Raw genomic sequence first — 72,089 nt, 5'->3', positions numbered from 1 at the left:
ATCTATTTATATATATATATATATACATACATACATACATATATATGTGTGTGTGTGTGTGTGTATGTATATATATATATATGTGTGTGTGTGTGTGTATATGCACATATATATGTATGTATATATGTGTGTGTGTGTGTGTGTGTATATGTATATATATATATATATATATATGTATGTATAGATACACACACACACACACACACATACATGCATTCTTGTTTATATTTATCTTATTGTTTAGCTTCTTGCTTTTACTTGAATGATTATATTTATAGGTTGAATTCATATATATAGACTTAGTTGGCCACATTACTTTTAATGCTCATATTTTGATGATTTAGCTAACCATTGTCTCTTGAGCTTAAGTATTTAATGCTCACATTTCTAAACCTTTTTGATATAATAGAAAAAAGGGAGGAAATTTATGAGCATATTGAAATGCTTTTGTACTTGATATCAAAGTTGAATTTTTTTTTTAAATCTCATGTATATGTTAAGGGGGAGAATTTAAACTTTAATATTCCTTTTTAAATCCTTCTCACTTGAGCATAAATATTTTCAAACAAGGGTTTAGAGACCACTAGAGTTGGGGAAAGCTTTCAAAAAAGATTTCAAATGCTCATGATTTTGTCATATTAAAAAGGGCGAGATTGTTAGCTTTGAAGTATTTTATATGTTTTGATTTGAAATAATTGCATGATGATTTAAAGATTGATGGCAAGCATTTGAAATTGTTAAAGAAAATGTTTGAGAAGTCATGCATACTTAGAAAAATATCAAGAGTAAACATGTCTCAACTCAATATTTAATCACAAGGAAGATATAACTGAAGTTACATACTTAAATGTCAAGAAATCTTGAAGAATCAAAGTTCTAATCAATCCTAGAGCAAGGTCAATCAATCCAAGGATATAATGAATGGAAATCTTGAAGAAATCAAAAGTCCTAATCGATCCTAGAGTAGCCCCAACTGACCCTATGGTAGAAAAAATGGAAAAATTGTGAAGAAACATAGCCCTAGTCGACCCCATAACCTTGCCAATCAACCTTTAAGCATAACACATGAAAAAATTGATGTTTTGGGAAGCTTCAGTTGACCCTTTAAGGCCAGAACTCAAAATAACGAGCATTCAAGAAATGGATCAACTAGAGAATACTTGTATTTGTTAATGGAAGCCATAATTCAAGATTTTAAAGAACCATTGTCAATTCTAGAAGCTTTATAGTCGACCTTAAAAGCTTAGCAATAACTATATTTGTTTCAAATTTGTGTTTAACGGCTCTAAATCTTCTTGTGAGTATAAAAGGACACCTTAGACTCATTTTGAAGAGAGAAAAGACAAAGAAAAGGACTAAAACCCTAAAGAAAAGCTTCAAGTTCATTATTCTTTTCTTACACTTAAATTTTAGCCTTCTCTAAAGCATTCAAAGCCATTTATTGCTATTATTTGAGCTGATATTCTTGCATTTATTGCAATTAAGCTTAAACACTTAGCCTACTAGCCTTTGAGAGGCATTTTTTGCTGTTACTCCTTTGTACACACTCGTGTAAAGGTTCTAACTCATCTTTGAAAAGTTAGTGAGGATTTGTGGTTGAGCTTGTTAAAAACCATTGTGAGGGTTTGAGGTTGAGCCCCTTAAAAACCATTGTGAGGGTTTGTGATTGATCCTGTTAAAAACCATTGTGAGGGTTATTGCATGATCTCATAAAAAAGCATTTGTAAGGGTTTATGTTTGATCCCGTTTAAAAAGCACATTTCCTTTAATGGATTCGAAACTCCTTGAGCATTAAGGGAGAGGACGTAGGTATTTGAGAAAGCCGAACCTCTATAAAAATACTTGTGTCATGATTTCTCTTTTAACTTTATGGTTTATTGTTGAAAAATCTTTTAAGAAATTCATTGTTGAAAAAGGCTTGATTTTTCACTAAGTTTTAAAAGAAATTTTAAAAAGCCCAATTAACCCTTTTTGGTCTTTAGAGCTTGTTTGGCTGGCTTTTTCTTTTTTTTAATTCAAAAGCTAATATGAAGCTTTTATGAAAAATAATAGCTTTTAAAATTAAGCTACATCTATTTAGTAAATTTACTTTTATAAGCTCTCTTTTACATATAAGCTGTTTGGTAAAACAATTTATATAAGTTCTAATTTTGTTTAAAATTACCATAAAGAGTATTTAATAAATAACTTTCTATTAATCACAAATTCCTTTGTTCATAATGAAAAAAAGTTAACTTTATTTTTTTATTTACCTAAAATAAATTTTTAGAAATATAAAAAGTATTTTATATAACATAAAATTTATAATTAATAATAAATCATATAAAAATGGAAACGAATAATGTTGAAATTATTTTTAATAGATAAGGACATTTTTGAAAAAAAGAGAAATATTTTCCTAAAAAGAAGGCGTGTTTTAAAAAAAAAGAGAAAAGAAAGCTCCTCTTCAGAACTGTTCTTGAAGCTCTTTTTTAATTAAATTTTGTTCTTTTTAAAAAAACTTTTTTCTAAAGAGCTTTTCAAAATTCCTATTTGGCCTGATTCTGCTTTTAAGAAATAAATAAGCTGAAAAAAAAAGCCAAACAGGCACTTATTATATTAAGCTACTACACTAACAAACCTATTTAGAATTGTTGTTTGTTTGTGGAATGATTCATGAAATTACTCATATATACTATTTTTAAATAATTTCATTTAAGACTTAGAATTGTTGTTTGTTAATCGAGTACTACAAAACTTGTCAATTGGATATTCCGTGGACTTGATTGACAAACCTCAAATTGAATTTAATTTGAGTAAATTGGTCAGGTCCATAAAATATGAGTTGTCAGCATTGAAATATTTCTTGCAATATACGAGTTGTTGGCTCTTGGTACATCGGTTAGGTCCATGAAATATTCAAGTTCCCGTTTAGAGAGGACAGGACAATCTATCACTCATAGATTCAATGGACTTGATCGACTTACTCGAAATTATTTAGCAAGTAGTGATTGAGCATATTGTTGTGAATTCCCTATTTGTTAAATAATCTTGAGTAGGTAGGTAAGTCCATATAGAATATATGAGCCGTGGTTATTGAAATCTTTGAGTGGGAAAAAGACAAAGACGACAAAATGAGTTTTTTTGTAGAACATGTGTTATGTTGTCTTTGTCTTTTTTCCATTCAAAATGTGTACTTTTGCCAAAGGTTAGTTTCCACATAAGGAAGGTTCAGCTGATGTTCCCCTTGTCAGTCAGTTGATGATTTGCCTTATTGGCTGATGGGTATTCTATCTCTGAACCTCCTTTATCAAATATGATTAAATTGAAAGGAATGGTCTTTTCAATGTAATTATATTTGATAAAGGAGTTTAAAGGTAAAATATCCAATCGGTAGAAGATTCTCAATAGACTATGAAGATGTCTTACATAGTAATACTATAAACATAGAGACATTGGACTACTTTAGCATTTAATGAAGTTTGAGTTTAGTGTCCAATAGATCCTCAATTGCGTGACGTGGTTACTATTCATGTCAAATCTTTAATAGAATGGTCGGCAAGCTTTCACAACGAAAAGATGATGATAGTAAATAGATTTATATTTATTTTTCATTTTTATTCTTTATATACTTGTACGTTTTTGACTTTTTATTTTTAATTGATTATAATAAAAAGAATACAATTATATTCATGTTTTTATTAATTAAAAAATATTTTGTTACATATTTGTAATATTTAAAATTATTTTTTTACATATTTGTATTCATGTAGTTTTTAATTTTTTATCATTATGTTCTAAAAATTCTAAAAAATATTTTTTAACTACCAATGGAATAGTTTTATCACCAACCACTCCTCCTGGTGACAAATTGGCTAATTTATCAACAAATTTCTGACAGAATATTCTGTCGAAGAATATTATGATGGATTATTCCATCATCGACGAAATGAACATTATCAATGAGGGTATTTTCGATAACGCATTGATGGATTTTTCTGTCGACTTTTTCTTTGGTAAATTAGAATGCTAAAGGATTTTAATGCTTCACCTATCGAATATACCTTTGGTAAAGCCCATATTTTTTGTAGTGTTATTTTGGGAGTTACATCCTAAACCTTAAAGAACAACAGATGTTTTGTGCACTTTAAATAAAGTAAATGTCCCTAGCCTATTCTTGTTTTGTCAGAACTATTTGACATTCGACATTGTTTTGCTAGCAAAATATGTTCTCTTTAAAAAAATAGATTTTTTTAAAAAATTTTCTTCTTCTATTTTTTTTTTTGCCTTTGGCATTGTACATGTGCATGTCTCCTATGTGTGTGGGCTTCCCTATGCATAAACTTCTTCATGCTTTTTTTTATGATTATTTTTGCACGTTGATGTACTTTTTTTCTTTTTTAAAATAATTTTACAAAATAATAAGATACATTTGTTGTGCATATTGCCTATACTTGTTTTGTCAGTATTATTTGAGATATGACATTGTTTGATTAGCGATATATATATTTAAAATAACAGTTAAGAACAATGCATTATATTGTGCGCAATACAATATTTAATTTGTTTTTGTTTCTCAATTTTTTGCCTTCTGCATAAGAATTCTTACTTGAGAAATTCTTATGCATTAATTTACGAAAAAATATTTTTAAATGCATAATTTCAGAAAAAGTTATATTTTGTATTATAATGCCTTGTGTTGTAACTCCTTGTGTGTGATAGTATACCGGCTTGGTATGAATGTCTTAAGTAGTAACATGCTAATATCTTGTATAATACATCATGCCATACTTTGCATAATAATTGATTTATTGCATAATAATATATTTTCCATGAACAAAATAAAATGAGATTTTCAAGATAAAAGTTAATTAATAATAAAAGGAAAGTGAATCTTTTTCATAAAAACATTGATTCTTTGTGTCCTATAAATACATAATTGTTATAATTTTTTTTTTCAATCAGACTAAAATAGAATTCACAGTAAAATGGTGATTTTCTTTTTGGGATTTAGAGTAAAACAAAATTCATAGTAAACAGTAATTTTTTTTGAATCTTTTGAACAAGTAAGTTTTCCTTTTCATTCTTCTACTTCTCTTTTCTTTTTGTTTTCTAATTCAATAAGAAGATCATAAGAAAAATTTTTAATTATTTTTTTTTTGATCCAAATCATTAGCATCTAAACCTTTTTTCTTTTTTTTTTGTTTTTAAATTTCTTGTTTGTTGCCCCTTACATGAAAATTTTTATATTGACTGATGAAAAGTTTTCATGTATAAGATGAAAATTTCTTATTGAAAGTAATTTTTTTTCATGCTCAAATATATATTTTTTTGTTTGGTTGTAGCCTTTTTTTTAAATTTTTACAAATTTGTTGTGTGTGACACAAGGCTTATGCATGCAGGGATCGCCTATGTGCGACACAAGTCTTATGTGCATAAGGATCAACTGAACGCAAGACTTGCCACTCATAAGTTATCTTATGCGTAGGGATCTTTTATGCACGAGACTTACTAGATGCGGTGCAAGTCCTTTTACATGTAGGGATCTCTTGCGTGTAGATTTGCCACACGCATGCTTTTTTTATATAAATTTTTTTGAATCAATATTTATAATAAAAAATATTGTTGCATATGTATACTTATCTATTTTTTTTTTATGTTTGTCCATAAGCTTTTTTTTCTTTCTTTTTGGCTAAAATGCATTCCACTCTGAAGAGTTATTATCGTGAAATTGCTAAGGTTCCTCTTGTTGCAACAAGGAAGCAAAACACTACACGTAAAGGAAGAACAATGCTTTCGATGTTCTTCCTCTTAAAAAGGTTCAAGAAAGATTGGTGAAGTTCCTCTTGTTCCTAAAAATTGAGAATGTGAAGTACTATAGAAAAAAGAGAAGATCGCTTTTGAGAAGAAGTCCATGCCAAGCATGTAAAGCCTAACCTTATAAAATACTTGTAATGACATACATGTGATGATAGCATGATTGTATGCTAGGAGAGTCCCGAAAAATTTACAAAAGTAGGTATTGTACCTAGAGGTACAACAAAGTTGATTTAAGCCTCGAACTAGATCAAATAGGAATTTTAAGGTGGAATTAAGAGCTTCACAGTCTAGGGATGACTCAAAATGATAATTCGGAGTTTGAGGATCAATTTGGATTCAAACCAAAATTTTCACTATCTAAGGGCAAAATGGTCATTTGCCACCTGAGGACAAAATGAGAATTTTTAGAAAAGATTTTTTGGCCCCATTTGACTTATTGGAGTATGATTTGAGGTTGAGAAGTGAAAAAAATTGTAATCCTAGTATTTTTCGGAGCATAGGGGTAAAATGGTAATTTTGTCACCTCAAGGATAAAATTGTAATTTTACACACCCAACACTTGTCCAGCACATGGATTTTATCCAATATTATCATGGATAATTGAAGGAATTTATATGGTGGAGAGAGAAAACTTAATAGTTAAGAAATGACACATGGACAATTAATATAGTGACATGTGTTAAGTTTATATCCATTTATTCTTTTAGCTTTAAAATCAGCAAAAATCAGCCTATTTTCTTCATTATGGCCGGCCAAAGCATGAAGTGAAGAAGAACAAAGAAAGAACAAAACCTAGGTGGGAAAATTAAAGAAAAAGTGTGGGATTTCAAGGGATTAAGCTAATAAAGGTAAAATTTTGTGATTTTATCTTGTGATTTACACTACCCATGCTTTCTTTTTCATTTTCCATGCTTAGAACTCAAGTTTTCATGATGAACCCATGCTGGCCGAATATGAGAGGAGAGGCTTTGAGCATTGATTTTGCTAGATTTCAAGTTAATTAAGTGGTTTTGGTTGCTTAGTAATGGAAAGTATGAAAATCTAGCAAGAAATCACTTCGTTCTTCATAAACCCACAAGAGGCTGAATTTTCTAGGGAGGATATTGAGGCTGAAATTGATGATATTTCATGATATTTTGGTTGTATTTAATGATTGGTGAGGCTAAAAATTTAATGGAAAATTTTGGCATGAAAATCTGAATTTTTACCTAATATATAGACATGTGCGATTTATGATTCGGACTGATAAATTGAATTATATTCACAGTCATTGAGGTATTTTAAGTATAATTGGAGTGTAGAAAGTGAAAGAAATCGATTTGGAGTTAAATTGGAGGTTTTAGCGAATTACACAGAGAATAGTGCGAATTAGGTCGAATATCGTATCTAAACGGCTATTCGGACATTTTTACATTCCATATCATGCATTAGTAGTCTAAATTAGTTTAATTTCGATTTAGTACCAATGTAGTAAGTTTCTTGATTTTGTACTATGTCTAGGTGGTTAATCCTCCGATAAAGGCAAGGAAATTGTACTCGAGGATTGGTAGTTAAAGTACTCTAAAAATTCAACTCCCGAAATAGTGAGTAATTGTCATGACCCGGAACTCCCATCGGGCTCGTGACAACCGCCACGACGTCCCGATAAGCACTCATTACCCCGAATACCGATCGAAACCCCGCAAGGCTTAGCATCAACTTCCGCATCTCCCCGGTGAACGACAGTTATTAAATCTCGCATTTCAAGAAATCATAAGTTGTTTCCAACTCAAAATAATAAAATATTATTTTCTAGCTCACATGGGCATTTTCGACATTATTCATTTTTTTTATTTCGAAATCCGTAAAAATGTAATATGTAAGTGGAAACACATATTTCATGATTTAAATTAAATTTTGAAGTCTAAAACATTCGTTTAAAGTAAAATTATAGCTATTTGAATATAATAAAAACATTAAATAAAATATTCTATTTTCTTAAAACACAATATTTTCAAAGTCTTCCTAAAATAACTTATGTAGTGTAAGAGTAAAATAAATTTATTCATATAGTAATAAAGATAATTAAAGTATGAAATTTCGTTTACAGTGACACGTGGGCCCCCAACTAACTAAGAAGGTGTAGAGCTACGAACCCTTACTTCCTATGATGCAACTCCGAGATTAATTCTCGTCTTAATCAACTATCAAAAAACTGTCCTGAGCCTGAAAAATGGATAGGAAGAGGGGTGAGATTAAATAATCCCAGTGAGTAAACAATTACCATCAAAAACATCTAAAGCCGAGTAGATGGAGACAATATAAAAACATTATATATCAATAATGTTCATAACGTAAAATGCGTTTCAATCTATACCAAACAATTTCTTCTTCTCAAAATTTTTCGGCTTATGAATTTCTTAAACTTGGCCCCTACCAGAATCATTCTCGCGGGTACCTTCGTCAAGGTATCCCACTGAGACCGCCAAGGCTGTTTAATGACCCATACCCATAAATATGTTTTCACATCTAACACACAACCGTTCCTTGGCGTTGGCTGAGTCTCACACTCACGTGGTGGCCCAAACGTGAGGTGCACTCAAATCATACCTCAGGAGATACTTCACCTAACATCTCCCCCCGGAGGTAAATATATAATTGAGTTACCGTGCCCCTCTCATAGGCAGTCCACGAAAACCCCCACCACTGTAGTGACCGTTTAATATACCACCAGACCCATAAAATTTCCAGTAGCATAATATGGCGAATAAAATTTAATCCAGTCTACCAAGACCAATCCAAAACTGTTCATATATTTCATGCCAACCTCAAAAATTTAGCCATCATGCTACCATAGTGTCATAAGCCACAATTTCAATAACATATAAAATCATAAATTTCAACACAATCTCCATATACTCAATTTTTTCAAAACAATATTAGTTTTCAAAATTAGTATAAATCTCATTTTTATTAAAAAAAAAACATTTGAATTGGAAAACATAATATTTTATAATTTAAGCTTACCATTCAATAAAAGCATCAAACAAGTATAATAACTCTAGATATTTAAGATGATAAGTTGTCCACTCACAGTTTTAGGAGTCGATGTGTCACGACCCGGAACTCCCATCGAGCCCGTGACAACCGCCGCGACGTCTCAATTTACATTCATTACCCAGAATGTCAACCGAGACCCCGCAAGGCTTTAATATCAGCTTCTCATTTCCCCTGTGGGTAGCTGTTTCCAAATACCACATTTTAAAAGATTTTAAACTGTTTCCAACTTAAACAAATGAAATAATAATTTTCGTCTCACAGGGGTATTTTTGTCATTTATCCCAAAAATCTCAAAAATCATCTAAAAATATAGTATGTAAGTGGAAAACACATATTTCTTAATCAAAAATAATTTTGGATGTCTAAAACATTCGTTTAAAATGGAATTATGACTGTTATAATAAAATAAAAATATTCAATAAAATATTCAATTTTCACATAAAACGATATTTTAAGAACACTGCATAAATAATTTTTATAGCGTAAAAGCAAAATAAATTCTTACATACCGTAATACAGATAACCAAAGTATAGAATTTAATTTACAGTGACACGTGGGCCCACGAATGACCAAAAGTATCAAAAGAAATGAACCTACAGTCTTTGGATGTGGCAAGTTCAACTGTAATCCTTGCCGATATCAGTTATCTACAATCTATTCTGAACCTGAAATGGGTGGAAATGAGAGTGGTGAGATTATAAAATCCCAGTGAGTAAACAAACATCACTCAAAATATCTAAAGTCGAGTAAAAGGAGACTATTAAAACATTTCATCAAACTGTAATTTATCATCTTTCAACTTATTTCAACCAAATGAAATCAATTTATTTAAAGCAAGTAATCAGTATGGCTTATGAATTTCTTAAAAAACTTGGCTCATGCCAAAAATTATTATCATACTCAGTTATTTGGGATACCTTGGCCGAGGGCTATCCCAACTGAGTCCGCCAAGGCTATTAGAAAGTCATGTTTTTATTTTGAAAACATAGCCATTCCTTGACGTTGGCTGAGTTCCCCTTCACGTGGTGGTTTGGCGTGAAGTGAACTCTAAAAGTTATACCTCAGGAGTTACCCTACTCGCCTCTCCAACCGAGGTAAAAATATAACAGGATTTCGTGCCCCTCTAATAGGCTAGTCCACAGAATCCAGCCCACTGCAGCAGGTCAAACCCACCATACAATAAAATTTTGACAGCATGACAGGGCTAATATATTACTACCCAGCCTGCAAGGGTAAAATAAAGCAATTCATATAATTCATAAAAACATAGCCCAGCCAGTCATGCCAATACAATAACATAAGCCATTAATTCAATTTTAAATTTACAACATATCAGTGGTCTCCAATTACTCTATTTTCAAAATCGTTATTTCGTTTCAAGACAATTTATAAAATATTTTCATTTAAACTCATTTTGTTTACAAAACATAAAAATTTACCATTTGAACTCATTTTCATAAAATTCACCAAAACCGAATAAAAACATACTTTAGATAATTAAAATGATGGTAAGGTTACTCACCGTGTCTAGAGTGAGGATTTTCGAAATACTCAGACTATTGGTCCTCGGGTGCAATTCCCTTGCCTTTATCAGAGGACTCACCACCTTGACATAGTACAAAATCGAGAAATTCACCACATTGGTACTAAATTGAAATTAAACTAATTTAGACTACTAATGCTTGATATGGAATGCAAAAATGTCTAAATTTTTGCCTAAATGCGGTGTTAGCCTATTTCGATCTTTTACCCGATAAATTGATATACGCGTCCGTTTAAACTCCAAATTAATTTTTTTCAGTTTCTACACCTCAATTGCACCCAAATTGACTTAATGTCCCTCAGTGTGGTGCAAATTATCAGTCTCGATAACAAATTACGAAAATACCCCTAGTGGGTAAAAATTTGTATTTTTGCTCCGAAAATTTCCATTATTTTTCTAGGCTCATAATTCATCATTATTCATCATAATTCCTCAAATAACCATCAAGATCAGCAGCCAATATTCCCCTAGAAAATTCAGCATAATGGGTTTCAATGGGAGAAAATTATATTTCTAGCTTATTTTTGCTATATTTCAATATAACTTAACTAAAATCACTTAATTCAATTAAAATCAACCAAAAATCAAGCTCAAAACTCATCCATGGAGGTTTGGCCAGCATGGGTGTCCATACCCACTTTCTAATTTTGCATGGAAATGAGAAAAAAATGCATGGGTAGTGAAAATCACAAGGAAAATCAATGAAATTTACCTTTTTAATGCTTGATTTCTTGATTTCTCTCGATTTTCTCCAAATTTTTCAGGTAGGATTCTTGTTTTTTTTTTCCCTTTTCTCCCCTGGTTTGGACAGCTGAAGAAGATGAGAATTCCGGAATTTTTACCTTTTTAAAGGCTAAAATAATATAATATTATTTTATTCATTTTTTTTAATGTTTTATTAATTCCTTAAATTCTAGCCATCCATTTATTTCCAAATTTTCACCATACACTTGTCCCACATATCCATAGCTTAGGTAAAATTCTCAGACTTATCCAAAGTCTTGGTGGAGTAATTTTTGAAATTTACACTTTTACCCCCGTAAAAGTCAAAAATTACATTTTTGCCCCAAAAATTGAAAAATTACCCATAGACATATTTTTCATCCCTTATACTCATACCATTCTCCAATTTGTCAAATTTGATCTAAATTCTCTCAAAATCTCAAATTTTGTCCGCGGGTGGTAAAATTACAATTTTGCCCCTACACTCTAGAAATCACTGGAATTAAACTTTTTCACTGCCAAACCCTCAAATTATACTCCAATACTCAAATGGGGCTAAAAAAATTCTTTTCTAAAAATTCCCATTGTGTCCTTGGGTGGCAAATGACCATTTTGCCCCTGGACAGTAAAAATTCTAGTTTGACTTCAAATTGATCCTCGAACTCCAAATCACCATATTAAACTATTTTGGGACTTTAATATTCTTAATTTCATTTTAAATTCTCTATTTGATCTAGTTCGAGACTTAAATTAACTTAATTGTACCATTTGGTACATTGTCGTCTTTTAACGATTTTTCTTTCAGGGCTTTCCAAGTATGCAAGCATATTGTCAATCATATGAATGACATGGAAAGTATTTTATAAGATCGGGTTTGACACGATGTACTCCTAATCCCAATCTTCAAGCACAATCTCTGTACTTTTACCAGTGTAATTTGCTCACCACCTATCCACAATGTACAATACATAATTCACCACATCAATTCTTAACCATTATAAAATCAATTCAGGCTCGGTATATATGCATGATATGACATGCAACTTATCCGACTACCGCTTAAATGCAGTGCTGACCTAATTCGGCCTATTACCCGATTAAATTACTAACGCGTCCAATTTAATCTCAAATTAATTTTTTTCAGTTTCTATACCTCAATTGCACCCAAATTGACTTAATGTTCCTCAGTGTGGTGCAAATTATCAGTCCCGGTAGCAAATTACGAAAATACCCCTAATGGGTAAAAATTCTTATTTTTGCTCCGAAAATTCCCATTATTTTTCTAGACTCATAATTAATCATTATTCATCATAATTCCTCACATAAACATCAAGATCATCAGCCAATATTCCCCTAAAAAATCCGGCCAATAATGGTAATGGAGGAAAATAAATTATTTTCTTGTTGTTTTGTTTCTAAATATGTTAAACTAACTTAAAACACTAACATAACTTAGAATCAAATTAATCTAACAAGTTTCTCTCTCCTAACCCATTTTTGTCAGAATTGAATTCATCCTCAAATCACATGATTCAACCATGGAAAATGATGGGAAATGCATGGAAATGATAAATCTTAAGCTAAGCTTGAAAAATCATACCTTTTTCACTTAATTTCCTTGAAAATTCACACTTTTTCTTTGATTTTCTCTCTCTAGGGTTTTGTTTTTATTTTCTCTCTCTTCTTGCTGGTTTGGCCGGCCATGGGGTGGAAGATGAGCTGATTTTTGTACCTTTTAAAAAGAAAAATAATAAATTAATAAAGGCATGACACGTGGCATCATGTCATTGGCCTGTTTTTAAAACTTTAAAATTTTAATCCTTTTTATCTCCACCACACAATTAGTCAATGGTCAAAATGAGGATAAGAGATGACCATGTGCTGAAAAAATGTCCTGGTGGTGGAAAATTACTGTTTTGCCCCTGGGATGGTAAAATTACCATTTTACCCTTATACTCTAAATTATACCGAAATTAAAATTTTTCACTTCTAAACCTCAAATCTTACTCCAATAAGTCAAATTATACTCCAATAAGTCAAATGGGGCCAAAGGAATCTTTTCTAAAATTCCCATTTTGTCCCAAGTGGCAAATGACCATTTTACCCCTAGATAGCGAAAATTTCGGTTTGGCTCCAAATTGATCTTCGAACTCTGAATTACCATATTAAACCATTCTGGGACTTTAAAATTCTTAATTTCATCGTAAATTCTCTATTTGATCTAGTTCGAGGCTTAAATCAACTTTGTTGTACCTCTAGGTACAATACTGACTTTTGTAAATTCTTCGAGACTCTCCTAGCATGCAAACATGCTATCCATCACATGTATGTCATGACAAATATTTTTATAGAGTCGGGTTTGTCATCTTCTCCCCCACTTGGATCAACCATATGATCCTTCTTGATGACTGATTTCGACATCCGACTAAATATTAATATTTTAATACTATTTTATTAATAAAATATTATTTTATTCTAAAAATTTTATCTTGTCTTCTTGATACCCAAAATACCTTATTATGCCTCACTTGACTTCCGAATCGCCTTTTATCTAGCAAATTCTCCTCCGATAAAATTATTATTATTTTATTATTATTTTTTCACTTTCGGAATATTTTATCTTAAACTACTCCTTTCGTCTTTTATCACTTTTAAACATTTTAATTGACCTCAATTTGCATTCGATCAACTTTATTTATCACTATATCAAAGTATGGGGTATTTCAGTAACCTTATCATCATTTTAATTATCTAAAGTATGTTTTAACTCGGTTTTGGTGAAATTTTATGAAAATGAGTTAAATGGAAAATTTTAGGTTTTATAAACAAAAATGTGTTTAAATGAAAAGATTTTATAAATTGTCTTGAAACGAAATAATGATTGTAAAAATAGAGTAATTGGAGACCACCGGTATGTTGTAAATTTATGATTGGAAATTGATGGCTTATGTTATATTGTTATTGTGTTGGCATGACTGGCTGGGCTATGTTTTATGAATTGTATAAATTGTTTTATTTTACCCTTGCAGGTTGGGTAGTAAAATATTAGCCCTATCATACTGTCAAAAATTTTATTATATGGTGGGTTTAGCTTGCTGCAGTAGGCGGATTCTGTGGACCAACCTATTAGAGGGGCACGAAATCCAAATATATATATATATGTATCTCGGTCGAAGAGGCGCGTAGGGTATCTCCTGAGGTATAGACAAAGTTCACGTCACGCCGAACCAGCTCGTGATGATGAACTCCGCTAACGCTAAAGAATGGCTGTGTTTTTCAAACTAAAAATATGTTTACGTGTATACAAACTTTTTAACAACCTTGGTGGACTCGGTTAGATGCCTCGACCAAGGTATCCCCGAGAATGATTTTGGCAAGAGCTAAGTTTTTAAGATACTCATAAGCCATGTTTGAATATTTAAATGAAATGAATATTTATGTTATGAAATAAATATTGAGATGAAATATTTTAATTGTCTCCTTTTACTCGACTTTAGATATTTCGGATGATGTTTGTTTACTCACTAGGATTATAAAAATCTCACCACTCTCCTTTCCACCCATTTCAGGTTCAGATTAGGCTGTAGATAGCTGAGTTCATCGAGGACTACCCTTGGATTTGCATTCCTTCAAACTGTAGGTTCACAGTCCTCTTTACTTTTGGTTATTCGGGGCCCCACTTATTATTGTAAATTAAATTAAATACGCTGACTTACTGTATTACAGTATGTATGAATTTATTTAGCTTTTACGCTACAAAAGTTATTTACGTATAACTCTATAAATATTGTTTTATAAGAAAATAAAATATTTTACTTAATATTTCTTTTATTTTCTTATTATATCCAAATAATCGTAATTTTATTTTAAATGAAGATTTTAGACTTTAAAACTCATTTTTGATTATGAATTATGTGTTTTGTACTCGCTTACTACATTTTTAGCGGATTTCGAGATTTTTGAGGAAAAATGACCAAAATGCCCCTGTGAGGAAAATTTTATTTTTTTCTATTATTTTGAATTGAAAATAGTTTATAATCTCTCGAAACATGATTTTAGCAACTAATGCTCACGGGGGAAGCGAGAAAAATTGATGTTAAGCCTTGCGAGATTTCGATAAACATTTCGGGTAATGAATGTCTATCGGGACGTCGCGGCGGTTGTCACGGGCTCGATGGGAGTTTCGGGTCGTGACAAAGTAGGTTGATGAACATCTTTCTAAACCCATTGGGTATGATTGGAATCACCTCTACTTTGAAGCACTTCCTCATAAAACACTTTGTATTCTAAAACGATCAATTTTGAAGTTCAGGTTTGAGCTTAGTGAGTTTCCTCTTTCCATTACTAAATTTGACTTTAATTCTCAATTTTTTCATGATTAGGATGAGTGGGTAAACAAAGTGTTCAAGAATCCTACTTCTGTTAGAATTCTCTCAACTAAAGGAGTGCTCGATGCTATATGGATCACCCTCAAGTTCAACATCCGTAAAGAGAAAAAGATGAATGTATGGTGTGCTATTCTTGCAAGGTGAAACACTTTTTCTCGTACTGTGATTATAGTTTAGGGGAGTGTACCTTCACTTTAAAGGACATTCATATTCTCTTAAAAATTCCTTATATGGAAAAGAATGATTTTCACTCTACTAAGCTTTTTGAGGAAAAGAAGTATGTTTGAGGTTTTTTTCTTGATCTACTCAAAAGTTTAAGTGAATTTTCAAAAGTTGCACGATTTTCCAATTGGAGAACATTTGCAAACTTATAAAATAGCCCTAATTAATTGGAGAATAGTGTAACCTTTGAAATTTTACTTAGACTATTATGTAGATAAAGAAAAATAATTCTCGAACACATTCTTCTTTTTCAAAAACCTTGATAGAGTGAAAATCATTTTTCCCTATATCAAAAATTTCTAGAAGAATACTCACCCTCCAAAGTGAAGCTAAATTGCCATATGTTGTACTCATAGTATGAGAAAAAGTGCTTCACCATGCAAGAATAATATTTCATATATCCATTTATTTCTTTTTACAGATGTTGAACTTAGAGGTGGCCCATACAACATCGAGCACTCTCGTAGTTGACAGCATTTTAACATAAATAAGATTCCTTAATACTTTATTTACCCACTCATCCAAGCCATTAATAAATTGAGAATTAGAGTCAAATTTAGTAATGGAAAGTGGCTCACCATGCTTAAACTTGAACTTCAAAATTGATCGTTCTAAAATACAAAGTCTTTATAAGACTTGTGCTACACGCAACAAACTTGTAAAAATAAAAAAAAAATGGAGCTACGATCAAACATAAAAAAACTATTTAAGCATGAAAAAACAATTCTCTTTCAATAAGAAAATTTCATATTATACATGAAAATTTTTTCATCTTTCAATATAAAAATTTTCATGCAAAGGCCAACAAACAAGAAATTTTTTAAAAAAAAGGAAAGAGAAAAAGAGTTTAGGTCATAACGATTTTGGATCAAAAGAAAATAATTAAAAAATTTTCTTATAATCTTGTTATCACTTAAAAAAAAAAGAGAGAGAATAAGAAGAAAAACTTACATACTTAGAAGATTCACAAAAGAAAACCAATTATTTGCTTTAAATTTTTCTTTGTTTTTAATTCCAGAAAAAAATCTACTGCTTTACTTTGAATTTTGCTTTGCTTAGAATACTACTTTAATGTGAATGAAAAAGAATTTCCATAACAAGTTTGTATTTATATGGCATAGAGATTCAAGGCTTTTATGAATAAGATTTAACTTTCCTTTTACAATTAATTAACTTTTATCTTGAAAATCTTATTCTATCTTATGCATGAAAAATATATTATTACTTAATCAATTAATTATTACACTAGATATTAACATTACACATTACACAAGACATTCAAATGTTATTGCCTAAGGTCTGATACCACACTAGTATGCTATCACACACAAGGTGCTAAAGTACAAAATATAAATTTTTCCTAAATTAATACATAAGAACTTCTTAAGAAAGAATTATTATTCAGGAGGGAAAATATAGATACTTGATTTTAGTTACTAACTTATTATTTTGATAAATCTATTATATAGAGTTATTGAGTCACTTTTTAGGGTGAAAATGCAGCTAAGTCCTTGTGTTTTAAATGGTTTTTAGACAATTTTTATGTTTTTAGTTGATTAGTTTAAAGTGTGTTAACTTAGTTTAATTCAGGTAATTCTAGTTTATTTTCATGTTGAAAGTCTTATTTTTAGCCAATACTGATTTAGTTGTTTGTTTGTAGGTTTTCAAATGCATAAAGTTCAATGGTGATGAAATATGCAACTGAGACTAAGTGTAGATTTTCATTGAACATGTTACGGTAATTCAAACATAACTCAAGCTACAGAGATTCAATTAGTGTGATTCTTGAACCATTGAAAAGTTGAGAGGTAGTCCTACAACATTCATGTTTACTATTTCTCCTAGATCAGCCTTGAGGTAGGAGAATATCATATTGCAAAATGAGATACTATAGAAGTTTATACCAAGGCAGCATAAGGAATAGAGCCGCAGCCTTGCAAGACTCAAGGCCACAACACCTAAGGGAGCATCACTACTCCCATACAAAATCTCAAGAGCTCAGCGCCACGACACCCATGGGGGAAGGCTATGGCACTGGTTGGAAAACATTGAAAAAAAATATGCAAATGTGGAATGCCGTGAGTCCCAAGAAGTAAGGCTGTGGCACTCTTACGTGTTTTACTAGGACTCAACTATTTGGGATTTCATTTCTTAGGGCTTTTTGGTGGCTATAAATATGTGATTTTCAACAGATGAAAAGGGGAGTCTAAGAGAGGGAAGAAACAAAAGTTAGAGAAAAAAAGAAAAAGGTGTTAAATATATTCACATGCACATGTATGTACACATACATGAATAATGAATAATAGCGGAAACAGAAATAAATAAATATAAGCAAATATCAACTATTATTTGATAATAATAGTGCACCTTTCTTAATTACCCTAACAAATAAATAATTTCAATAGGAATGACAATACTAACCTCTAGCCATAGCAAATGTTAAGCTTCTTTCTTCACAAGCTCACCTTTAGAGATTTTCAACCTTTTCCTGATGAGTTCTTCCAACCCAAATGGCAATTTTACAATGATGGTAATATGGTATTTGTTTTCCTAATATTGCCTTGGGTTGGGGACCCATACGTTTATTTTATAAGCAGAATCACTCCCACCAAGAAGATACTACTATATCAAAATTAGGGAATTTCAAAGAAAATGGGTAATTATCATAATCCCATTAAGATAATGGGTAGTTATCACAATCCCATTAAAACCATATCACTTATCATGGAAACTAAAATTTAGGACCATTTAAGATAATGTAATTTTTTTTTGAATTTCAAAATTAAAAATTTCAACACTCTTTCACTTAGTCCAAATGTTTATTACACAATTATTTTCGCAACATAAAAGGCTTATTCCCTTTATGCATGAACAAAAAAATGGAATTACATAAATCATGGCAGTAAGTCCTTTTATAAATAAGTATTACCTTCCATGTATTACAATGCAATTTTTCCTTTTTTGAATAAACTTCATAATATCACTTTATGAATAAACCTCAAATGTTTATTCTGGATCCTTAAATATTTGTTGTTCACAAACATAAATGTATACAATGTTGGTCCTAATAATATGTGTTAGAGGGGGGGAAAATAGCACAATTTGGCTCTTTAAAAAATTGTCTCTAAGTCTAAACAAATGCAAGATAAATGAAAGAAAGAAAATAAAACAAAAATAGAGTAAACAAGACAACAGAATTTAGAGTGGTTCGATCCAAGACCTATATCCACTACCTTGATTATCCAACCAAGGATGTTTCAAACAATCCACTAAGAACTGGTGAAATTCACAAGCTTTCACCAAGCTTTACAATGGCTTTTACTAGGCTCAACCAAAACCTTTTTCACTAGTTTTTCACGGGTTAAACTAAAACCTAACACCTAACTTTTAAAGGCTAAGTTAGAACCTTAACACTTTCAAGCAAACCTAGCTTGAAACAACCACTTAGAGTGACTCCCTCACTCTAAGAATACAAGATGAGAAGTAAAAGAAAGCACCTATGATCACAAGTTGATCTAAATGGTACAAGGTCGAGTGCAGAGTACAAATACAAAGGATGAGTGTTTAAGTGCAGTGATGTGAAGAGACAATTTTTTGATTTTTCAGCTCTTAATGACTCAAATCTCTTCAAAAACTTCCAAGAACTTGTTTCTAATTGTTGGAAGACCCTTTTATACTTGGAGAAACATCTATGATGGGAGTTTGACAGTTTTCTAGCCGTTGGAGACAGTTGGGAGTCGGCTCTAGCAGTTACTCTGTCTTTTAGTGCATATTTCAAAGTTGCAGGCAGAATGCTCTTAGTCGACTAACAGATATCTTAATCGACTAATTTGTCTCTGTTTTTCTGCTCCTTGTATTTGGCAGTTCTGGCAGTGTGTACTTAGTCGACTAACCCATTTCTTGGTCGACTAAGTTAGTTCTGTCTTGAAGTCTAAATTTTTGCAGTAGCTTCTTAGTCGACTAACTCTCATCTTGGTCGACTAAGTTGGTTCTGTTTCTCAATATTCTTCAGCTTGCCATTTTTCCAATTTAAATTTTAGTCAACCAACATTCTTCATTATCTAACCAAAGACTTTCTTCTTAGTTAACCAATCATTTTTCTTCATTTTCATGATTCTTGATATATACATTTGAAAGGTTGATTTATTATTTCCATGTGACTTTTTGTCCTGCACACTTAGATAGAAATGTTAGACACAAATGAAATGGGAAACTTTTATTATCATTAAAAACTAATGGAGCCAACAATCTCTCCATTTTTTATGATGACAAAACATTCCTTGATTAACAACACAATGTCCTTTAATTTCTTTTTAATTTTTGCAAAAGATGAGGATTGCTCCCCCTAAGAGAGTGCTCCCTCTTGGTGTGTGCATATTTTGCTTATTTATTCCAGCAAAGTTTATTTACATTGTGTATATACATCCAGGGTATATATGTGCAAAAATATAAGGTGATTTACAGCAAATGGATGTTGACAGATTTTCATCAAAAATTTGCAGTGTCTATCAACAGCTATCAGATTTTGTCTATGTCATTCATCATTAAATTGATATATTATTCATAGCATCCATATCCATTCATAATCATAATTTATAATCAAGATCAGTACACAAATCCTATTATCAGTGCAGTAGCAGACTTTTATCAACAGCAGTTAAAATATCAGAAATAGCAGGATATCAGCAAGTATTCAATTATCAGTAGCAAAATACCATGAATCATATCAACAAAGTACCATAAATATATCAGCATCCATTTTTCCCATAAAAATATAAACAACAAGATCAAAGTTAAGTGTTCAATTGCCATCATGGCACAAATAGCAAGAAAACAAAAAACAGCAACTGATATTTCCTAAATTGCCCCTAGTTCATTTCTACTTCCTTTCTTTCCTAAATTCTTGGTACCTCCACTCTAACATTTTTTTTAATTAGTTTCTTGGTTCCTTCTCCCCCTAAGGTTCTGCCATACTTCTCTTCTTTTTTGTCATCATCAAATCTTAAGCATCTTTTGAGGAAGATCAGGAAGATGACTCATCAGTGCCATATTGGACATCTAAGGGTTGAGGAGAGGATAGTAGAGGTAATTCCTAGGAAAGGGGATCAGGTAAGGGTGTGTTAGACACTTCAAGTGGTTTTTGTGGAGAAGAAGTTGTTATTGGCTTGGACTTGTCTCCCAATCTAGAGGACTTTCTTCTTTTGAGAAATGTTGTTTTTGTTGCCATTGCTTTCTTCCCGGTTGGTAGGTGGTTTTGTCTTTTGTTGTGGTGCTGCAGGGACTTTTTGTTTCCCTTTTCCAGATTTTGCTTTCATTCTAGGGACTGGTGCAGATGCTGTTTGCTGAGCTTTTCCCTTAACTGCTTCTTTCTCAACTTGTTCCTCCTGAACCATTTGATGGAACAATCCCATGATCGAAACCTCTTCAGAATGTGGAGGAGATGGTTAAAGTTCTGGTTGAGGCTAGGGTTTAGTGGGGGTGTTTTCTTAATCAAATTCAAGTACCTCGGTACCTTGATCAAATCCATCATTATCTTGTAGCTCAAGAGAGAGTGATTTTCTTGGCTGTTCCTTTTCTGGCTCATGACCTTCAGTTTGAACACCATAATTTGTACCATGAGAATCAGACCCTTCTGCTTGCAAAGCTGAATCTTCAACACCTTGCTGTGTTGGTGAAACACTTAGTGTTTCAGAGGAATCTACAATAGCAGGTTCTGATGGCTTTTCTTTCCCCTTCAGTTCATTTTCCAGTGCAGTAACTTTCTCTTCAATCTTTTGCAATCTAGCTCCTTGATCAGTGAGCTTTCCATCTATCTTCATCAATAGATTAGGGATCATTTCACTGAAAAATTATGAGGATGCTGCCTCTGATTGAGCTGGGAGTGAAGGTTCTCCTCTAGGAGTTACTTTAGGAGTTTTAACATATTTTTCTCCTTCAAGTTTGTATCCCATCTTAGATAAACTCCCGAGGTAGATAAATTGATCTCTACTCTTTACCTGATCCATTGCATATCTTGAACTCTAAATCCCATTTTTTTGGACCAGTGTAGTAATGATATTCCCCTATGAAAGATTAATCTTTTCCAATCTACAGGCTCATTTCATTCTCTCAATCATAAATCTTCCTAGATTCAGTGGACTCCCATTGAAGGCATGTTCCATTAGCCAAAGGTCCTGTAAACTAATATAACTAAAGCTTTCACCTCTTCCATGAACATTAGTAGCGATGAAATAATGCAATATTCGAATTTGTGGACTAGTGATCAAACCAACATTACTTTTAGAGGAATATTTCTCTTTTTTTCCACTAATCACTTCCCACAAGGATGAGGAATCATAGTTTTCTGGAAATTCAAACTCACCCTTTTCACACTCGATTTTAAGTAAACTGCTCAAATCAGTAGCAGTCACAGTAAATTCTTTCCCATTTAAAAATACATTCAGGCCATCCTCAAGATAATCATCCGGCTTCTCTAATTCATCCTTCTTAACTGCTATACTAGAATAAAATTCTTTAACCAAACTTGTGTTATAAGCTCGATTCTTAAAAGTACTGAAATATTTCAGTTTCATATTCTCAAAATAGTCTGATAAAATGCTTTAAATCTAGGCACTTCATTAAAATTGTTACAGTCGATAAATTTCCTGCAAGTGATTGGTGCATTTTCAATTTTTTGGAAGCTATCCTCATGAATTCTGTTTCTAAATTTGGAGGACAGAGATTTACCTTTCTTTAATGTTTTTTCCTTTTCTTTCTTCTCTGTTTTTTGTTCTTTTTCATTTTGCAACTTTCCAGATTTTTCACTCTTTGATGCAAACTCGATTTTCTACTTTTTCTTCAGCATTTCTGCTTCTGACCCTTCTACCAGTGGCCTTTTTCCTTTCTTCTTTTCAATGATTTCCCTACTCTGAGAGGTCTTTGCCATTTCGATTTTGAAGATTTCTGACTGAGGCTCGAGGGTTTTGGTTTTGTGTGAGTTGATTTTAAAGGCAAGAATGTAGAGAGAATGGGTTTCAGTTTTAGATGACCGAGTTTCAGGGGAGAAAAAATGTAGAAAAAGAAGTTGTCAACAGTATTAATTTCCCTTAGAAAATCATCCGCCTCCACCTTAAAAATTGCCTCACTTTATTTGCTTAAAAAATTTTAAAATTCCCTCTAAATTTTGGTTATTCTCTTAGGCGATTTTTCTTATTTTCTTTATTGCTTGGTACACATTATTTTATTCTTTCTTCATTTACTTGATTGAGTCTTATTATTTAAGACTAACAGAGTATTTTTAGTTGACTAAGATTCACCTTAGTCTACTAAATACATTCTGTTTTATGTGCATAAACTAAGATTTTTCTCACAATTCTTGCAGACTAATCATACCTAAATTCCTTCTAATTTCACAAAATCTATCTTCATTTAGGGGTTTTGTAAAAATATCTACTAATTGATGCAAAGTATTCACAAATTCAATCTTGATATCACTTTTCACTACATGATCTCTAACAAAATGGTGCCTAATCTCAATGTGCTTTGTCCTAGGATGCTGCACAGGATTTTTAGATATATTGATTGGACTTGTGTTATCACAGAAGATTGGTACATTATGAACTTTAATTCCAAAATCTCTTAGTTGTTGTTTGATCCACAAAATCTGAGCACAACAACTACCTAGGGAAATATATTCTGCTTCAGTTGTAGAAAGTGCTATTGAGTTTTGTTTCTTACTTAACTAGGATATTAGCATACTTCCTAGAAATTGGCATGTTCCATTAGTACTTTTTCTATCAGTTTTGCTTCCTTCAAAGTCTGCATCCGAATAACCTACAAGATCAAATGATGATTCTCTAGAATACCATAATCCTAAGGTTTGTGTTTCTAAGAGGTATCTAAAAATTCTCTTAACAGTAGTTAGGTGTGATTCTTTAGGCTGTAATTGAAATCTAGCACACAAACACACACTAAACTGGATATCTGGTCTGCTTGTTGTTAAGTAGAGAAGTGATTCAATCATACCTCTATAGAGCTTTTGATCAATACTTTTTCCTTTCTCATCAGCATTAAGTTTAGTGGATGGACTCATTGGTGTGAAAATTGGTTTCAGCTTCAGCATATCAAACTTTTTGAGCATATCTTGAGTGTATCTTTCTTGGTTGATGAAGATTCCTTCCTCACCTTGCTTAATTTGAAGACCAAGAAAGTATTTCAACTCTCCCATCATGCTCATCTCAAATTCACCCTGCATTTCTTTAGCAAAGTTCTTGCATAAAGCCTCATTAGTTGCACCAAATACAATGTCATCCACATATATTTGAACAATAATTAAATCATTTAATTATCTTTTAATGAACAATGTCTTTTTCAACTAGAAATTTTGAAAGCCTCTCATACCAAGCTCTAGGAGCTTGTTTCAATCCATACAAGGCCTTATGAAGTTTGAAAACATGATCAGGTTTTTCAAAATCTTCAAAACCTGGTGGTTGTTCAACATATACTTCCTCTTGAATGAATCCATTTAAAAATGCATTTTTTACATCCATTTGGTACAATTTAAAATTCATGAAACATGCAAAAGCTAGCAACAACCTTATGGCTTCAATCCTAGCAACGGGTACAAAGGTTTCATCATAGTCTATTCCTTCTTCTTGGTTGTATCCTTGGGCTACTAAACTAGCTTTATTTCTAACTACATTTCCTTGCTCATCTACCTTATTTCTAAATACCAATTTTGTGCCAACACTAGGGTGATTTGAAAGTCTAGGTACTAGTGACCATACATGATTTCTTTTGAATTGGTCAAGTTCCTCTTGCATGGCCATTATCCAACTTTCCTCATTTTCAGCGTCTTAAAAGTTTTTAGGTTCAATTTGTGATATAAAGGTTGAAAACTCACAAGTTTCTCTTGTTGTTTTCCTAGTTCTAACTCTTTGAGAAATGTCACTTATGATTTGAACTTGTGGATGGTCTCTTACAAATCTCCTACTCTTTGGAAGGTCAATATGCTCATTTTCTGATCTTTGCAAGTTTCCTAGAGATGGAGTTTCATTTTCTCTTCTAGGTGAGCTTTCTTCATTATTTTTATTGTTCTCTATGCTCATTTCTTCCATTTGTTTTTCTAGGATTTCTACATCATCATCATCAACATGAATTTCATTTTGTAAAGCATTTGACTCATCAAAAACTACATGGATTGATTCTTCAACGGTTAAAGTCCTTTTGTTAAAAATCCTATAAACCTTTGAGTTTAATGCATATCCTAAAAATATTGCTTCATCACTTTTTGCATCAAACTTTCCTAAGGGCTGTTTTCCATTATTCAATACAAAACATTTACAGCCAAAACTCCTAAGATGAGAAATATTTGGTTTCCTACCCTTGTAAATGTGAGACCTTGACCCTTATAGACTCGTAGATAGAAGTACAAGCGATATCCATAATCAGGGGTAATTTCCTCATTTCCTCAGTGAGCCCATAAAAGTAAGATTTTAAACAATATTATGGCCTAAGTAGGCCTAAGGCATAAATGAATGATGAAAATATGAGTAAAATGACAAAGAAAAATTTTTTTTGATGATTTTCACTATAGGGGCAAAATGGTCATTTTTCACCTTGGGTTAAAATTTTAAGTTTTCATGAACCCAAACATTTCTAGACCATTATGGACCTTGTCCTAGTGTTAAAAGAGTAAAAAGATTGCATAAAAGATTAGAGAAGAATAAGCTAATTTGTGGAGGGGCATTTTGGTAATTTAAGTGGAGTGGATAAGTTTGGACTATAAATATATCTTTCTTCTAGCAGCTTTTACATTCTCCAGCAACTTTTCTTCTTTTTCTTCTTCTCTTTCACGTTGCTTCCCAACCTCCATGAAAGCTTGATAAGAAAGCTCCACAACCTTCCTCAATTAGCTCTAAATTTCATGTTTTTGGTGCACCCTTTCCATAAACCCTTGTGGTCTTCAATTCTCTCACTTTAAAACCCTTGAAAAATCTTGTTTCCATACTCTCTCTCACTAGTTAGGTGTTTTAGAGAGAGAAAGAAGAAGCTTTACAATAGTTTGGAGAATTGTTGGAAAGAATTTCAAAGTTTTAAAGCTATTAAGGTGAGTAGTAAATTTGAGTTGAAATTTTAGTGTTGAGAATGACTAGAGATTTGATTTGTGAATATTTTGTAGTTGAGATTGTTAATTCACATTGGAATGATAGGATAGTGAAAATGGATAGCCATTTAATGGCCATTTGAAGTAAGCTAAGAGAAAGCTTTTGGACTCTATAAGTATGTGAATTAACATAATTGTGATATTAATGTGATGATAAGTTCCAACGAAGCCACACCGTCCCAATTGGACCATTAGGAAAGTTAGAGTCGGTTAAAGGCTCAATAAACACTGGTGAGTGGACTTGCATTTCAAACTTGTTTTGGGGAATGTGAATGATTTTATCCAACTTGTCTTGAAAATGTACCTTGGGAACAAGCCTTTGGTGAAGTGATTTTATATTGTGAAAATGTGCTATACAATGGATTATGTGTTATCACAATATGATAATATGCATGATATGCATTGGGTGCTTCTTTGTATGTTGATGTGGACCCGGCTATATGCGAGTAGGAGTGCACATAAGCCATTGCTGACTCGACTATGTGCGAGTGGGAGTGCACATAAGCCGTTGCTGACCCGGCTATGTGCGAGTGGGAATGCGCATAAGCTGTTGCATATGAGATGATGATGATGGAAGGGTGTACATGATGATTGATATATATATATACATATATGGTATATGGTTGTAATGCAAAAAATGTGAGCATTTGATTTGTTGAAATTTGGGAGTTTGTATGTGTTACATGTTGCTTTTGTTATTTTAGCAAGATGGCTTTGTTTTAAGAGAAAAGGAAACTTTTTTCTTGATGTTCTGATTCTCGCTACAGCGAGATTCATTCTCGCTGTAGCTAGAAATCTCGAGTTTGGAGAGGTGGTGCTGGCCGAGAATCTTGCTGCAGCGAGAATGAATCTTGCTGTAGCGAAAAACTTTCTGTTTTGAAACCTAAAATTTTGCTGAATCTCGCTGCAGCGAAAAACTTTCTGTTTTTCTCATTTGGTTCGGTTGCTACCCTATTTTCCATTTCTTTGGTACCATGGTTGAGTATGAACTTCCAACATTAAGGAATAAATGAATTAAGTTTAAAATAAGGAGGTTTGGTGAGAAACCCTCAGCCAGTTAAGAAACCCTCGATTAGTTGATAATTTAAATCAAGTGTCGTTGTAGCAAGAATGCATTTCCACCACAGCGAGGACCCGTCATTTATTTGACTTGATTTGCATGAATGCTATTAAATTTTTCACTCTCCAAATCCTTTGTTGAGCATGGACTCTTTTCATAAAGTGATTTACTCATGTGGGGTTTACATGAGGGGTTTAATAAGAACTAAAACAAATTGCATTGTTTGAAAAATGGATGCATTATGATTTCGTTAAACATTCCTTATGGTATGCTTGTTCCCTTCTTGTTCACCCACTGGGTTTATACTCACCGTTTTTCAACTTCATATTTTCAGATCAAGAGGCAGCTGATAACTAGGATGAGGTGTCCTCATAGACTTGTATCCATTTTTTGGCAGGTGTCTCGACATTCAGTAACTGTACATTCGTCCGAGTCTCTCTGCTGAAAGTCGAGTATTCTTTTGTTGTGTATAGACAAACCTAATGTAAATTATTAAGATACACGTTGTAAACAATGTATATACACTTGTTTGATATGCTAGTATGAGGTGGCAATGTTTAATATTATTTTGATTCAAAGTTATGAAATGAGACTTAGCAGCTTTTGATGGAATGATGAACATGTCATATTAATAAGCTTGCTTGGGCTTAGTGGACTACGTCCAGTGGGCCCATCTGTCGATCATGGCCCGAAATTTGGATCGTGACAGTAAAGTTCATATGGTGTTTTAGATATCATGGGTCTTATTGAGACTCTATTAAGTATATAAGCTACTGTGTTCATTGCCCCAGCCCAACAATATTTTGGTAGGTTATTCTCACATAGCATAGTCCTATCCATTTCCTTTAAGGTTCGGTTTTTCCTCTTTACAACTCCATTTTACTAGGGAGTTCTAGGTGTAGAGAAATTGTGATCTAACCCCTTTTCATTGCTAAATTTATCAAATTCATCACTTTCAAATTCTCCTCCATGATCACTCTTTATACTAACTATGGCTAGTCCTTTTTCATTCTCTACTTTGCTACAATGACTTATAAATGTTGATAAAGCATGATTCTTATGAGCAAGAAAATAAACCCAAGTATACCTAGAATAGTCATCAACTATTACAAAGCCATAAGATTTTACTCTTAAATTAGTTATGCTTATTGGACCAAATAGATCAATGTGTAACAATTCAAGAGGTTAGATGTTGATACAACTTTCTTAGCTTTAAAGGATGTTCTAACTTGTTTTCCTAATTGGCATGCATCACATATTTGATCATTTTCAAATTTTAAATCCGACAACCCAACAACTAAGTTCTTCCTAATCAGTTTTGATATGGTATGCAAGCTTATATGTGCTAATCTCCTATGCCATAACCAATTGTCATTTTCAGCATTTGCAATAAGACATATTTCACTATTTATTTCAAGATCCTCAAGAAAAACAACATACATATTCTTCAATCTCTTTCCTATAAATGAGACTTTGTTTGTACCTATGTCTATTACTTCACACTTATTTGAATCAAAACATACTTTAAATCCTTTGTCACATAATTGACTAATACTCAATAAATTATGCTTTAAACCCTTCACTAACAACACATGACTAATTTGAGTTTGGGAGTTCTTACTAATCGTACCTATCCCATGAATTCTAGCTTTTAAATCATCACCAAAGGATATGGTACCTCTCTTTCTTTTGTCTAACTGAGCAAATAACATTTCATCTCCTGTCATGTGTCATGAGCAGCCACTGTCCATGTACCAAGGCTACTTCTTCTTGAGTTAAGCTCTTGAACATGTCTCCTTTAAGTGCAGCTTAACCTACAAAATAAAATTTTAGTTTTTCTTTATTGGTACCCATACTTTGATGGGTCCTTGAGAGTTAGTTGCAATATAGGATCTTTTAGGGACCCAAATTTTTCTAACTTTCTGCAGGTTACTTCTCTTAAAGTAGTCATATGATATATGTCCACGTTTTCTACAACTATAACATTTAAGTGCAGCATTATGGGGATTTCTCCTAAAATATGTGCTCCTACTTAATGTTTTTCTTCTTGAACATTTGAGAGCTGTGTTTTCATCAAGTGTTTTTTGCAAAGCTTTTGATTTATTTTCCAGCACTAGTTTTAAAACTTCAAAATCTGTTTTTGAGTGTTCTAACTCAACTTGCAAAAAATTTCTTTGCTCAAAAACAAAGTTGAACTCTTGTCTCACTTTTTCCAAATCATTTCAAGAGATGTAGCCTTTTTCTTTAGAGTCTTATATTTTGAAAAAAAATTTTCAAATTCATCATAAAGACTGTCATACTCATCTTGTGAATCATCAATGGAAATATCACAGAGGGATGAGGATACCTCGATTTCATCATCTTGTGCCATCAAGCAGAGGTTTTCTCTTTCCTTAGATTTTTCATTTTCAATTTCAGAGCTTGATGTGTCACTGTCCGACCATGCAACAACCACCATTGCTTTCTTAGATTTCTTATTTTTCTTTGGAGTTTTATCTTTCAGCAATGGACATTCGGACTTGAAGTGGCCAGGTTTCTTGCACTCGTAGTAGATCAGCTCCTCTTTTTTGTAGGAGTCATTTTTGTTTCTGAATTTCCATGAAGCACCTTGATCTTTTCTGAATCCTTTTCTAGCTAGTCTCTAGTTTCTTCTGCCCATAACCTTTCTGAATTTTCTTGCAACCAGAGCTAACTCTTCATCATCATCACATGACAATTCTTCTAGCTCTTCTTCAAGGGTGTTGGCTTTAAGTGTAATGCTCTTTTTCATTTCCTTTGCTTCCCTCTTATCTTCTTCTTCTTCCTCTTTAAGCTCTAGCTCATGAGTAAGAAGAGAGCCACAAATCTCATCTAAGGTAATAACATTTAGGTCCTTGGCCTCTCAAATTGCAGTCACTTTAGGCTTCTAATTTTTTGGTAGGCTTCTAAAAAGTCTTTTAACTATTTCATGCTCGGGTATTGGTTTGCCTAGCTGACTCAATTTATTTGTAATGTTTGTAAATCTACCTAACATGTTGGTGATGTCTTCACCAGGCTCCATTTTGAACATTTCATAGTTGTGTGTCAAGAGAACTATTTTGGACTCCTTGACTTGAGAAGTCCTTTCATGGATTATTCTAAGTTTGTCCCATACTTGCTTAATTGTTGTACAACTTGAGACTTTGTTGAATTCAGTAGGGGTCAAGGCATAATGCAATGTATTGATGGCCTTAAAATTTGTTTGAACTTTCTTTGTATCAGCTTTGATCCATTCAGACCTTGGCTTACGCATCATCTCATTGGTAACTACATTTAAGGTTGAAGGAATAAAGGGTCCATCAATTATGATGTCCCACATTTCATAATCTATAGCTCTAATGTAAATTGACATCCTAGTACTCCAATAAGGATAGTTAAAGCCATCAAACAGAGGTGGTCTGTTTATTGATTGTCCCTCAGTAACTATGAATTTTTAGAGAGCCATTTGGATCCTCCTAAAGGTTGTTAGACCTTAAGAACAGGGAACTAGCTCTGATGCCACTTATTGGTCCCAATAATATGTACTAGAGGGGGGTGAATAGCACAATTTGGCTCTTTCAAAAATTATCTCTAAGTCTAGACAAATGCAAGATAAATGAAAGAAAGAAAATAAAACAAAAATAGAGTAAACAAGACAGCAGAATTTAGAGTGGTTCGGTCCAAGACCTACATCCACTATCTTGATTATCCAACCAAAGATTTTTCAAACAATGCACTAAGAACTGGTGAAATTCACAAGCTTTCACCAAGCTTTACAATGGCTTTTATCAGGCTCAGCCAAAACCTTGTTCACTAGTTTTTACGGGCTAAACTAAAACCCAACAGCTAACTTTTAAAGGCTAACTTAGAACCTTAACACTCTCAAGCAAACCTAGCTTGAAACAACCACTTAGAGTGACTCCCTCACTCTAAGAATACAAGAAGAGAAGTAAAAGAAAGTACCTATAATCACAAGTTGATCTAAATGGTACAAGGTCGAGTGCAGAGTACATTTAACAAAGGATGGGCGTTTAAGTGCAGTGAGGTGAAGAGAAAATTTTCTGGTTTTTCAACTCTTAAAGACTCAAATCTCTTCAAAAACTTCCAAGAACTTGTTTCTAACTATTGGAAGACCCTTTTATACTTGGAGAAACATCTCTGATGGCAGTTTGACAGTTTTCTAGCCGTTAGAGATAGTTGGGAATCGGTTCTAGCCATTACTTTGTCTTTTAGTGCAAATTTCAAACTTGCAGGTAGAATGCTCTTAGTCGACTAACCGATATCTTAGTCAACTAAGTCGTCTCTATTTTCTGCTCCTTGTATCTAGCAGTTCTGGTAGTGTGCACTTAATCGACTAACCCATTTCTTGGTCGACTAAGTTGGTTGTGTCTTGAAGTCTAGATTTTGGCAGTACCTTCTTAGTCGACTAACTTTCATCTTGGTCTACTAAGTTGGTTTTATTTCTCAATATTCTTCAGCCTGCCATTTCTCCAATTTAAATTTTAGTCAACCAACATTCTTCATTATCTAACCAAAGACTTTCCCCTTAGTTGATCAATCATTTTTCTTCATTTTCATGATTCTTGATATATACATTTGAAAGGTTGATTTATTATTTCCATATGACTTTTTGTCTTGCAAACTTAGATAGAAATGTTAAACATAAATGAAATGGGAATGTTTTATTATCATCAAAAACTAATGGAGCCAACAAACAATCGTAAATGAGAAAACAAATAAAAATTAAAGTTTCATTACAAAAAAAATGTGCTAGCATCATAACTCAAATAGTAAGTGACAAATCGAAAATTAATCCCATTTTCGCTATATGATCCTTGAACATCTTTGGTGGCATGCCTTTCTTCAAAGGTTTGCAATCATTAACTCAGTATGAATGTGTTAAAAAAGCATTTCATTTGCTTTAAGGTGCTTTTTGATCGCTAAGTATTTAATGTCAATTTGTTTACTTCAACTACCATTCTTATTATTCTTAGCAAAGAACATAGAATCAGAATTGTCACAATACGACTTCAATGGCTTAGAAATTGATTCAACAACTCGAAACCCAAAGATGAAACTTCTCAACCAAATACCTTGTGATGTGGCCTTAAAACAAGAAACAAACTCAGCTTCCATGGAAGAAGTAGCAACCAAAGGTTGCTTTGCACTTCTACAAGATATAGCTCCTCCAGCAAGCATGAAGATATATCCAGATGTTGACTTTCAAGAATCACCACAACCAGCAAAGTCTAAATTCGAATATCCAACAACTTCCAAGATGTCGGATCATCTATATGTAAACATGAAATCTTTAGTTCCTTGAAATTACCTCATGACCTTTTTCGCAGCCCTCTAATGATCTAAGCCTGGATTACTTTGATATCTTCCCAACATTCCAATTGCAAATGTAATGTCTGGTCTAGTACATAATTGAGCATACATTAAGCTTCCAACAGCTAAAGCATATGGAATGTTTTTCATTTGTTCCTTCTCAAGTTCATTCTTAGGGCATTGGTTCAAATTGAACTTGTCACCCTTCACAATAGGTGTAACACTAGGTGAACAATCTTTCATTTGAAATCTCTTTAAAACCTTATTGATATAGGCTTTCTGAGACAAACCCATAATACCTTGAGATTTATCTCTATGAATCTTGATGTTGATGACATAAGATGCTTCGCCCTTATCTTTCATGTCAAAATGTCGAGAGAGAAATTGTTTTACCTCATGTAGCAATCCCATATCATTGGTTGCAAGCAAAATATCATCTACATATAGAACCGAAAAGATGATCTTACTCCCACTAACTTTATGGTATATACATTGATCTATAACATTCTTTACAAAACCAAATGAAGAAATAACATTGTGGAACTTTAAATACCACTAACGAGAGGCCTGTTTTAGTCCATGTATGGACTTTTTAAGCTTGCAAACAAAGTGCTCACCTTTATTCGAAATGAACCTTTTAGGTTGTTTCATATAAACCTTTTCCTCTAAATCTCCATTGAGGAATGCCGTTTTCACATCCATCTAATGTAAATCTAAATCAAAATGAGCAACTAATGCCATGATTGTACTGAAAGAATCCTGTTTCGAAACAAGAGAGAATGTCTCTTGATAATCAATTCTTTCTTTTTGTGAGAATCCTTCGGCATCAAGTCTAGCCTTGTATCTCTCAATGTTGCCTATTAAATTTTTCTTTGTTTTAAATACCCATTTACAACCAATGGGCTTCACCCTATTAGGCAACTCAACAAGATACCAACCTTGATTATTTGCCATAGAACCCATCTCATCCTTCATGGCATCATACCAAAATTTAGATTTATCACTTTCCATTGCTCGTGAAAATGTTTCTGGGTCATTTTTGACACTAACATTATAGTCAGATTCCCGTAGAAAAACAACATAATTAGTAGAAATTGTTGATTTTCTTGCTCTAGTTGATATTCTTAATGTTGTATCAACAACCTCTTATGGAAATTGTTTTTCAACAAGTTGTTCCACTTATGGTGGTTGCTCAATAAGATTTTCTAAAGCATTTTCAATAGGACATGGAGCTTGAATAATTGGTTCGTCAATGTGCATCCCATTTGAATGAACAACCAATGTGTTACTTGATGCAGGAGTAGTATTAAGAGCATGATCTTCCTCAAAAACTAAGGTTTTAAGTTTATCACTCCTACAAACCACCTCTATTTCAAGAAACTTAGCATTTATTGATTCAACGAATCTACTTGTATGATTTGGACAATAAAACTTGTAACCCTTGGACAATAAAATATCCACTCATAGTCCTTAGGTCCAACTTCTTTTCTTGTGGATTGTAAACCTTAACTTCAGCTGGACAACCCCAAATGCTTACATGTCTTAAACTCGGTTTCCAACTTTTACATAATTCAAACGACGTTTTAGGAATTACCTTAATTGGCTGTTTAATATTTTTTTTGTTGTTTTAAGGGCTTCACTCCACAAGGATAAAGGAAGTTTGGAGTAACTAACTAAGCATACTCCTTACCATATCCATTAACGTTCGATTTCTTCTTTCTGCTACACCATTTTGAGATGGTGAGCCAGGCAAGGTGTATTGAGCTACAATACCTTGCTTTTGAAGAAACTCAACAAATGGACCAAGTGCTTGTCTAGTTTCTGTGTACCTACCATAGTATTCACCACCTTTATCTGACCTTACAATTTTAATTTGTTTTCCACATTGTTTCTCTACCTCTGCTTTAAATATTTTAAAAGCATATTACGCTTTGTTCTTGCTATGAAGCAAGTAGAGATACATAAATCGTGAGTAATCATCTATAAAAGTGATAAAATATTTCTGACCACTCGAGCACATATCAGGGCAACAAATATCAGTGTGTATGATTTTTAAAATTTCAGAACTCTTCTTGGCACCTTTCTTAGTCTTGTTAGTCTGCTTTCCTTTAATGCAGTCTACACAAGTATCAAAATCAGTAAAGTCAAGAGTTTCTAAAATTCCATTGTTTACTAATCTTTTGATTCTCTCAATGGAGATATGCCTCAATCTTTGATGCCATAACATGGAAGTTTTCTCATTCATAACCCAACGTTTAATACCAGCATTATCATGTGAAGCCATCAAACTATAAGGAACACTATCATTTAAATGAATTTTGAAGAAACCATCGTCCATTGTACCATGTCCAACAATAGTTGCATTTTTAAATAAATTAAAGGATATTCCAAAAAAGTTGAAGGAAAAACCCAAACGTACAAGTCTTGAAACAGAAATTAAATTTCTAAAAAAACTTGAAATATAAAACGTTCGTTCTAAATCCAAAACAAAACCAGTTGATATAACTAGTCTGTACGTTCCAACAGCCTCCACACATGAAGGCATCCGGTTTCCAAAATAGATGTTGCATTCACTCTTTATTGGTTTCCCTAGTTTTAGAGAACCCTGCATGGTATTAGAAACATAGATTGTAGAACTAGAATTTATCCACCAAGTGTTATGGAAAACATAAACCATATTAGATTCATAACACACACAAGATATGAGATTACCTTTTTTTTCTAGCCAAACCTTCCTTTTAGGACAATCTTTCCTCATGTGTACTTTCTTTCTGCAGAAGAAACACCTAGATTTGTCTTTCATTCCAATATGGTTAGGTCTATTCGACTTGCCAATTGCATTTGATTGTCCCTTTTCTTTCTTGTTAAAGGCTTGCTTATTATTTCCTGTTACTAGATATGCATTTTCACCCATTTCTTGAATCAATCTTACTTCCTCTTGAACATACATGGTCAAAAGTTCATTAATTGACCATTTATCCTTATGAGTGTTATAAAAGATTTTGAAAGCATTATATTGAGATGGAAGAGAATTTAGGATAAAGTGCACCAAGAAATCATAAAAAATCTCCATCTTTAAGGACTTTAATTGAGCAACAATATCCTTCATTTGCATATTGTGCTCGCGGACGCCTTTAACACTAGTGATCTTTATTGATGTCAACTTGCTCATTAGAGTGCTAGGAAATACTTTATCAGAAGACTTAAACTGCTGATCAATAGCCTTCATTAGATCATTGACATTCTTACAATCAGGTATCGAGCCACGAATACTAGTCATAATGTGAGATTTGATAAACATCATACTTAAACGATATAACTGTTCCCATCGTTCATACAATGCTGTCTCAGCTTGAGTACTAGTACTCGTAGGTACGGTAGGCTTATCCTTACGAAGAGCATAATCAAGGTCTAAGCATCCTAAATGGAGAAGAACACTCTTCTTCCACCCTTTATAATTGTCACCACTTAAGTAGATAACTTTATCATTAAAAACCATCAAAGTTTGATCAACTGCAGATAAATAAATAAGTAAATAAACATGCTTACTTAATAATAAATGAGGCACAATCCATCAATCATAAAGATAAGCTTACCAATGTAAGACAAATTAAAATATACATGAATGGATATGTCATTAAAATCTACCTGTGGACAAAGATTCTAACAGATAATGATTCATTAACTTTTATGATGAAACTAAAAATTATTAATGTTTCCTAATACCTATGGGCTAATTAAGAAATAAAAATAATTTATATTTCATCTTAATTAATCATGAAAATATAATAATTTCTCTGTGGGGTAAATAATTATACAAACATGTTGATTAGAATATGATGTCATTTAAACTTGATGTGATCTAAATAAATAATTTTTTTATTTAATGTATATCTTATCATATTTAAGATGCTATGGCTAATCTTAATTATTTATATATATACAATCACATGACATCACAATAATAATCAAGACAAACACAAAATAAGTATAACATAAATTAAATATCAATTATTTTATTATACTAATAATGTCTTGACCAAATAAAAATAAATAAATGAGCTTAATTTTGACTAAGTTAACTCCTTCCATAATTAATATAGTTAAACAAATTAGATCTAAAAAACAAAATTAGATCTAAAATTAGCTTCATTTAAATGAGTTTACTTTTTCTAGGTTTATTGGCCCATTAATTTTAGACACATAATAATTTATTCAAATTAACAACTAAAAAGCCCAAACAAAACATAAATAGACTAAGCCCAATAACCATTTATTCTGATACAAACAAATTGCATAAAAGTAAACTCAATATTTATTTATTTTGAACCCAAACCAATAACATAAATATGGTCAGCCCAATATTGTGTACTCTAGCTAGACTGATAGCATAAAAAGACAAAACCCGACATTCTTTATTTTGGTCCAAACTAATTGTATAAAAAATAAAACTTAATATTTTTTATTATGGTCCAGACTAATTGTATAAAAGACAAAACCCAATATTCTTTATTTTGGTCTAGACAACAAACCAAAAATTTTAGTCCAGACTATCTAATCAAACAAGCCTAGTAAAGTGCATTAAGTTGCATAACAAACATGGAAATGGACCTATTTGGTGAAGTGGTCCAAGACATAAAAGGGGAGAATTTATGGACCTTTTTTTAATTTAAAAAAGACACTCACTTTGAGGCTCAAGCATATAAACAAAGCAAAAAATATTTATTTCAGCAAACCAAATATATATGTCATATAAGATTCAAATAATTTTGAAACATGACAAAGATATATCATAAATGCATTTGGCTTATTATTTCTTTAAATAATTTTTTAAAATACTATTTTAGAAAAAAATTGTAAATATACAAATAGAATTACATCTCAAATATGCTAGACAGAGATTATCATGGCTCTGAAACCACATGTTAAATATATTCACATGCACATGTATGTATACATACATGAATAATGAATAATAGCGGAAGCACAAATAAATAAATATAAGCAAATATCAACTATTATTTGATAATAATAGTGCACATTTCTTAAATAACCCACCAAATAAATAATTTTAATAAGAATCACAATACTAACCTCCAGCCATAGCAAATATCTAGCTTCTTTTTTCATAAGCTCACCTTTAGAGTTCTTCAACCTTTTCTTAATGAGTTCTTCCAACACAAATGGCAATTTTACAGTGATGGTAATACGGTATTTGTTTTCCAAAAATTACCTTGGATTGGGAACCCATACGCTTATTTTATAAGCAAATCTCACCCATCAAGGAGATACTATTATATCAAAATTAGGGAATTTCAAAGATAATGGGTAATTATCATAATCCCATTCAGATAATGAGTAGTTATCACAATCCCATTAAAACCATATCCCTTATCATGGAAACTAAAAGTTAAGACCATTTAAGATAATGTGATTTTTTTTTAATTTCAAAATTAAAAATTCCAACAAAGGTTTCTACAAAGGGAGGAATCGAGAAGAAAACAAGGAGGATTAAAGATCAAGAGTCAACTGCAGCCTTGTTCTTCATCCTAGTTTTTCATTTCTTCCCATTCTTCTACTGTATAAACGATTTATTCTTCTAAAACTATGATGTTTGCTGAAGAAATGATGATGAACTAATTTCTTTTTCTAGGATTATGGCTTATTTCAATATGTAGTTTGAATATATAATTTTTCTTTGCTTAGTATTAATGGGTATTGTATGGTTTATTCAATTCTATATTTAATGCCTTTCTCTACTTGATCACTAGTTGAAATGACTAGGATCTCTAAATGCAACTTGTTGTCGATTTTGCACACGTAAGTATACATATCGAACAAGTAATATAGTGATGAAGAAGAGTATCATTCCCATGGAGATTTGTTCCTAAAGTTTCACTAATTACTAAAATTATAAAACAAATTAATCTTATTTAAGTAATCCAAAAATTAAAGAAAAACTAATTAAAAATAATTAAAAATCAACACTAAATAAACTAACAAACTAAATAAGTTGAGACAAGCAGCATAGTAAAGACCTAGGGTTATGGGTTCATTCAACATTTCATCTGATATTAGCTTTTCTTGTTATTTATCTTTCTTGGGTGATTTTGCTAACCTAGAATCTAAAGCTATGGACAAGTCTCCTTCGAGTTGCTTGTACAAATACCTAACTTAATTAGTTCACTATATGTCTATAGGAATCAATTAAATTAAGTTCCTTAAGCAAGTGTCTTAATGTGGATATGTATGGCAATCGACGTATGTCTACCTGAATCGCGAATTAGATCACCTAAGTGACATGAATATACACTATTCAAACCTTAATCCAATCTAAAATCTCTCTGTCGAGTCTCAATTAGATTCACAAATCAATTAATTGTTAGCCAGACACGTAAAAGCATTAAGAATAGATTTGTATAAGCAAAACTACACTCATTCATGATAAATAAATGAGAAACTAATATTCAAACTGCATGTTGAAATCCACCATAACACTAGAAAGATAATTTAGCTCATAATAACAAATAAAAACAACATCCAAAGAAATTTAGCCATGAATCTAAGTCAAAGAAAATAAAAGAAGCACAAAAATAGAGAAAGAAACTAATTATTGAAGCCTTATGATCTCAATTCTCTCTCCAATCCTCTTGTTTTCTTACTTTGTTTCTGGCTTCAAATCTCCAAAATAATTGCTTGTTGCATTCCCTTTTAAACCTTTGAAAAAGGCCCTTTAAATAGGCTCCAAGTAACCTAATTTCCAAAATTCCATCAATTTTTTATTTTTGAAAAATTGTCCAACGCGCGGCCTTGATTTCTTGGCTCTACGGCATTGGATTTTTGCTACGGTGGTGCTGCGGTGCTACTTCTCTAGTGCTGCGATGATGAGCTCTCAGGAAAATGTATGGTGCACTTCCTTTAACCAGCGTTGTAGCCTTGTTCTCCTAGTGCTGTAGTAGTCTATCAACTTCGAACATGATTTTCGCCCTGATTTGTTCTGAATTGGGCAAAGTAGGAAACATCAAAGTCTTATTACTATCTCTTAAATTCCCAATGGATCAAGAATCACATCAATTGAAGTTTTGGATTGAAAGATATGCTCCAAATACTACATCATATTCAGTCCATGCATGCTACTATAGTGCTCCAAGTTAGACAAATATTTTGACCATGATCTGATTAGAAGTGGCCAAAGTGATAAACATAAAAGTTGTATCCCTTCCTCTTAGCGTTCTACTGGTTCAAGAATCACTTCATTTGGAGTTCTATAGTGAGGGATATGTTTAAAATATTGTAGCATATACTAATAAAGTCGTCACTATAATTGCATGAATTTTCATCAAATGAGCCTTTTTCATCAAATTTCCTACAAAAGCAATAAAAGAAACCATCAACAACTACTCTTAAAGTAATTTAAAATAAAATAATATAAAATTTAACTAAAATAACCTATATTAACAACTCAACATATAATCAAACTTAAACTAGAAAAACACCTAAAATGCTACGATCCGAACCTAAAATCTCAAAGATGTAACTATTTAAACCCCCAAAATGTATCAAAATAACTCTATATAATAGAGTTATCACAAATCGATAGAGGGTGTTTAGAATAGACTATTGATTTGAATAACCTATGTTCAATTCACTTAAAGGTTAAGTGATAGATTAGAATTTAGGATAGATATATACCTAAATACCTTAGACAGCCAAATTAAAAACATAAACTTAATGAGTTTTTCTAAACTAATTTGCATAGACATATGGAATTAATTTTGAAAAGTATGTGTGCAAGAATCTCGATAGAGACTTAAGCATAAAATCAGTTTCTAGGTTAGCCATATACCCCATTAATCTAAGTTTAAAGGAAAAAGATTATGTTCAAATGAAATATTGAAAGACACCATGATCCTAGGTCTTTACAATAACAATTTCTTTTGTAAAAAAAAATTACATTCATATCTTTAGTTTAGTTTAAGTGGAAAATTTCATATTAATTTACTGTTAAAAATCGAGTGGTTGAATAAGAAAAATTTTGTTACAAATTTAATACTTAGTATAAGTTTAAGAGCAAATCTCTGTGCAAAATGATACGCGACTTAATGCTATATTACTTGAGTGATACGTAGACTTGCGTGTACAAAATCGACAACATATTTCTTTGAAAATTCTTTATAGAAAATATAATGTTGTATGGAGAATAATGGGAGCAACTAAAACAAGTGGAACAACTGTTTCACTCATGTGTTTCTCCTTTTCTCCTTTTCCCTTTTATCATGTTGTTTTATAGCTTTTTATGTATAAATTTTCCCTTACTTCAATAACTACATTATTAATGGTCAAAAAATGTCCATTACTTGAATAACTACATAATGGGTTTCTAACAGTTACTCATCATGTACGATAAAACTATTACTTCAACGACCACATAATTGGTTTCAATAACTCTTACTCATTATATACATTAAAACTCTTCTTAATGCTGTTACTTGGTAAGTGCATTAAAGCCTATTTTTGAATAATTGCTTATTTTGACTTTATATATATAGAGATTTGACAATTTATTTTAAGAGAACAAGATTTCAAAATCTAATGCAAACATATTTTTACTTTGAGCTTTTTTCTCTGATTATTATATTTCTAATTCGCTTCTACTTAGTCCTTCTCCACCTTATTCTCAATCTGACTATATTGCTTTGGCAATACTGTTACTTTACTACTCACTTATTCTCTACCTATTCTGAACCTTGCTTTACTACTCACTTATTCTCTTCCACTTGCCACAACACTCAATATTTCAAAGACTACTCCAACCTTTCTCTCTGCTACCTTCAGTACATCATTTTACTTATTTGTAACACTTCTTCTCTCCCTATTATAAGAAACCTTTTACTCGTATTATAGATACGTTGTTTTACAATAACGTAATACTCTTCAGAGAGCAATGAGAACAACTAGAATGAGTGGAATAATCATATCACATGAACAATAGTTAACCTAGAACAAGTGAGAGGGTTCTTAAGTTAGTTTCACCTTAAGATGTTCTAGAGAGCTTGACTCAGTGGCTCAGATATGAAGGTAGTGAAGAGGTTTTCTTCTTAATCTTTTCTTGAAGTATAAGTGTTTTGCTCCTTTACCTTTTCCTTTTAACCTTATTCTCTCATACCTTTTCCCTTTTATCATGTTGTCTCATCTTTTACCTTATTAATAACCATAAAACCCATTACTTCAATAATCACATAATGGGTTTCTAATCGTTAATCATTATATATAATAAAATCATTACGATAATATTCACATAATGAGTTTCAATTAGTGTTACCCATTATATACATTAAAGCTCTTCTTAATACCATTACTTAGTAAGTGCTTTAAAGTCTATTCTTGAGTTGTTTTTTCTAGCTTTATATATTGACAATTCATTTTGGGCAGAACAAGATTTCTTGAGCTAATGCAAACATATTTTACTCTTCTATTTAGTCTTTCTCTACCCTATTCTTAATCTTACTCTATTGTTTTGACAATATTGTTACTCTAATGCTTGTCTATTCTCCACCTAATCTCAACCTCACTCTATTATTTACATAATCTCTTCCACTTGCCACAACACTCAATATTTAAGAAATTGCTCTTATTTTTATCTTCGCCACCTCCAGCGTTTATATTGTTTCAATCTATTTTCTTTGCAATAAGATTAATTATGTAAAACCTTTTAAGCTTGAATTTTAGGGGGGAACCTTTTCAAGTTTGACCCCCACCCTACTTGAAGTTAGTCTAAGAGAATTATGTTATTTTTGTTGATGATACTTGCATAGCCTAAATATCCCTCCTGTCTAATTGTTTATACTTATTATGCTAGAATAAATCAATGACAATTATAAATTTTATACAAATCAATCACAATTATGAATTACAGATAAATTATATAACATCTATCAAAATATTATATGAAACTCACACTTAGGTATAATGAATCTCTATTCAATTTTTTGTTGTGATTAAATAATTATATGATTATAGTAGAAAAAAATCAAATGCTCCATCTTGTCTTGTCTTATGTAAGAATGGTAACATCCCTGCTATTTTGGAGATAAGATATCCATACTTGAACTTTATTATTTATAAAAGTATCTAAATTCAATTAATCTCCAACAAAACTTTCAATTTTAGGTCCTAAATCTTATTTGAACTTAATAAATAATACTCCTTAAATACTTAAACCTAAATTTATAAAATAGAAAGAAAGTGATTGAGAATAAAAATACTCCATGACTATAATGTACATCAGAAAAAGAAACACTGAGAATAAAAAATGTTTCAACTTTCATTAGTTAAATTCAAGTAAAAAGAAATCAAAGAAAGTTTTCAACATCTCCTCTCGTAAATCCAAAAACTGATTAACCCGAAAACAATCAAACAATATAAAACATAGGTGACCCCCTTTTTTATTAAAAAAAAAACACAAAAACAAAAGAAGAAACGAGTGATTTATTGAACAAAAATGGAAAAGAGCTTTTGTGAATGGTTAAACCAAAATGAGAACGGGTTGCGAAGAGGAACAGAAGATATAGGATTGGGTGGAGACTAGAAGGAATTGGTGAAGGATAGAGAATTCTCTTTCTCTCTCCACACCAGATCTTCACCCCTCGAAGCTTTACCACCCAAATTACTTTCAATCAACCATCTTGTCCTGTATGATTTTCTTCGACTCCAACAACATCCCATCCCATTTGCATATTTCCCCCTTTTTCCTGTGTACATGGCAACCGACCTCTACATGTACAACATCAATGAAAATATGAAATGAAAGGAAAACAAAGTGAGAATAACTTAACAACACAGTTGCTTAAAGTGGAGAAAAAAAATTACGTACAACTATGAGCTCATTTAAAAATGTTGAATTTTGAATTTGGTAGTACTATTATCTCAACTGGGCAATTTTACTCCCTCTATTTGAATTTGATAAATTAAGTTCATGCACTTTTATTAAAAATCTAGTTAAAGACAATTGATAACAATATTAAGAGTCTAAGTTTAACTTGACAATCGATAATGATATTAAGATTTTGTCTTTAATTTTGATCATATGGCATTCTAGTGATAATTGAGGTGGATTTTTTGTTTGTTAGGTGACACATAAAAAACATCATATATATATATATATATATATATATATATATATATATATATATATATATATATATTTTTACTCTCTATATTTGAATCACTACAGCAAAGACCAAGGTTTAACCTCTGACAATGGTAGAACAAATATGTAAAACAGGTGGCCAAGTGGATGATTCAAATATTTTTCAGATTTGCTTTTGAGTTTTGGGTACCAATTGTAAACTGCAATTTGCAATGAGGGTTCCAAGTTGCATGTGTGGAGCAGCCCAGGTGGTTATTAATTTTATTCGGGTCAAGAGTTGCAGTGGGCCGTCCATGGAATATAATAGTTAAAAAATGACAATGACCAGGTATTTTACGAACTAGTTTATAATATCATATTTTCGTGGCAGGGCACTATGGTCTATTAGGAAGTTTTCAACGTGAATCGGGCGATAACAACCAAAAACCGAGCGATAGCCAGCCATGGCGCCCCCATTCTCGGACGACAGATGCCATTGCTGATCAGTGTATATGTGCTCATTTCCTTGCGCCTTCGTTCTATTTTCCTCCTTTCTTCGGTTTTCATATTATTGATTGACCTTCTCAGACGCGGTTTAAGAACTTGTGCTATATAGAATCCCAGTATTAATGGCATAATTCGATCAATATACCTTCAAAAGGTTTTAGTTGAGCAGTATTTCATCTACAAATTTATAATTTGAAAACATATGGCACCAAGCAGGAGGATGAGGCAGCAGGCCCTGAAACCAAAAATGAACAACAATGTGAGAGTGAGGCTCCAAGTCAAACGAGTGAAAGCGGAGATGGGAAAGATACGAGAAGATCAACAACGCATAAGAGAGGAGCAAAGCAAAATAAGAAGAAGGTCTGGAGAGATTGAAAGTCAATTGGATCTACTAAAAAAGGAAACTGAAATGATTATAAAGCAAACAGCAAGCACTCAAATTAAGCTCCTTCTCATGTTCAGGATCTTGAAAGCCAGGGCAGGCGGATATTTCACTGAAGCTGCGAGGCTCACTTACTTCCTTCGGTTTGTTTCTCCAAGGCCAAGCCCATGATTCTCATGTTACACAGTACTAATTAACTTGGTAGCTTACTTTGTTTTCAACCTTGTAACTTGCAGTGAGTATGTTGTCAAGGAAAGAGCAAATGCAAGCTCGGTTGCAGTGAAGAAGAAACATCCATAGAAAACTCCCCAACCCGAAGCGGGCAAAATATATGCAAGAGACATATTACTTGTGGAGGAAATCATTAAAACCAGTACGCTTTTGTTAAGTTGTATTAATAACATGTTTTCCTGCCCCCCTCCCCAAGTGAATTTCCTACTGTAAACGTTTTAATCTGCTTTCTCCACAATAAGTTGCCTGTGCGTTCAACTTGAAACTAGTTATAAATATTATGGAACGAGAAGGCCTCACTCGGGCCCTCGTACCTCGTGTTTAAAGTGTTTAAAATATTAAAAGTATTGTTATGGGATTCCGTATCTCACATTACATAGAAAGATCACTTATACATGATACACGTAGGGGTGGAGTTAATCAACTTTTATTGGAAGGTTAAACATAAAGAAAAATAATACATAAAATATAAATAATTAAATACGATATATAAGATTAATAATTTTTTCTTGTATAATCAATATTGTTTAAAAACTAAATACTCAAAAGATAATTTCTTTTCAACTAAATATAAAGCATAAAACACATAAAAAATATCTTATATAATCAAGATTAATAAAAAAAACTGATATATTGATGAAATTTTAAGCAACAATCAATAATACAACGCTAATTTTAAGCAACAAACAATAACACAATGCTACAATACATATTTAAGAATTACATAATAAGTTTTTAATTTTTAAAGACTAAGATCATTGAAAGCACATAAAAAAAAATATGACAAGTAGAAGATAGAACTACGTAACAAAAGAGAAAAAAAGGAAGAATATAGTAGATGATTCATAAAAATTTGAAGAAGAAAATTTATAGAAACTTAAAACGTATGATCGAATAGAATATAATTAAAAAAATAAATAAATATAAATAATAACAATATAAATAGAAAATGAAAGATAAAAAAAACTTTACCTCTTTATGATTTTACAATTAAAGGACAAAAGAGAACAAGAAAAGAAAAGGAAAGAGATGGAAAGAAGTGTAAAGAAACTTAAAAGGGAAAAATTTAATAATTAGGGTAAAATTAAATAGATTTATAGGGTCATTTATTATTTTTTATTTGCATTAATAATTTACTAAAAGTTATATTAGGGACCCATTAAAAAAATATATAACATATTGTTCCAATAATTTATTAAAAAATTATTTTGAGGCTCATTAAAAAATATATGTAATATATAAAAATTTTTAAAATTTTTGGAGTAAAAGGAACGCTTCGCCCCTGGGTGCATATGTTGGGCGCAACAAATATCAACTCAAGTTCAAAATACACACAAAGATTAAATAGTAAATTCTTGCAGAATCACCACAATATAATCTATCTAAGCCAAATAAAAATAATATAAATCAGTAGATAGAGTAGGCAACAACCAAAAATAAAGAACACCAAATTTACATGTCCTCCAATTCAAAATACGCACAAATATCAAATAGCAAACTTATGCCAACAATCACAACAATATAATCTATCTAAAGTCAAATAAAAAAAATCAACAAATATAGCAAGTAATTATCAAAATTAAAGGACACCAAGTATACATAGAAAATTGTCTAGTATAGATGAAAAAATCACAAGGCAAAATTCAGATAAAATCCACCATAAAAACAAAGAAAATTACAAAATTTAATATCTTAAGTCTTTTGCCTAAACTGAAGATTCATAATTATTGAAAGAATACATCAAAATTACTTTTTTAAGAAAATATCACAAATTCTCATTAAATTTGATGAAGTGTGGCGATTCTCCTTAACGAAGACATTGTACAGCAACCTAAAGCAGACCAATAATTCTTTTTTTTTTTAAAAAAAAAAAGAAAAACACCCAATAACTAACCATGCCTATTTCTCTCTTACTTTCTCCTTGAAGCACAAATTCTTACCATTCTTTCTTGCTTGGCACAACCGCCATTTCTTTTTCCTCTAGCTACTGCTGTGTTTTTCTTTTGTTAAAACCTTTATCAATCAAATGACTTTAATGACCAATAGGTAAGCAGAAAGGCGCTGGAGCCCATTCTAGGCCACTGAACCCTCATACATATAATAATCTCTCCCTCCAACCCCATTAGGAGGAGATTAATTGCTCAATTCCTCAATTGGAGTCCATATTAGCTTGCTTGTCGCGGGGCTCAAGCTTTTTCCTAAGAATCACCTTGATCAACATATCAACAGTGCTATTATCTTTGTAAATCTTTTTCCAAAGCATCATCTGTTCCTCAATCATCGGACATAATCAATGGCACCTTAGCTCGATGTGCTTTGTACAATTGGGGTACGCAATATTCTTGCTTAAATCATTAACATTTTGGCTGTCATAATACACCACGTGCGCATCTTGATTCAACTTCAATTCCTGAATAAATTTTTTCACTCAAAGCATCTTCTTCCCAACTTCATTTATGGTAATATATTCTGCCCGGTGGTTGATAAGGCAATTCACATTTTTGCAGTTTGAAGTGCTATATACAACTCTCTTTACAAAAGTAAACAAACACCTGAAGTAGATTTCTTACCATTAAGGTCACTTACCATATCAACATTTGTGAAACCCTTAAGAATAGGTTTTAAATTCCTTAAACTCAAGCACAAAATTAAGTACCTCTCAAGTATTTGAAAATCCACTTAATAGCATCCTAGTGAACCTTTCCAAGGTTAGAAAGAAATCTAGTCACTACACCAACTATATGAGCAATGTCAAGTTGTGTGTAAACCATAAGATACATCGATGAACTAACTACAAAAGCGTAAGGAATTCCTATAATATGTTTCTCTTATTCTTTATTAATTGGACAAGAAGTTTTGCTTAACTTGAAGTGGGTGGCAAGATGAGTACTAACTGGTTTAGCATTATTAAAGTTGAACTTTTCAAGCACCTATTCAACATACCTTTCTTGTGATAGCCACAACTTTCCAACTCTCCTATCTTGAATGATATCAATTATAAGAATTCGTCTAATCAATCTTAAGTCTTTCATATCAAATAACTTAGATAACTCTTTCTTCAACCTGCTAATTATCATCACATCTTGTCTAACAACTAACACAACATCAACATATAACAAAAGTATAAGGAATTTACAATTAGGGAATGTCTTAATGTAAGCACAAGAATATGAACATTTCCTCATGTACTCTTAATTCATCATGAATGAATCAAACTTCTTCTTCCACTATCTCTGAGCCTGCTTCAAACAGTGCAGACTTTTTATCAATTTACACACTAAGCGCTCTTTTCCTTTCATTTTAAAACCTTTTGGTTGTTCCATACAGATCTCTACATGCAAGTCACTATGCAAAAATGCAGTCTTTATATTACGTGACCAATCTTAAGGTTTAAACTAGTTGTTAATTCCAATACAACTTGAATGGAACTCATATTCAAAATTGGAAAGAAAATCTCATCAAAATCAATGTTTTTTTTCTTATCGAAGCCTTTCAAAACCAAACGAGCTTTGTACCTCACTTGCTTTTCACCATAATTTTTCAATGGTCTTTTACCTTTTGGACGCTCAACTAACTCATAAGTACCATTTTTAGCAAAGAATTCATTTCTTCTTGCTTTGCTTCTATCCAAAAATTCTTGTTTTTATGAGATTGCATTTCTTGAAAACTCTATGGCTTCCCTTTATTAGGAATTAAAATATAATTAGAACTATGATTCTTAAAGGATGGTCGATGCACTCTAATAGATCTCCAACTTTAGATTTTGTGCAAGGTTACTCTTGTTGCTTAACTCTCACTATATTTGGCTGTACAATGTCATTACAAGAATTTGACTCATCACTAACTATAGATGGCTCATTTGTACCCCTAAACTCTGTTTCTCATGAATTTCCACCACTTGTGGCTTTACGACACATGTAGTTTTGTCACGACCCGGTACTTCCCTCGAGCTCGTAACAACCGCTGCGACGTCCCATAGACATTCATTGCCCAAAATGCCAATCGGAACCTTGCAAGGCTTTAATATCAGTTTTCGCACCTCCCCTGTGAGCAACAGTTGTTAAGTATCATGTTTTGAGAGATTATAAACTATTTCCAAATCAAAACAATAGAACAATAATTTTTTTCTCACAGGGCATTTTGGTCATTTTTCCTCAAAAATCTCGAAACCAGCTAAAAATGTAGTATACGAGGTGAAAACACATATTTCATAATAAAAAATAAGTTTAGATATCTAAATCATTCATTTAAAGTGAAACTATACCTATTTGAATATAATAAAAATATTCAATAAAATATTCTATTTTCTTATAAAATAATCTTTATAAAGTTACTGGTAAATAATTTTGTAGCGTAAAAGCTAAATAAATTCATACATATTACAATACAGATAACCAAAGCATAAGATTTAATTTACAGTGACATGTGGGCCCACGAATGACCAAAAGTATAAAAAGCGGTAAACCTACAGTTTTTGAAGATGCAAGTCCAACTGTAGCCCTCAACGAAATGAGCTATCTATCGACTATCTTGAGCCTGAAAGGGGTGGAAAGGAGGGTGGTGAGATTATATAATCCCAGTAAGTAAACAAATATCATCTAAAATATCTAAAGTCGAGTAAATGGAGACAAATAAAATAGATTAGCATAAAAATGATTAACAGCATTTCGAACTCATTTTAATAAGATAAAATAGATTCATTTCACAAAAATAAACAACGAGGCTTATGATTTCTTGAAAGCTTGGCTCGTGCCAAAATCATTCTCATACTCAGTTATCAGGGATACCTTGGCCTAGGGCTATCCCAACCGAGTTCGTCAAGGCTGTTAAAAAGTCATGTACACATAAATCATGTTTTTATTTTGAAAATATAGTCGTTCCTTGGCGTTGGCTGAGTTCACCCTCACGTGGTGGTTTAGCGTGAAGTGAACTCTAAAGTTTTAACCTCAAGAGTTATCCAACCGCGCCTCTCATACTGAGGTATGAATATAATAGGGCTACCGTGCCCCTCTAATAGGCTGATCCACGGAACCCGCCCTGATCGATCAATTTATAACCCACCAATTCAGTAAAATTCAATAGCATGACATGGCAATTATTTTGTTTTACAGCTTCTCAAGGCGAATCAACAGTTCATACATTTTCAGCACATTTACCAATTCAACCATTCATGCCAATATTATTATAAGCCATTCAATTCAAACCATGATTTATAACACAACAATTAGTCTCCAATTAGTCCATTTTCAAAACCATCATTCAATTTCAAGACAATTTTATAAAATCATTTCATTTAAACACATTTTGTTTATAAAACCTAAACATTTACCATTTAAACTCATTTTCCATAAAATCATAAAAACGAATTAAAATTCACTTCAGATAATCAAGATGATGATAACGTTACTCACAGTATCAGGAGTTTGAAATACTCCTATTCTCAATCTTCTGACACAACGTCTTTACCCTTGTTAGAGGGCTCACCACTTATATACAATAGACGACACATAATTCAATATACTGTGTCATACCATTACAAATCTATTTCAGGCTTTTTACTAATGTATGAAATGGGATGTGAAACGCTTGGGTAACCATCTAAATACAGTATTCAATATAAGTTCAATTTTGTACCTAAATAAATGGTATTGGCTTAATTCTATCTATCACTCGATCAATGGGCCAATATGTCCAATTCAACTCCAAATAATTCCATTTTTCTCCCAATACTCTAAATCATCAAACACAAATTAAATAACTTGAAATATGGCAAAATCATCCTCACATTTTCTCTTGAAAAATTCGGCCATGGAGGGTTCACTAATAATATAATTTTTCAAGCTTGATTCTCACACCATAAATCACTAATTACTAACCAAATCACTTGAAATAAAATCAAAATCATCATCAAGATTCCACATGGAGAATTCGGCTAATGATGGGTGATGGGAGGAATTGAATTTTTCTTGTTGGCTTTTCATGCTACACATCACTAACTAACTAAAAACACTAAAATACATTGAAATCTAACCAAATCAAGCATCAAAACCTCCCTCTAAGTGTTCGGCCAGCAAGGGATTCATCATGATTTCATGTGATTCAACCATGAAAAATAAGAAAAAAATGCTTAAGAAAGAGAGATCTTAAGCTTAATTGAAAAATCTTACATTTTTTTCACTTGTTTCCTTGAATTTTTCCACCTAGGGTTTTGTTCTTTCTTTTCTTCCTTTGTTCTTACTTTGGCCGGCCATAAGAATGAATGTGGAAGAGTTCAAATTGGCTTTATAAAGGAAAATATTAAATGGACGAAAATTTGCCATGTGTCACCATTCCATTGGTCCAAGTGTCATACTTGCCCGTTAAGCAATCTCTCTCCACCACTTAAATTTTCTCAATTATCCATTATAATACTGGGTAAAATCCATGTGCTGGACAAGTGTTGGGTGGTGTAAAATTCTAATTTTGCCCTTGGGTGGCAAAATGTCTATTTTGCCCTTATCCTTGAAAAAAAGTCGAAATTAAAATTTTTCACTTCTCAAACTCAAATTATACTCCAAATGATCAATCTTAGTCAAAAATTTCATCCAACACTCACATCTTAACCTCGGGTAGCAAAAATGACCATTTTACCCCTAGATCATGAAAATTCCAATTTGACTCCAAATCAGTCCTCAAACTCCGAATCACCATTTTAAGTCATTCTGGGGTTTTAAAATCCTCAATTTCATCTTAAAATTTATATTTAGACTAGTTCGAGGCTTAATTCAACTTAATTGTACCATTTGGTACATTGTCGTCCTTTAACAATTTTTGAGGTACCCAAGTAAGCAACATGCATTCTTATGTAAAAATGGCATAATAAACATATTGTAGAGCTGGGCTTGACAAGTTTTCTCATCTTTTTCAAAATCATTAAGTTCAACAACAACTCGTGTAGTTTTCTCATTTTTCTCAAAGTATTTTATGATATCTAATTCATGAAAAACTACATATTTGCTTTTAACCATTTTTTTCTTATTTGGACTCCATAACTTGTTCTTTATCTCCTTAATCAACAAACACACATAGAGAGGCTTTACTTTCAAGCTTTGACCTTTACTCTTTAAGCAAATGCGTAAATGCTTTACAATCAAAGACCTTCAAATGTGAGTGTGAAGCATCTTTTTCCTTTTCATGCCTTTTCTTGAAAGTCAAAGCCTAAAGGAATATATGGTAATATGTTGATTAAGTAGTAGGCTATGTTAACCCCTTTACCCTATAATGACTTCAACAATTTAGGCATCTTCAACATGCATCTAACTTTCTCCAAAATGGCGTGTTGGGTCATTTTAGCTACACCATTGTGTTGTGGTGTTCTGGGTTCTATCTTATTATGCATCATCCCATGCTTTAAACAGTAATCTACAAAGTCATTAATGATAGTGTAATTGAATGTCGTGCAAGCCAATTGTAAATGTTGTATTTAAGCATTTACTATTTACAAAAGACATTTTTTATTTCCAAAGAGATTGTAAATGTTAATTGGTTGAAATAAAGTCCATGGAATAGTGTATGCTTTGCAAAAGGTATTATAAATGTGTATAATTATGCGAACCTTATTGTATCAATGTTTAATTCTTAAATTGTTCTTAATCAAGGTTTTATTAAGAAAAATAGATATTGATAAAACATAGAGATCAACACATGGTTATGTTCCCCATTTATGAAGTGAGCAATCAATCTCATAAATTGAAGTATGGGTATACTTGAACTAACATGTGGGTTCTTGTTACAAGATCAAGTTTACTAAACATGACTCATCATGAGAATTGAATTTAGTATATCATTCAAGTGTCTATGAACAAATTCTCATGTGATAGTTGTGTAAGTAATATTTAGATTATGCTTTGATACTGTTTAAAGTGGTTATAGCCTAGGATACTCAAAATGGAATGGATATTGAATATAGCATGAAACACATGAAGGTAAATCAATGATCAATAGAGGATTCATCACAGTAAGTAAATCTAAAGGGAACATCACATTGTAGCTTGAATAGAAAAAACTCGTGGAAGTCTTTAGTTAAGGAAACTCAAGAAGTCAGCAAAGGGTTTATGCTCTCTTTAAAGATGAGTTTGATAATCACTAGATTTAAATGCTAAATGGAAAAGACAAAATTATAGTAGACACTACACCATACTCTAAGTCTTGTTGAGATATAAGATGATGAAGGGATAATAGTTACACTACAAGATTGTTAATTAAAAGGTTGAGTCAAATCACTATGACTCTTCTTAATATTTGGGTAATCATGATGCATTGTTAGATACCAACCTTGACTTATAAATATGAACTAATCAATTGATAATTGGTGATGAATGCAAAGGAATTTGATTCATCTAATCCCAATTGAACTTGGATTATAGTTTATATTTATTGTCAATATGTTAAAAACCTAATGGGTCATGCACATTAAGAATGTCAATGGAGAATTTAAAAAGGGATTAAAAGTTCAATTAGTCTTTAGGTAATTATGCAATTAGCATAAATGTTATGAAAAGTACTATTGGGATTAGAATTAATGTTAGCTTTAAAATTATTATAGTTTTGATTATGACAAAGTGATCAAATTTGCTTGAACATTATTTGAGTGATCCTTGACAAGTTCTTGAAATGATTTTACTCTCATAGAGCTGTTCTTATATAGCTACAAGCTTGACTCTTGAAGTTATTGAACTATATCTATAAGCTTGTATGACTTAGTTGTATGAGTGCTTATGATTCCTATTCATTAAAGTATAATTTAAAGATTAAAGGAAAATCTAGATGCACTCATAAAAGGGGAGTTTTGAGTATCTTTTTTAATGATGACAAAAAGAGAGAGGAAGATGATTAAGTTAAATAGAGTTTGATAGGTCTTTACGTTTAATTTATGTGTGTGGTGCTTAGTTATGATTTTGTTGAATATTATGTGCTAGTTATTATGGATATTCAATATATCTTATTTAGCTACTATGAATATTATAAATATTTTATTGTAAATCTTTAAGAAAACTAGATGCATTAACTAAGAGAGAGCAATCCCCATGAATTATTTGGAGTTAAATTGGACAAATTGGCCAATACCATTTAATTTAGGTACACAATTGAATTTGTGTAGAACACCATGTTTAGACAATAATCCGAACAATTTACATCCTATTTCATGCATTAGTAAAGAGCTTGAAATATATTTATAATGGTATGACACAGTATATTGAATTATGTGTCGTGCATGTCTAGGTGGTGACCATTCTGGCAAAAGTAAAGAGATAGTACCCGAGAATCAAGAATCAGAGTACTCGAAATTCGACTCCCGAAATAGTGAGTAACCTTACTATCGTCTTAACTTACCTGGACGGGGTCAATGGGTGATCACTAAGGCCCATGGCCTAGGTAAGCGGCCTCCATTGCACTTAGGAGGGGCGCTGGCCTAAGGTCTCCCCAAGTGGGAGAGCCTACGTCATAATTTGTGGTAGTGGGGGCCTGCGTTCGCGCGGCCCCTGTTAAAAAAAAAAAAAAAAAACCTTACTATCGTCTTAATTATCTAAAGTGGTTTTTATCCGATTTATGATTTTATAGAAAATGAGTTTAAACGGTAAATTTTTAGGTTTTATAAACAAAATGTGTTTAAATGAAATGATTTTATAAATTGTCTTGAAATTGAAAGATGGTTTTGAAAATGGAGTAATTGGAGACTAATTGTTGTGTTATAAATCATGGTTTGAATTGAATGGCTTATGATAATATTTGCACGAATGGTTGAATTGGTATTTGTGTTGAAAATGTATGAACTGTTAATTTGCCTTGAGAGGCTATTAAATAAAATAATTGCCATGTCATGCTATTGCAAATTTTATTATATGGTGGGTTATAAATTAGTCGTTGCAGTGGACGTGTTCCGTGGACCAGCCTATTAGAGAGGCACGGTAACCTTATTATATTCATAACTTAGTATGAGAGGCGCGGATGGATAACTCCTGAGGTTAACACTTTAGAGTTCACTTCACACTAAATCACCACGTGAGGGTGAACTCAGCCAACGTCAAGAAACGGCTATGTTTTCAAAATGAAAACATGATTTATGTGTACATAATTTTTTTAACAGCCTTGGCGAACTCGGCTGGAATAGCCCTCGGTCAAGGTATCCCTGATAACTGAGTATAAGAATGATTTTGGCACGAGCCAAAGTTTTAAGAAATTCATAAGCCATGTTGATTACTCGATTTATATGAATTGATTTTATTTGGTTGAAACAAGTTGAAAGGTGATGAATTACAGTATGTTAAACTATTTTATCTGTCTCCATTTACTTGACTTTAGATATTTTAGATGATATTTGTTTACTCACTGGGATTATATAATCTCACCATCCTCCTTTCCACCTTTTTCAGGCTCAGGATAGTCGGTAGATAGCTCACTTTGTTGAGGGCTACAATTGGACTTGCATCCTCAAAAATTGTAGGTTTACAACTTTTGATATTTTTTGTCGTTCGCGAGCCCACGTGTCACTGTAAATTAAATCTTATGCTTTGGTTATCTGTATTACAGTATGTATGAATTTATTTAGCTTTTACGCTATAAAAATTATTTACCGATAACTCTATAAATATTGTTTTATAAGAAAATTGAATATTTCTTTTTTTTTTATTATATCTAAATAATCATAATTTCATTTTAAATGAAGGTTTTAGATGTTTAAACTTATTTTGATTATGAATAATGTGTTTTGTACTTACATACTACATTTTTAGCGGATTTTGAGATTTTTGAGGAAAAATGACCAAAATGCCCCTGTGAGAAAAAAAATGTTTTTCTATTGTTTTGATTTGGAAATAGTTTATAATCTCTCAAAACATGATTTTAGTAACTAATACTCACAAGGGAAGCGAGAAAAACTAATGTTAAACCTTGCAAGGTTTCGATTGACATTTTAGGTAATGAATGTCTATCGGGACGTCGCGACTGTTGTCACGGGCTCGATGAGAGTTTCGGGTCATGACAAAGGTCCCTTAAATAGGCTCCAAGTAACCCAATTTCCAAAATCCCGTCAAATTTTTATTTTTGAAAAATCGTCCAGCTCTGCGGTGGTTTATCAACTTCGAACGTGATTTGCACCCTGATTTGTTCCAAACTCGACAAAGTGGTAAACATGAAAGTTTTATCCCTATCTCTTAACTTTCTAATGGCTCAAGAATCATGTCAATTGGACTTTGGGAGTGAAATATATGCTCCAAATACCGCATCGTATTTAGTCCATGCATACTATTGCAATGCTCCAACTTAGACAAAGATTTTGACCACGGTCTGTCGGAAATAGACAAAATGGTAAACATAAAAGTTGTGGCCCTTCCTCTTATTATTTTAGTGGTTTAGACATCATTTGAAGTTTTGTATAGAGAGATATGGTTAAAATACCAAAACATATACCAATGAAGTCATCATCATACTTGCACGGATTTTCATCAAATAAGCCTTTTTTTATCAAATTTTCTACTAAAGTAATAAAAGAAATTACCAATACTATTCTTAAAGTAATTTAAAACAAAATAACATAAAATTTACCTAAAATAACTTAAATTAACTACTCAACATGTAATCAAACTTAAACTAGAAAAACACCTAAAATACTAAAATCTGAACGTAAAATCTCAAAGATTTAGCTACTTAAGCCCCCAAAATGTGTTAAAATAATTCTATATAATAGAGTTATCACGAACCACTATTAATACTTGTGTTTTATCCACTTCTCTTTACCCTCTCTTTACTTGGTGATTTTCTACCTTTATAAGTTTTTGTCACACCCCGTTTTGTGATGGAATATGACCAGTGTCGGAACCTAAACGGGTATAGCCCACTAGGCCAAAGCAAGTCTTTTTTTTTTTCATTTATTCATCATAACTTGGCCATTAACCATAATCATCATACATAAAGATTACAATACAAAGTCATACATGCATCCATAAGCAACTATACACAGTTATGGAACTTCTCCACATAAGCTGTGCAAATGCATTCATTCATAATAAAGTCAAAGTTAACGACTCATACATCATGCCTTAGTCATTGCTCAACACCTTAGGGTTTCCATATAGGTTCTTGAGCCACATTCATACATTCATCCATAAGATTCATAAGTATATACCAAGCATTGGCTATATCATCATAAACATGTTCAATATCTATAAATATAAACATAACATAAAACTGACTCATCAACAGAACATGTCCCGACTCTTTAAGCATCAAGTGGGCTGCTAGAAACCTACCAGAGGAAGATGAATGTATCATGCCTTCATGACTCAAGAGTTGAATGCTATCACTTATCTGCATACAAATTATTTGGGAAAATAATGTGTGAGTCACAAAGACTTTGTGAGTGAATACGAGAAGGGGACAAGCCAAGGGGGAGAGTTTTTACACAAATTACATTGCTAATGTAAACATGAATTTTGAGATAAACATACTTCATTTGAAATTTCTTATGAAATAAAATTGTCATACACAACTCTCATCTTCATAGTGAAATTGACATTTCATAAGCATATTGTTCAATAGCAAAGCAAAACATTTACAAAAAATCTATAGGAAAAACAAGGAAATTGAACCTTACTTGTGGTACCAAATCCTCTCTAAGGGAAACGATACTCAACCATATAACCTAAGCTAAGGGTGGTTTACTCCAATCTTTTCATAAATCATATGAGTTGCTCATTTACTCCAGATTCACTAAAAGAAACCCATCATAATATTTAGTAATCAGTGTCCAACCCATACAACTTAAGTAATTATTTTTCAATTCATATAACTCAGTGATCAATAATCCATCCATGGAACTTAAGTGACCATTCTTTCTTTAGAATCCATAAACTCAACCAATGCATTGGGATTTATTCTATCTATTAACCCATGTTGGCTATCGTATAGCTTAGGGTTTAATTTACAAATCAATCAAACATCACAAACACAAGAAAGGTTCACAAAAAGCATCACAATAACAATAGTAATATGCAATAATCATGAATGTAAGATGCCTACTGGGTCTTAGCCCACATCTAGGCTCATGAGTGGCACATTGGACTTACTCACATGGAGCGTTCCCACCATTTAGTGAAAATTTTGCCTCACCATGTGTGGGGATCGCTATTCTAATATCACTATTCGTTGGCCCTACATGTGGAACGTTACCTCACACCTTGTGCAAAATCTTAGAAATTATTAGAGCATTGTAGGTGGGAATCACAGGCGGGACTCTTACCACCATCCTTGCTTACCACCATCCCTACAGCCTTAACTCAATGTCCTCATCATAATATAACATTGTGCATATTCTTAGATACATCATCAACATATCAAGCACATCTTTTTCTTTAACTCATATTCATGAAAAATCTCATTTCAAAGGGTATGTGGTACTACATCACATATTATCCTATAAAATCATGTCTCACATGTTCTAGTATTCCTCAAATGAAAACATATCATAAGCTTAAGGATGGGAACGTCTACCTCCACCTAAGCATTCATTTCTTACGCTTTTCCATAGCAACAATGTCAGTATTAATTTATTATGAATGGTATTTCTCCAAAAATACTCAATCATCATGATCATCATCAAGTATAAAGGTGGGAACTTGTATCCACTTGTCATCCATAAATCCATATACATTTCTCATTTCTTATTCATAACTGAATTGAAGTTTTTGTAGTAAAACATTTGAAAGGGCTTGTCCCCCCTTGTTGAAAACTAATACATAGTAGTAATATTTACACACATAATTAGATTCTAAAACTTTTTGAAAACATTTGGATAAAAAATCATTTGATTTACTTTTGTAAATGTAATATTCAAATCATACAAGTTAAACAACTCAATAAAACATGCTTAGCTTTACCGTATTAAAATACTTAAAAGGGTATATCCACTCACCTTCGAAATGTTAACCTCTAAGACTTCACTCCAGCTAATTCCTTGGAGCTTTGACCATTCCTAAAACGTTAAACAATCATTACAATGATTACTCAAACTACAAACCATGTAATAATCCTTCTAAGCCTTGTCGAAAGTAATCAAGTTCATCTAAAGCTAATTTTCTAGACTTAGCCCACTATTGTTCACTAACTAAAGCTAGAAATTTATAAACCCATTTCTTCCTTACCTTAGGTTAGCTCTAATCCATGAGGAAAATCACCAAATCCTTTAGCTTGAAGGACTAATAAAAGTCTGGACACAAAATAGTATTTTTCAGAGCTAGAAAACCATAGATTTAAAGACGAAAAATATCACCGTTGTTGAAAAACCTAAAGTCCAAGCTTCAATCTTCCCAAAATGGTGATTTTGGTTTAAAATTTTGTTGAAAGCGCTTAGAGTTAAGAGAAAACTGATGGAAAACGGTTGGAAATGAAAAACCCTAAAAAAATGGGTCATATTTATACTTTGAAATGTGAAAATACCCATTTGCCCTTTTTTATTTTTTAAAAATTGATGTCATTTATCGATAGATTTGGCCATCTATTGATAAATAGGCTTCAAAGTCCTTTTAAAAAGCTTTTGGGTTGCTATCTATAGATATATAGGTTCGATTTATCGATAGATGTTGAACATCTATCGATAAATGTTCTTAAAACCTCTTAAAAAGACTTTCTGGGTTCAATGTATCGATAGATATTGATCATCTATCGATTTTTGTCTAGAATGCACTCTGGGTGTCCTTAACAAGCCCTAAGCTTATTTACATTAAATACCATTTAAGTAAATGTTCTCATTTTTATTTCTTTCCTCTTTACTCTCCATTTACTTAAGATATTTAATGTAAATAAGCAAACATCCTTCGGTGTGGATTTAATAAAAATATCAAAAAAATCAAAATCTAAATTTTGGTTTCAAGAACCAAATAAAAAAAGTTCGATTGAAATTAAATTTGCAACTCCCATTTACCATAATAAATGTAATCCAAAAATTATGAAAAAATCATTTTTGGTTATCTAAAAATCAAGGGTATCATTGTCGTCATTTTTTATTTTCAAAAGATTGTTTTATAAAAATCACATATTTTGAACCTTTTTAAATTTAGAAAAATTTATGCTTCAACAATGATAACCAACCAAGGTGGTAGCCACAAAGGATACAAGAATACGTGGAATGGACTATAACCAATAAATGAAATAAGTATTGTAGATGTCCAAGCTTATCTAAGGATTTATCCAACTACCCTCTTATAAAAGTTAGGGTTCATAATTTTAAACTCTCTTTTTCAAAATCCTTCAAAAGTTTTTCAACCTAAAAAATTTTCTTCAAGTTTTTTAAAGTGCTATTCACCCCTCTTTAACACTCCATTGGGACCAACAAGTGGTATCAGAGCTTAACCTTTAAATTTAAGGCTTAACATCCTTAGGGGAGATCCAATGGATACACAAAACTCAAATGTCATAGATAAGCAATACATAAATAGGCCTCATTTATTTGATGGATCAAATTACCAATATTGGAGCACTAGAATATCTATCTACATAAGAGCCTTAGACTATGAGATATGGGATGTGATTATAAATGGTACTTTCATCCCCACTAGCATAAATTTGATCACGAGTGAGAAAATGCCTAAATCTCGAGAAAAGTGGACTAAAGCTTAAATGGGAAAGGTCCATATAAATTTCAAAGCCATCAACACTTTTCATTATGCATAAACTACTATAGAATTCAACAAAACTTTTGGTTGTACCGTAGTTGAAGAAATTTGGGAAAACCTTAGGATCATTCCCGAGGGGACTTCTCAAGTTAAGGAGTCCAAGATCACCTTTCTCACCCACAATTATGAAATGTTCAAAATGGAACTTGGTGAGGATATAACCACAATGTATGACTGATTCACCAACATAGTCAATAAGCTCAATCAACTTAAGAAGACTATACTTGAACATGAGTTAGTGAAAAGGCTACTTAAAAGCTTACCAAAATGTTGGAAACCAAAAGTGAATGCCATCTGAGAAGTTAAAGACCTCAACGTAACCACTCTTTATGAAATATATGGTTCACTTCTCACATATGAGTTGGAAATGAAAGAAAAGGAAAAGAAAGAAATGATGGAAGAAAAAGCCAATTTTTGCTTGACGGCTAAAGATAAAGAACTTGAGGTAACATCTAGTTTATGCGAAATTTCATTTGACAATTTTCAAGATGAGTATGATTGTATATATGCTGAATTTGAAAAGCTAGCTTTAAAGTATAAAGTTTTGAGGAATAAAGCCATATTATTAGATGATGAATTAGAGAAAGTCAAGCATGATTTCAAAATTATTTTTTATCAAAGAAACATACTTTAAATTAAGCTTGAGCATTCCATAACAGATTTTGAATCTTTAAAGTTGGAATTAGAGAGCAAAAATGAAGCCTTGCAAAAAGTAGTAGATGAGAATGCTGCTCTCAAAGCTTTAATTGAAAAGAGTTCAAAACTGAAATTGAATAAAGAAGAGAAACCAAAAGGAAATGTTGTTTTTATGAGGAAAAATGATGCATCTTCATTCTATTATTATGCTTGTGGCAAGAGAGATCATCTCTCTTATGATTGTTATCATAGAGGTAATAACCTCCCCAAAACCAAAATTATTTGGGTGCTTAAAGGCTCTCATGTGCTTACTAACCCTAAGGACCAATCCAAGTATGGATACTTTTGAAAAAGAAATGAAAAATTATTTTGTAGGTTGAGTAAGAGTAAAAGAAATAATGTTAGAAAGTTCAACCAAAGAAGATGCGGCCTTGGTACTTGGATAGTGGTTGCTCAAGCCACGTGAATGTAAATGAAAATTTGTTTGTCAAGTTTGATAGAAAGAAAAGTGGTAGTAGCAATTTTTGTGAGAACCTCAAAGGTATCATCCAAGGAATTGGCCAAAAACTTGTCAGTTAAAATTCTACTACGCAAGTATACATATTAACTAGATAGTATATAAGCAAGCAGAGTATCGATCAATAGAGAATTAATCTAAAATTTTACTAATTACTAAAATTATAACAATTTAATCTTATCCAAACAATCAAAATTAATTAATTAACTGAAACTAATTAACTAAAATTTAAACTAAAAAGAAAAATCAAAGTAATAATAACTTGAATAAAAATCAAATCAAACAAGCCTAGGATTATAATGTCCCTCACACATTATCTAAATCTTACCTCTCTTCCTTAACTTAGTTTAATGGGTTAAATTGCTAACCTAGAGTCCTCAATTATTTATAAGGGTCTCCCGACTCATCTTATAAAAATATCTATTTTAACTATAACACTATATACCTATGTGAGTTGAAATTAAAATAGACTCATTAAGTTGAGGCTCTAATCTGGCTACATTAGGCCTATAGGTATATCCCTATCCTATATGCCAATCAATTAATATGATCATATGCTAGCCCAATTTTAGTTTACACTAAACTCCCTTTCCCAAGTTTGTTTAGGTTCCTAAATCAACTTAAGTGGTGATCAAGCAATTAAAAGCATTAAGAACAAATTAGAATAAACAATTCAAATCCCATTAAAGATAAGCAAGAAAGAGATTAAAAGTTTAGATTACATGTGAGTTCAATTGCAATCTTAGAAAAATAAATTTAACTCATAATATCTAATAAAAACTTCATCCAAAGAAAATTAGCCATTAATCCAAGTCAAAGAAAAAAAAAACACAAAAGTAAAGAGAGAAAACTAATAGTTGGAGCTTTGTGATCTTGATTCTCCCTCCAATTCTCTTATTTTCTTGCTTTGTTCTTGTCTCCAAATCTCCAGAATAGTTGCTTGTTGCCTCTTCCTTAAAATCTCTGAAAAGGGTCCCTTAAATAGGCTTCAAATAAACTAATTTTCAAAATCTCGTCAACTTTTTTTATTTTTCAAAAATTGTCCAGTGCTGCGGCACTGAGCTCTCTACAAAATTGTATGTGTGCTTCCTTTCATCAAAGCTGTAGCCTTGTTCTGCCAGCACCATGGCTGTCTATCAAATTCAAACGTGAGTTTCACCCTGATAGTCTCTGAACTGGGAAAAGTGGTAAAGATAAAAGTTTTAGCCCTGTCTCTTAGCTTTCCAATGGATTAAGAATCACGTCAATTGGACTTTTGGATTGAAAGATATACTCCAAATACCGCATCATATTCAGTCCATGCATACTGTTGTAGTTCTCTGACTTAGACAAACATTTTGACTATGATCCGATCAGAACTGGGCAAATTGGTAAACATAAACGTTGTATAGCTTCTTCTTAGAATTCTATTGGTCTAAGAATCACCTCATTTGGAATTTTGTAGAGAGAGATATGATCAAAATACCAAAACATATACGAATGAAGCCATCACCATACTCGCACTAATTTTCATCAAATGAGCCTTTTTCATCAAATTTCCTATAAAAGCAATAAGAGAAATTAGCAATAACTACTCTTAAAGTAATTTAAAACAAAATAACAAAAAATTTAACTAAAATAACTTAAATTAACCACTTAACAAGTAATCAAACTTAAACTAGGAAAACACCCAAAAGGCTAAAATCTGCACCTAAAATCTCAAAGATCTAACTACTTAAGCCCCTAAAATATGTCAAAATAACTCTATATAATAGAGTTAACAGAACCATTGGTAACATTTCTTAAACTCAAATCAAGCATGTTTACTTGTTAAAGGCCTAAAGCATGACTAATTGAGCATTATTCAACTTTGTGATAGAGGATTTATAGTTTGCTTTAATTCTCATGTATGCCATGTGAATATTAAATGTATAATTCCTTGAGCTTTATTGATAAATCTTGGCTATGCAACTTGATTTGATATAATACATGCTATAAGTTGTATAATTAGGAAGGAAGTATGAATCTAAAGAGTGAGTATGTACTTATATTTGATCTTGAATATATCATTATGCTTATTATGAAAAAACTATTTTATTAAGACTGCTTGATTATGGAAAATTGTTTCTATAAGCTTTCCTCATGTTTTGTGAACATGTTTCCGTACTATTTCTTTGAGGAAAAATTATTTTTGAGCATAATTTTGAAACATAAAAAGTTTGATAATGTGATAGAAATGCGAGCAAATTTGATGACTTACACTCTCACTTTTTCAAGTAGTCTAAAATAAGGAAAATTGAGTTTAAAAAATTGTCTTTGATTTCATTGTGTCTAAGATAAGTTGGCCATTTGAACAATCTTGATTTACACTCTAGAACTTGCTTGAATAGTTCAAGATGATTGATAATGAGCTTGAAAGTTTTGACTACTTTAATTGGTACTTTTACAGCAAAATGAGCTTATATGAGAAAAATGTTGTCATCTTTTAAGTTGGAATGATTTATGAATTGGACAAGTTTGTTTCATGATGAAAATACTTATTGACTTGTGCTTAGTGGATGTGCATGGTTGCTAGTAAGCTTGAATGGTCATAAAGGTATTTTTGGCACATGATTGTGAGATATTTGGAAATGACCCTTGACATGTATAAACATGATTCATTATGCTCATTACACATTTCATAAATCATTTAAAGCATAATTGAACAAAAAGTGATATTGAGCTCATGACTTTTCACAAAGCATGTCTAATCTTGAATGTTTCGAGTTGAAAAGTTTGCAAAGAAAGTTTAAATCTTTATCAATTGATTTTCTTGCAAAATCTTTTTATTTAAATTGATTTATTGTTTTTGATGATATAACATGGTTGAACAAAATTGATTTGATACATGAATTGTATAAATCCCATTTTACTTGATATTTCTTCATGATTTATAAAATAAATTGAAAGGGTTTTCTTAAGCATAATCATAAGTATGATAATTTAACATTGATCATATCTTAAGTAAATGAACAAATCTTCTTGTAATTATTGAGGCCACTGTCACGACCCAATTTTTGGGCCATGACCGGCGCATGGGCCCAATGGACATAGCCACTAAGCCCAAGCAAGCCTATTTATATAATCATACTCATTATCCCGTCAACTATTCTTACATTTACATCTCATAATCTCAACCCTTTAAGTACTTTAATAGTAAATGATAACAATCAAAACTGCATTTATATTATCCCAAAATAACATTAACTATTGCCACTCATGGTAGCTTTACCAATGAAAATGTACATATATGGTCTAAGGTATACATCTTAGTACTTTACATCACAAGTACGTATTTACAACAAAAATGACTTTGGGCTTCTAGCGGGGAGACCAAGGTGAAGGTGCGACTACGAAATGCTAAGATACCTACCAAGGATACGAATCTACAAGAACACCTTGACCTAGTTACTAGCTGCCTCTTGATCTAAAAACATGAATTTGAAAAAAGTGAGTATAAACTCAGTGAGTGAACATAAGAAGGGAACAAGCAATCGATAAGAAGAATTTGGAAATCATGATGCACTTGTTTCGAAAACAATGCAATTGATTTAATTTCTTACTAAAAACCCCTCCTTTCAAACTTTGATTAATAACCTCATAGTATTTCAAAAACCCATGATCAATTCATGAAGTTAAATGAGTGAAAAATATGTCAAAATCAAGCAAGGTAGCAAGCATGGCAACAAGTTTCTCGCTGTAGTGAGAAATAGTGTCAGCTTGCATGTGTTTCAATTTTTCTAGTATGTCTCCAACTACAAAGATCCAATTGACCTGATTTTAGACCATTAGAAAGATAAGAGGCAAGGATACAACTTTTATGTTTATCACTTTTCCTCGTTCGGACGATAAGGTGGTCAAAATCTTCATCAAAGTGAAAACACTGCATCAGAACCTGAAAGTTTCTCGTTGCAGCGAGAATCAGGCTAGTGTGACCCCCAAAACCAGAGAGTTTCTCACAGCAGTGAAAATGAATCTCGCTGTAGCGAGAAATATAACATTTTAAGTGAAATGGGTCTTGTTACATCAAAAGCCATTTTCTTGTTGAAATGAAAAACAATTTGGGAGCAATTAACAATGCCAACACACAACACACAATCACAATTATTTTCATAAACTTTCTATAACATATATATATTTGTATATACATATATCATCATGCATACCATCCCACCACACTCAACTCAAAGCAATATCATCATCATGTGTGCATTCCCTACTCGTGTTGGTCCTTATAATATCTACTAAGAAGGGGTGAATAGCACAATTTGGCTCTTAACAATATTGAAAACTAATTTCCAGAACTTAAGAAAATAAAAACAGAGTATAAGATGCACAGCAATTTAGAGTGGTTTGGTCCAAGACCTACATCCATTACCTTGATTATCCAACCAAGGATTTTCCCACAAATCCACTATGGACCGGTGAAATTCACAAGCTTTCACCAAGCTTTACAATGGCTTTTACCAAGCTCAGCCAAAAACCTTTTACACTAGTTTTTCACGGGCTCAACTAAAACCCAATGTGGTTTTCCAAGGCTCAACCACAACCTACAACAATCAAGCTATCTTAAGCTTGAACAACCCCTTAAAGTGACTCCCTCACTCTAAGAATACAAGAGAAGTAGTAAAAAAAAGTACCTATGATCATTGGTCGATCTTATTGATACAAGATTGAGTGCTAAATACAAATGCAAAGAGTAGGCGTTTAAGTGCAAACAAGTGCAGTGAAGCTTTTCTGGTTTTTCAACTCTCTATAGCTCAAATCTCATTCAAGGCTTCAAAAAACTTGTTTCTCATTGTTGAAAGACCCTTTTATACTTGGAGATGCAACTTTGATGGCAGTTTGACAGTTTATGGCCGTTGGAAACAGTTAAGGATGAGTTCTAGCCGTTAATCTGTCTTGTAGTGCTCTAGTTGAAATTGCAGATAGAGAGCTCTTAGTCGATTGACTTGGTCGACTAAGTTGATTCTGTTTCTAGTTTGTAAATCTTGGTAGAGAGTAGTGTGTCGACTGTCTTGGTCGACTAAGTTGATTCTGTTTTTCAAACTCTTTAGCCCGTTATTTCTCCAATTTGAAACTTATTCAACCAATGTTCTTCCTTATTTCACCAATAAGCTTCCTCCTTGTTTTTCAATTACATCTTGTTGATTTTATCCTTATTTTTCTTTCAAAAATACTCTTTGAAGAGTCAATAAATTAATTTTATATATTACTTTCCTGCATACTCAAGTACGGGTATTAGACACACATAAATGGGAATGTTTCATTGTCATCAAAAACTAATGGAGCCAACAATCTCCCCCTTTTTGATGATGACAAAACATTCATTGATTAACAGCATAACATCATTTTAATTCTTTTTAGTTTTCTATAGAAAATAAGGATTATTCCCCCTAAATATAAGCTCCCCTTAGTGTGTGCATATTTTGCTTATTTTATTTTTGCCAATTTTATTCTCGTCATGTAGAAAATGATATTGTACATTTAAAGTATACATATGTTTAGCAACATAGAGTGATTTGCAGCAAGTAAGTATTAGCAGATCATCATTAAACTTTCAGCTTTAAGTGTTGACAGATTTTCATTAATGTTCCAGTAGTTGTCAACAGTTTATTGATTTCAGATTTTGTTCACATCATTCATGTTTCAATTGATATACTATTCACACCATCTATATTATTTTCAAACAGATATTATTCACAATGCCATAACAAAATCATTTATCAGCATGTAAATCAATATCAGTATAGCATCAGCAAATTTTGTTCATGATAGTCAAATACCAAAAAGCAAAATATTAGTAGACTTCAATTTTTAGCAATTAAGCAACATAGTTATATCAACATTCATTTTTCACATACAACCACATAAATAACAAAATTAAAATTGAGTGTTTAAGTGCCACTATGGCACAAATAACAGTTAATCAATAAGTATTTCGAAACTGCCCCTGGACTATTTTTGCTTCCTATCTCCTATTTTTCTAAGTTCATTCACCCCTGATTCTGCCTTTTTTCCTTTCCTAGGTTCCTTCCTGGTTCCTCTACCCTAATATTTTTTTTTTAAAGTTTATTCTCTAGTTCCTACACCCATTCTACTCCATTTTTTTGTCAACGTCAACGGGAGGGGCTTCTATTGATCTGATGTGTCAGAGGATGAGGATTTAGTGTTGTAGAAAAGGTTGAGAGGAAAAGGAGAGGGTTCTCGGAAAGGTGATGACTATCTTGAGGAAGGTTCTAGTGAGGACTTGTTTGAGACAGGGATTGGAGAGAAGGCTGAAACTGGTTTAGATTTCTTTACCAACCTAGAAGACTTTCTTTCTTTGAGAAAAGCTGTCTTGGTTGCCATAGTCTTCTTGCCTTTGGTTGGTAGTTTTGCCTTAGTTGGTGGTGCTGCAGTGGCTTTGGCTTTCACTGCTTTTATCTTTACTCGTGTTGCTGTTGCAGATTTCTTTCCTTTTCTTACACCTTCACCATCCTTTTGAGATTTTGCCCTGGCAGTGTCTTTTTCAGCTTGTCCCTCATTAACCATTTGGTGGAAGACATCCATGATGGAAACTTCATTTGAATTTGGAGGAGAGGTCTGTTGTTTCTCTGTTTTTGAATCATTTTTGCTTTGGAGTTCATGAGAGGGTGTCTTGGCTGGCTGATCAACCCTTTGGGGAGAGTCCTCAGTCTGTAGAGCAGGACTGGCAGATTTGTAGGTGGAACCTTTAGCTTGAATGCCAGAATTTCCAACATGAGGAGTAAATTTTTCTACTGACTTAGCTGAACCTTCATCACCTTGTTGTGCAGGTGCAGTGCTAGATGTGGCAGAACTGTCTGCAGCCACAGGTTCAGATGGCATGTTTTTTTTCTCTTTCAGCTTGTTTTCCGACTCAGTGATTTTATCTTCCATTTTCTATAGCTTCACTCCTTGGTCAATCAACTTACCATCAATCCTCATGAGCAAATTAAAAATCACTTCATTTAAAAATCTGGAGGGAGTTTCTTCAGGTTGAGCGGGCAGACTGTGTTCTTTTCTTGGACTAGTTTTAGAGGTTTTAATGAACTTTTCTCCATCGAGCACATACCCCATTTTAACCAAGCTGCCATAATAAATGGCTTGATCTCTGGTTTTTACCAAGTCCATATCATACCTCTTTGCCTAAATTCCCTTCTTTTGCACAATGGATGTAATCACATTCCCATATGGCAGATTGACTTTATCAAGTCTGTAGGCATTTCTCATTTTCTCAATCATAAATCTTCCCAAATTCAGAGACACTCCATTGAAAGCATGCTCCACCAGCCAAAGGTCCTAGAGGCTGATGTAGCTAAGGCTTCCATTTTTGCCTTGTATATTTGTCGCAATGAAATAGTGTAGAATTTTGATATGAGGGCTAGTTATCAAATTAGAATTACTTTTTGAAGAATATATTTTTTTCCTTCCAGTGATGATCTCCCACAATGAGGACGGATCATATTTTTCAAGCAGTTCAAATTCACCTTCTTCATACTCTATTTTTAGTGGGTTCCTTAAATCCTCAGTAGTCACAATAAACTCTTTTCCATTTAGATAAACATTCAAACCATCTTCTACATAATCATCGGAATCTATTAATTCCTTTCCTTTCAAAGCAATTCCAGAATAGAACTCTTTGACCAGACTTGGACTATAAGACCTATTCTTAAAGGCACTGCAACCTTTTAGTTTCAGTTCATCAAAGTACTCAGATTGATTGGTTTGGATTTCTACATTTTCCTCAAAACTCTTCTAATTAATGAATTTTCCATAGGAGATTGGTGCATTCTTGATATTTTTGAATCTATACTCATGCAACTTATTCCTAAATTTCGAGGAAGAAGAATTGGTACCTTTGTGAAGTGAGGGCTCTGTTTCTTTCTTCTTGTTAGTTTTTTGCTTCTTTTCTCTTAGTTTCTTGGATATATCTTTCACTGAACTGGGCATGATTTTCAGTTTCTTCTTTAAACTTTCTGTTCTTGTATCTTCCTCCATTGGCCTTTTCCCTTTCTTCTTCTCTGATATCTCTTTACTCTGAGATGTTCTAGCCATATTGGTTGTAGAAATTTCTGAGGGTTTGAGTAAGTTTCAGAGGCAAACAGGAAGATTTTGGTTTTTGTTTTTAGAGCAACGGGTTTCAGGGGAGAGATGAGGAAAGGTAGTCAGTAGTTATTACTCAGAAAAACTGCTCACCTTCCTTTTAAGTGCTGCCCTATTTTATTTCTTTATAATTTCAAACTTCCCTATAAAATTTGGTTATTTACCTTTGACAATTTTTCTTCATTCTTTTTGCACTCGATAAACCCAAATTTTTACCACATTTTACTCTTCTTTCTCCAAATTCACTGAGTCTTATTATTTAAGGCTATCAGACCACTCTTAGTTGACTAAGAAATCCTTAGTCGACTAAAAGCATTCTGTTTTCTATGTGAGAGCCAAAGGTTTTCTTATAATTCTTTCACATTAATCATCCCTAAATTTCTTATAATCTCACAAAATCTATCTTCACTCAGGGGTTTGGTAAAAATGTTTGCTAATTGAGGTAAAGTATTCACAAATTCTATCTTAATATCATTTTTCACCACATGGTCTTTAATAAAATGGTGTCTAATTTCAATGTGCTTTGTCCTAGAGTGCTGCACAGGATTTTTTGATATATTGATTGTACTTGTGTTATCACAGTATATTGGTACATTATGCATAGTTATTCCATAGTCTTTTAATTGTTGCTTGATCCAAAGGATTTGTGCACAGCAGTTACCTAATGATACATATTCAGCCTCTGCTGTAGACAATGCCACTGAGTTTTGCTTTTTACTGGACTAAGACACAAGCATCCTTCCTAAAAATTGGCATGTTTCACTAATGCTTTTCTTATAAGCTTTGCTGCCAGCAAAGTCAGCATCTGAATATCCAACTAAACTAAGAGTTGAGTCTCTAGAGTACCATATTCCTAGTTCTTGAGTGTCTATAAGGTATCTAAAAATTCTCTTAACAGCTGTTAGGTGTGATTCTTTAGGCTGTAACTGAAATCTAGCACACAAGCACACACTAAACTGAATATCTAGTCTACTTGCTATTAAGTAGAGAAGAGAGCTGATCATACCTCTATAGAGCTTTTGATCTACATCCTTACCTTTTTCATCTAAGTCAAGTTTGGTGGATGGACTCATTGGTGTAGAAATTGATTTTAGCTTCAGCATATCAAGTTTCTTGAGCATATCATGAGTGTATCTTTCTTGGTTGATGAAGATTCCTTCCTCACTTTGTTTGATTTGGAGACCAATGAAGTATTTCAACTCTCCCATCATGCTCATTTCAAATTCACCCTGCATTTCCTTAGCAAAGTTCTTGCATAAAGCCTCATTTGTTGCACCAAATACAATGTCATTCACATATATTTGTATAATAATTAAATTATTTAGATATCTCCTAATGAACAATGTAGTATCAATGTTGCCTCTATCATACCCTTTTTCAACTAGAAATTTTGAAAGCCTTTCATACCAAGCTCTAGGAGCTTGTTTCAATCCATACAAGGCTTTATGAAGTTTGAAAACATGATCAGATTTTTCAAAGTTTTCAAAATTAGGTGGTTGTTCTACATATACTTCCTCTTGAATTAATCCATTTAAGAATGCACTTTTGACATCCATTTGGAACAATTTAAAATTCATGAAACATGCAAAAGCCAGCAACAACCTTATAGCTTCAATCCTAGCAACCGGAGCAAAAGTTTCATCATAATCTATTCCTTCTACTTGGTTGTATCCTTTTGCTACCAACCTAGCATTATTTCTAACTACATTTCCTTGCTCATCTACCTTATTTATAAATACCCATTTTGTACCAACAATAGGGTGATTGAAAGTCTAGGTACTAATGACCATACATGACTCATTGTGAATTGATCAAATTCTTCTTGCATGGCCATTATCCAACTTTTCTCTTTTTCATCTTTTTCAAAGTTTTTAGGTTCAATTTGAGATATAAAAGCTAAAAACTCACAAGTTTCTCTAGTTGCTTTCCTAGTTTTAACTCCTTGTGAAATCTCAACAATTATATGGTCTTGTGGGTGATCTCTTACAAATCTCTAATTCTTTGGTAGATCATCATGCTGATTTTCTGCTCTTTGCAAATTTTCTAGAGGTGGAGTTTTATTTTCTCTTTTAGGTGAGCTTTCTTCATTATTCTTGTTGTTTTCTAAGCTCATTTCCTCCATTTTTTTTTTTAGGACTTCTACATCATCATCATCATCATGAACTTCTTTTTGCAATGCATTTGACTCATCGAAAACTACATGAATTGATTCTTCAACGGTCAAGGTCCTTTTGTTAAAAACCTCTATAGGCCTTTGAGTTTAAAGCATATCTTAAAAATATGACTTCATCACTCTTTGCATTAAACTTCCATAGGGGCTGTTTTCCATTGTTCAATACAAAGCATTTACAGCCAAAACTCCTAAGGTAAGAAATATTTGGTTTCCTACCTTTATAAAGTTCATATGGAGTCTTTGAAATCAAGGGTCTTTTTGAGACTCTATTAAGAATATAAGCTGCTGTATTTACTGCCTCAGCCCAAAGATATTTAGGTAGGTTGTTCTCACATAGCATGGTCCTAGCCATTTCTTTCAAGGTTCGATTTTTCCTCTTTACAACTCCATTTTACTGGGGTGTTCTAGGTGCAGAAATATTGTGATCCAACCCTTTT

The 72,089-nt window shown here is 32.3% G+C and overlaps 1 protein-coding gene and 1 non-coding gene across 2 annotated transcripts; both read left to right on the top strand.

The window, feature by feature from the left end:
- The first annotated feature begins 43,981 nt into the window (after nt 1–43,981).
- On the top strand, nt 43,982–44,743 carry LOC18613043 (uncharacterized). Its single transcript, XM_007050066.3, has 2 exons — nt 43,982–44,407; nt 44,501–44,743. The coding sequence occupies exons 1-2, from the start codon at nt 44,085–44,087 to the stop codon at nt 44,562–44,564; spliced, it is 387 nt and encodes a 128-aa protein (XP_007050128.3). The 5' UTR covers nt 43,982–44,084; the 3' UTR covers nt 44,565–44,743.
- Nucleotides 44,744–53,859: 9,116 nt separating this feature from the next.
- On the top strand, nt 53,860–54,020 carry LOC148764729 (U1 spliceosomal RNA). The gene has a single exon (XR_016024297.1). It is a non-coding gene; the product is annotated as a U1 spliceosomal RNA (small nuclear RNA).
- The last annotated feature ends 18,069 nt before the right edge of the window (nt 54,021–72,089 follow it).

Source organism: Theobroma cacao, chromosome 1 (genome assembly GCF_053813885.1).
Source record: "Theobroma cacao isolate CCN51 chromosome 1, ASM5381388v1, whole genome shotgun sequence".
Taxonomy (NCBI): domain Eukaryota; kingdom Viridiplantae; phylum Streptophyta; class Magnoliopsida; order Malvales; family Malvaceae; genus Theobroma; species Theobroma cacao.
This window is presented reverse-complemented; position numbering and strand designations above follow the sequence as displayed.

Bases quoted from the DNA above. Each gene is read 5' to 3' on its own strand.
- LOC18613043 (XM_007050066.3), top strand. From the start codon at position 44,085: ATGGCACCAAGCAGGAGGATGAGGCAGCAGGCCCTGAAACCAAAAATG. The intron at 44,408-44,500 runs GTTTGTTTCTCC...TGTAACTTGCAG, and splicing joins AGGCTCACTTACTTCCTTCG to TGAGTATGTTGTCAAGGAAA.